This window comes from Pyrus communis, chromosome 2 (assembly GCF_963583255.1).
Source record: "Pyrus communis chromosome 2, drPyrComm1.1, whole genome shotgun sequence".
NCBI classification, from domain to species: Eukaryota; Viridiplantae; Streptophyta; class Magnoliopsida; order Rosales; family Rosaceae; genus Pyrus; species Pyrus communis.
In genome coordinates this window covers 7628033-7698908 of record NC_084804.1, presented here as the reverse complement: position 1 = coordinate 7698908, position 70876 = coordinate 7628033, and the positions used below count along the sequence as shown (strand labels likewise).

At 38.1% G+C, this 70876-nt stretch overlaps 5 protein-coding genes and 1 pseudogene across 13 annotated transcripts; 3 read left to right on the top strand and 3 right to left on the bottom strand.

Moving 5' to 3' along the window:
* Positions 1-14050: 14050 nt before the first annotated feature.
* Positions 14051-24924, bottom strand: LOC137725231 (protein CHROMATIN REMODELING 4-like). Of its 5 annotated transcripts, none has more exons than XM_068463853.1 (12): positions 24574-24924; positions 23883-23998; positions 23387-23730; positions 22574-22675; positions 21632-22441; positions 21296-21403; positions 18351-21170; positions 17977-18125; positions 17681-17795; positions 17372-17451; positions 16457-17072; positions 14051-16343 (listed from the first exon to the last, which is right to left on the bottom strand). In XM_068463853.1, exons 3-12 carry the CDS (start codon positions 23606-23608, stop codon positions 14328-14330), a joined length of 7038 nt encoding a protein of 2345 aa, XP_068319954.1. In that variant the 5' UTR covers positions 23609-23730; positions 23883-23998; positions 24574-24924; the 3' UTR covers positions 14051-14327. The 5 variants fall into 5 exon arrangements, with proteins under 5 accessions (XP_068319954.1, XP_068319957.1, XP_068319953.1 ...); XM_068463856.1 differs by having other exon boundaries at positions 23387-23616; XM_068463852.1 differs by having other exon boundaries at positions 23883-23995.
* Positions 24925-28370: 3446 nt separating this feature from the next.
* Positions 28371-32487, top strand: LOC137725244 (uncharacterized). Its single transcript, XM_068463869.1, has 10 exons — positions 28371-28854; positions 28952-29072; positions 29362-29450; positions 29576-29990; positions 30086-30186; positions 30336-30402; positions 30601-30828; positions 31144-31608; positions 31748-31820; positions 31920-32487. The coding sequence occupies exons 1-10, from the start codon at positions 28412-28414 to the stop codon at positions 32165-32167; spliced, it is 2250 nt and encodes a 749-aa protein (XP_068319970.1). The 5' UTR covers positions 28371-28411; the 3' UTR covers positions 32168-32487.
* Positions 32488-36439: 3952 nt separating this feature from the next.
* Positions 36440-43699, top strand: LOC137726797 (uncharacterized). The gene is made up of 9 exons (XM_068465757.1): positions 36440-36624; positions 37605-40706; positions 40801-40881; positions 41633-41785; positions 42143-42306; positions 42403-42550; positions 42722-42844; positions 42975-43062; positions 43250-43699. Exons 2-9 carry the CDS (start codon positions 37680-37682, stop codon positions 43450-43452), a joined length of 3987 nt encoding a protein of 1328 aa, XP_068321858.1. The 5' UTR covers positions 36440-36624; positions 37605-37679; the 3' UTR covers positions 43453-43699.
* Positions 43700-44865: 1166 nt separating this feature from the next.
* On the top strand, positions 44866-48099 carry LOC137726285 (APO protein 1, chloroplastic-like). Of its 2 annotated transcripts, none has more exons than XM_068465189.1 (5): positions 44866-45020; positions 45405-45490; positions 45582-45655; positions 46560-46924; positions 47056-48099. In XM_068465189.1, exons 2-5 carry the CDS (start codon positions 45436-45438, stop codon positions 47891-47893), a joined length of 1332 nt encoding a protein of 443 aa, XP_068321290.1. In that variant the 5' UTR covers positions 44866-45020; positions 45405-45435; the 3' UTR covers positions 47894-48099. The 2 variants fall into 2 exon arrangements, with proteins under 2 accessions (XP_068321290.1, XP_068321291.1); XM_068465190.1 differs by having other exon boundaries at positions 44882-45020; positions 45415-45490.
* Positions 48100-48591: 492 nt separating this feature from the next.
* LOC137724663 (potassium transporter 10-like) lies at positions 48592-62801 on the bottom strand (annotated as a pseudogene).
* A 1189-nt stretch (positions 62802-63990) lies between these two features.
* On the bottom strand, positions 63991-70649 carry LOC137725210 (potassium transporter 11-like). 4 transcript variants are annotated; one of them, XM_068463813.1, is made up of 9 exons: positions 70246-70649; positions 69516-69870; positions 68989-69214; positions 68200-68445; positions 66941-66991; positions 66541-66801; positions 66260-66433; positions 65433-65687; positions 63991-65094 (listed from the first exon to the last, which is right to left on the bottom strand). In XM_068463813.1, exons 2-9 carry the CDS (start codon positions 69645-69647, stop codon positions 64052-64054), a joined length of 2388 nt encoding a protein of 795 aa, XP_068319914.1. In that variant the 5' UTR covers positions 69648-69870; positions 70246-70649; the 3' UTR covers positions 63991-64051. The 4 variants fall into 4 exon arrangements, with proteins under 4 accessions (XP_068319914.1, XP_068319915.1, XP_068319912.1 ...); XM_068463814.1 differs by having other exon boundaries at positions 68989-69211; XM_068463811.1 differs by having other exon boundaries at positions 69516-69631.
* Between the last annotated feature and the right edge of the window lie 227 nt (positions 70650-70876).

Below are 70876 nucleotides of genomic sequence, written 5' to 3'. Positions count from 1 at the left end.
GCAGCGCATACTAGATCTCCAAGGCATAGCTCAAAGTATGCCAGATGATTTCACCAATCTAGCGCACGTGACAAGATCACATATTCCAGTTGCTAATACGCCTGTAAGGATGGATGTACCAAATGTACGACAGATTGTCCTCTTGGAAGCTCAGGACATCAATCTTGGTGATCCACGTACATTAACAGCTAGCCAATCCTCTGCCCTACATAAAAGCGTGGCAGAGCCCTTGGTTCAAAGGATTCACACCACCGGAAGAGGAAAATCACGGCACAAGGTCCCGAAGAGCCTACCATGAATCTGACTATCGCTTACTCATTCTACCTAACTCATGAGGAAATTCTAGATTATGGAAACATCCTTGAATAGACGAATTCTCTTCCCGAGATTCATGAGATTTTGGTCTATTATGCTAGCTTAGATGATGTGTGGCGTAGAAATGAGATGATTGTCGACAATGCATTAGCATTTGCAGTAGCTACTAAGATCATGTTGAGCAATGACATTGAATCGTGTTCCGTTGATGAATGTCGACGTAGAACTGATTGGTCAAACTGGAAACAAGCAATCCAAGTCAAAGTCGATTCGCTTGCGAAACGTAAGGTGTTTGGACCTGTAGTTCCTACTCCTCCACATGTGAAGCCCGTTGGCTACAAGTGGGTTTTCGTTTGGAAGCGTAATGAGAAAAATGAAATTGTGTGTTACAAAGCTCGTCTTGTTGCACAAGTTTTCTCACAACGCCCCGGGATTGACTATGACAAAACTTATTCACCCGTTATGGATGTGATTACTTTTCGCTACCTTATCAGTTTAGTAGTTTCCAAAAAAGTGGATATGCAGCTGATGGACGTAGTAACCGTGTATCTCTATGGGGATCTTGATACGGAAATTTATATGAAAGTTCCCGAAGGACTTACATTAACTGGTTCAAATATTTCCAAACCTCAAAACACACTCTCAATTCGGCTGAGGTGTCCACTCTACGGTTTGAAACAATCTGGAAGAATGTGGTATAACCGTTTGAGTGAGTATTTGACTAGTCAGGGATATGTGAACAGCGAACTATACCCTTATGTGTTCATTAAGAAGTCACATTCTGGATTTGCGATTGTTGCAGTATATGTTGATGACATGAATCTCATCGAAACTCCTGAAGAGCTCGCGAGAACTGTCGCGCACCTGAAGTCGGAATTTGAGATGAAAGATCTAGGTAAGACTCGATACTGTCTCGATCTTGAGATAGAGCATTGCTAGGATGGAATCCTGGTACATCAATCGAACTGCACCCAGAAGGCGTTGCGCAGCTTTAATGAGGATAAAGCGAAGCCTTCAAGTACTCCTATAGTCGTTTGATCATTAGATGCAAAACGAGATCCCTTCCGTCCGAAGAAGGATAATGAAGAGATTTTGGAGCTGAAGTTCCTTATCTAAGTGCGATAGGCGCTTTATTGTACTTAGCTCAATGCATTATACCTGACATCTCCTTCACTGTTAATCTTTTGGAAAGATACAATAATGCACCTACACGTAGACACTGGACTGGCATGAAAGACATCTTTGGTTACCTTAAAGGTACTACGGATTTAGGTTTATTCTATTCCTATAAATCCTCGAATGATGCCGCACCATTTGCTTCTCGAGTCAATTCTCGCCTTGTTGGTTATGCCGACGCAAGATACTTATCTGATCCGTACAAGGCGCGCTTTCAAACGGGTTATGTCTTTACCGTTGAAGGCATCGTAATCTCTTAGAGGTTAACTAAACAAACCTCAGTTGCCACTTCATCTAACCATGCTGAAATTATCGCCTTACATGAAGCAACTTGGGAATGCTTTTGGTTGAAAGTAGTAGTGGACCATATTCGAAGCTCATACGATCTTTATCCTGCCATTAATGGCTCGATGACGATTTTTGAAGACAACGCAACTTGCATCGAACAGCTCAAGAAGGATTACATCAAAGGAGACAACACCAAGCATATTGCGCCGAAGTTTTTCTTTACACTTCAACAACAAGAGCATCAGAAGATTGAAGTCATGCAATTCCGTTCGCAAGACAATCTAGCCGATCTCTTCACCAAATCATTGCCGAAGACAACGTTTCAGAAGCTTGTTCATGGAATTGGTATACGTAAACTTTCTGAGTTATAACTTTGCTATTTCTCTTTTGGAACTGTGTCAAACTCAGGGGGAGTATCCTGTAGATACTTGCTTGATCTTAATGTACTCTTTTTTCCTACGATTAGGAGCATTTTTCCCAGTGGGTTTTTGCTACCTAACTAGGTTTTAAAAAGGCACCTACCTTGGGTTGGTCATATCCCTGAATGACGTCCTGTTGACGTTTCTTTGACTTTGCATTTCTCATACATTTTTCCTTAGAATATGGATTTTGTCCCTCCTCGGATTTTTGCCATAGCCTTAGGGTTTTTTAGTGAGACTTGCAAGTTCCTACCTTATTGAGAATAAGTGTTGTTCCTTGGAATCAGTGCCAATGAGTCGACTTCCTCAACTTCTACATGATGTTAAATCTACCTTAAGTATTTACACACTCAAGGGGGAGTGTTGTAAACATTCCTAGTTTAAGTATGATTATGTAGATCCTAGATTAGATTTGATTCTAGTTATCATTTCCTATTGTATCTTGTATTCCTTAGGGATGAAGGAATATATTCTCTTCCTTTACTACTATAAATAAAGGCACAGTAGGAGGGATAACAACACACACATTCCCCTACAATTCCACAAACACATCTCTCTCTCTCTCTTCTCCTTGCCACCGGCCCTCTCTCTTCTTGTCAGATAAAATAGACCACAACATAACTTTATTTTTAATCACCTCATATATATATTTATGGTAAAAATTGTTTTATTTAAGCACCAATAGATAATATAGATTAAGAAGTATAAAAGTTATTCAAAACTCTAACATGACCATTAAAATTTGAAGCTGTGCCGTTTTAAAAGACACGTTGCTTGAAAAATTATCAGAGTAAAATAAAATACAAACCAACATTGTCAACTATGTGTAAAATACAATGCCAACCAAACCAAAGTAACAATTATGTGGGTCTCGTTGATAAAATCTCCATAAAGAAAACCTTTTGAGACAAAACTTCTGGATAGAGAAAAAAAGAGCGCAGTACATACAACAATAATAATATAAAGACAAATGCTATCACAAATTTAGACTTTTCTCTAAGTTTCTTTTTTGGTATTTAATATGATATAAATACTGAATGATGTGACAATTAATATAACAAAACTATCTCTTTCTTCACTTATAACACGTGAATTGGTTTATAATGTTTAACCATATATAACTTTTCATGATTTTGAGGACAATGAGATGAGTCATGTAGTAGTTAATTAAGAGCACCATGTTCAAGGTGACCAAAGAAATACAATGTATAACCAGGTGATGAGCCATGAGTTTTACTTTGATTGGGATTGATATCTTGATCAATGTCTTGTGTTTGAAGATCAATGAATATGCATTGCACAGTTGCATGGATGTCGTAGAATTGAACCCTAAATAATTAACTATTAGTTTTCAGTCAATTAGGGGAGGAGGAGGAGGAGGGGGGTCGATTGTTTTTGTTTTCACTTTTCAAGGTGCGACTTAAACCAAGACGTGTATTTGCGTAGCAGAGCATAGGTTTCAAAGTTTTCCACTGGCATCCAATTATATTGAAGAACTTAATTAACCGTTAATTAGGATGATTATCTTTCATAAACATGGTTTACAAACCCTAGAAATAACCCATTAATTAATATGTGTACTGGTTTAGTGCCTAGCAAGATAGATGGTGGCGTTCATGTACTGGTTATTTTTTGCTGCTGGGTCTTATCAGTTTTGATCGTTTGATTGAAGGGTGTGATTTTCACACACCACATTTTACTTCTCACACATTTTTTTAATTTTCGGCCTTTAGATCAGATAAATTGAAGAAGATCAACGAATATAAATTATTAAGGGGTGTGTGAGGAGTAAAATGAAATGTGTGGATAACACACCCTTGATTGATACATTTTCTGTGGATTTGAAACGTAATACCATGGTCTAGCTAGGTTCTCGAATGGTATTGCCTACTGACTGTTTTGTCATGCTCTTTTTTTTTGGACAAGTTTTGTCATGCTTTTATGCTACTATCACATTTTAACTATAATATATATTTTTTTCATTATTCACTTTAATAAGTGATATAAAACAAACAATTTGTACAGAGAACTGCTCTAGTGGGCAACACGGTTGTTTAAACTATAAACTTTTAGACAAAAATGATATCATAATCTTACTTAAAACTTTACTTGAAAAATAAAATGTTGTTTTGAAACTAATTATAAAAGTAGGTGAGAGAGAGGGGACGTCAAAGAGGGAAGAGTTCAGGTGTATGAGAATTGTGTCATTATTCCTTTGCCTTGTAGCTTTATTTATGCTAATCGTGATGAATTTTCTTAAAATTGTATTTTAAGTTTACACAATCACATTTATAATTAATAATTATATTAATAACAAATGCTGCATTAATCCTCAGGAAATATTATTTTTACGGATCGCATAAATCTGTCTCGGGAAAGGGCCTGTATGGTATGCACGATGCTCCTACATACCCTCTCGTTAAGAGTCAATACATATATATATAGCCCCTACACAATATTGGTCGGTTGGCTCGGACTTGGAATGTGAAATCTTGAAATTTTCCCTACAGTTTATATAACAAGTATACTCCCATTTGAATTTGGTACTACTATATATATGTATGCAGCTGGCCTACCCCAAGGCATGTGGAGGAGATTACAATATATGCAGCCACATAAACTTTGAGAAACCCTAGACATATATAGACACTTAGCTCGAACATTAATGCACCCACAAATATATGTGTTTCTTATATACTATTAGGATAATGGTTGCGTTCCTCTTTGAGAGAATGAGCTCATTCCACCGCTTTTAAATAATGTATTTTTTTGTGGAAATTTTATAATCGAAATCATTCAATTTCTTGATTTTCATTAGAAGATTATTCCTACAAAAAATCATTTGAATCGGAGCTCGTTTAGTTATTCAAATGTATCATATACATCAAGGTTGTAGGTACCAAGTACTCATGAAGAACCATCCATTTATTGATAAATTTAGATAACTAAACAATTTTCGATTCAAATTATTATTTTGCCTGTCAATAAAAAAAAAAAAAAATTAAACTGTTCCAAATATAAAATTTCAACAAAAAATATACGTTCTTTAAGTGGTGAATGAAAGTAAAAATAATATTATGTTCGTGCAAAGAGCATGATATAACCACAAGTAGAGTGAGAGAGAGAGAGAGAGAGAGAGAGAGAGAGAGAGAGAGAGACTAGAATAACAATTAGTTGTAGCCACTACCTAGTTAGAATCCCTAATTAATTAATTAATTAATAAAGATAATTAATCTTTGTGAGCAGCTGATCACCAGTCAAGGCTTATTATATATTTGATATCGAAACCTTAATTTCGTAATCATCACTATCGTTTTGACTATAAAAAGTGGAACCAAAATCCTCCATTTAAGTAAACTCTGGTTTACTCTTTGACGAAATTAAGAGGAAGTGCTAATTAAAACTATAACAATTATGCTACGTACGTGCTCTAGGAAAATGTGTACGTGAAAAGTGTGGAGAGAAGCTGTAAACTGTAGCCTGTATTCACACCATTTTCGTCACATTATTTCTTATTTTCTCCCAAATTATTTGGAATGCAAGTTTATTGATAACATAGCACTACATATTATCTTTTGCAAAATTTAGGCATATAAGTCTTTGTTAAGGCTGCCTCTGCCTCACCTCATTTTTTAGGAAGTGAGACCTACAAATTGGAGTCTCGCTTCTCTGTAAAAAGTGAACCGATGCAAGTAGTAACTTTATCCAATACGTTTTTTCAGTATTTCCTCCTTAATGAGTATAGAATCTGTTCATCCGTATGGTTGTACCTTCATAAGAATTATTTTCATAGTATCTGGACATGGTCTATCTTCCAAAAACAAAAGAAAGAAGTTGTCAGTTTTCATGATTTATAATAGATTGATGGAGATCATTATAGCAACTCAAAGATGGCGTAGGATTTTCTTCTCTCCTATTGTTATCCCCTTCCTTTCTCTTATCTTACAAATTATTTTTTGTCTTTTTCTGATTATTAAAAAATTAACACAAAATATTAACGTGACTTAATCGTAACCATTCAATAGGAAGAAAGGGAGATTAGGAGGGGAGCGTGGCAGTAATTGAAGTACAGCGGCAAAAGAAGAATGGGAGCTCATGTCTTATGTTAAAAAATAATGTTTTAAATTTTACATTTTAATTTCTATGCCAATCCAAACCATTAGCAGTTGTGGTTTTGAGCATGTGCAATAGATGACGATATATATGTACTTGGTTTGTGGTAAAAGAACTTCATCTTCGTAAATTTCTAAGTTATGTATGTGAATAAGAGAAGTATGGCCTTCATATGTAAAAGAGAAATCACTTTTATATTTTTAGCTTAGCTTTGCCGGCTTTGCTATAAATTGGATTTTAATTTTACACAAGGTTATAATGACACATCCCGACCCGGAATGTCTACTAGGACTCCGAATCGAGCTGCGTTGGCCGACACCTGGAAGGTGATGAAGCCATAAAATATAGTGATGTGAAAAATGGAATAAATTTAAACCTAAAAATGCCTAAAGACAAGAGTACGCTGTGAGCGAGAACGAACCCATTTTAACGCGACGTCAGAGCATAAGTAAAGTACAGTAGTGTGGGTAAGGATCATACCTTCATAGGTAGCCACCTATACTGAGATTCGCCAAGAATCCTCGTCGATACGAATTTTCAGCAGCTAAAACCTGGAGGGGCAAAAAACAAAAAACATGAATGGGCAATAACAAAGCTTTTTTAAACCATTTCTCTTTCCAAAAATAATAGCCCTTCACCGTAAAACCCGTATAATTTCCCAGAAAATAGTAATACATACATATGTAGAAATCATGCTCGAGAATAGTGAAAACCAAGTATATGCCATGTCCAGTATCTCAACAATAAAATAAGTAAGCCCGGTGAAATAAATTAATGTAAACTGATATGTCAGCCGGAGTCACCTATCGTGACCTATAAGGCTGAATCTATAGCTTATCTACTAATTCCTACACATGAGTCAGAACCACCTAATGTGGTCTGTACGACCGGTTGGGTGTAAATAAGTGCGCTTAAGTGCTACGATCACATGAAGGCTATGCGACGAATCGCATGTCACCTACGAGTCGGAACCACCTAATGTGGTCTGTACGACAGGCTGGCACCTGATTTGGATCCAAGCTAAGCGTGCGGTGCAGGAGGTGAATGATCACTTGAAGGCTAAGCCCTGGCCTCAAGCGAAGTACTAACACCGGGGTGCAGGATAATGAGCACTAAATGCATCTAATCATAACCATACACACTACAATCGCTATCATCAATATGCACTCACCTGAAGCTTACATGGGCGTCCGCAGTGTCATGCAATAATATGCATATCTATACTAATGCATATACTAAAATGTAATGCAATTGACATGACATTTAAAAACGTAAATCCATTTAAAACAATTTCTAGGAAAATGGAAAACATATATATATATATATATATATATATATACACGTATATATAGAAAACCAAAAGCCCATTCACCTAGAGTCAACGCTATAACTCCCTAGCACAAACATCGAGGCATCATGAACGATCAGCGCCTAGAACAATTATCAAACCATATCTCAGAATTCTTATCTATAAAACACGTAACTTACATAAAATAGATCCCATAAGGACGTTCTAGAATGATTTGAGACCCATTGACCAAAAGTCAACTGTTGGTCAATGGTAAACAGTATGGTCCACAACCCTACGTAACTAGATTCGGAAGATCCACTCCTCGGATTTATGATCGTAACTTCCAAATATCTACATTATGCTTCTTAAATAACATACTAAAATTTCATTACGATCCAACGGTTGCCTTATATGTATATTTTCATCTCTACCTAGCACGAGATTTTTTGGGAGCTTACTAGTTTCGAGTTCCGTAGGAACTCCGAAGTTAAGCGAGTTCGCGTGAGAGTAATCCCAGGATGGGTGACCCACTGGGAAGTTCTCGTGTGAGTTCCCAGAAACAAAACCGTGAAGGCGTGGTCGGGATCCAAAGCAGACAATATAGTGCTACGGTGGAGTCGAGCCCAGGATGTGGTGGAGGTCTAGGCCAGGATGTGACAATTTGGTATCAGAGCCAATCTCTGGCAGGAAGTGTGCCGACGAGGACGTCGGGCCCCTAAGGGGGTGGATTGTAAGATCCCACATCGTCCAGGGGTGAGGATCATGTAAGCTTTATATGTACATTCTTATCTTTACCTAGTACGAGGCCTTTTGGGAGCTCACTGGCTTCAAGTTCCGTAGGAGCTCCGAAGTAAAGCGAGTTCGCGCGAGAGCAATCCCATGATGGGTGATCCATTGAGAAGTTCTCGTGTGAGTTCCTAGAAACAAAATCGTGATTGCGTGATCGGGACCCAAAGCGGAAAATATCATGCTACAGTGGAGTCGAGCTCGGGATGTGGTGGGAGCCTGGACCGAGATGTGACATATAATCTAAAACTCGTCTTTTTTAAAAATTAAAATGAAGTTTTCTATTTTTTTTATTTTTTTTCATGTTATTGTTTGATTTGAACTATAGCTTAAGTAATAATAATTCATCTAGATTTTTTATTAATACAATTATAGACATATAAATTAGTTTTGTAGCAAGAAATTTTGTTAAGAACCCACTTATTATTTTTCGCACTGAGCACTTAAAATCTCATAAGCAGCCTTGAACATTAGTTAGCATAATGAAACCTCAGCCCCTTGAATGAAAAAAATGAAAACAAAATCTAAGACCGAACGGAGGATCCTAACAGTAGAATATATATGTCCGAATGCTAACTTTTCGTGAGGAAGAAGACATTTATCAGAGCAACTTGGTCAAAGGATGATGAAACAAAGAATTACTCAATATCATTTATAAAAAATTAGAGAATATACATGTGAGAATGCAAGAACAAAGTCTAATCCAATGAATAATCAAATCATGCAAAAATTTATAAAAGATTGAATTATTTCTTATATTATTAATTTTTTTTTTTTTTCTTCAAGCACATGATATACCTGAATATGTTATTCATGCTTTCACATGGAAGACTCTGCAGACCTCGTTCTTATCCCACCATTATTATTTTATCCACGAAAACAATGAAAAGAGAGGAGTAATGCAACTTAGGATTCAATGCGAATTATTTAGGTTTGTACATATAAAGACTTAATAATATGCTTAAGGTCAGGGTTTACTGGACCTGAAAGTAAACAGTCAAACTGTCAAACAGGTAAAAGAATCAATCTGACAAAAGGAGGATAAAAAATTCAAGCAATTGCTGTAAAAGTTGACAAAACAAGAACTTCAGCCGTTGGTATTATTTCATTGATCGGTCAAGTCTTGTTCACACTCACTCAAACTTGTGATAAATTACACGAAAGTTTGTACATTATATCTATAGTGTTTCTAAGTTCGGTTAAAATGCAGATATGTTTTTGATAAGGACTAAATATTCGTTACTATGTTTCACATAACGAATTTAAAATTGTTATTGTCGATATATTATCTATAAAAAATACTCAACTGTTGCATAAAATAACTCTATATATAAATTTATCATGAGCCATATTTGAGAATGTAAAGATTAAATACAAAACATCGAGTGCATAAAACCCTAATAAATTTTCTTTACGACTTGACCTACAAACCCAATGCACAATTCACCACTCTTGCACTATGCTTCTCATTGATCTCAAAATCTTATTAAATACGTTCAGAAATGCTCAGGACACTAGAATGCCCGGGTATTAGGGTCCATAATAGAGGTCAGAAAGTACACTTGGATTTGATACTGCACAAATCTTACCGTGCCCATGTAGCCAAGTGATCATAGATTCAGAATTCTTTCTCAGATCTCAGAGAGAAGCAGGGAAATAGGGTTTACAATGCATGAAAAAACAGTAAAAATGCGTTAAGGAAAACAACGATAATAATAATAGGTCTTTGGCTTTTGGATTTTGGCCTTTTTACTTCAAGTAAATGTAACCGCGAGGCATGGAACCACAGAGAGACTCAGAGGACATATACATGTATACAAGATCCAGGTACCCCGTGGTGAAAGGAGAGGCCATGTGCAGCTTTGCATGATCTTCGACTTTTTCTTCTTTCTTTTTCTGTATAAACCGATTGCTGACCAGGGCCACCACGTGATCCACTACGCCCTAGCTCCTCTCTCTCTCTCTCTCTCTCTCTCTCTCTGATCTTCGTCTTTACACAAATGCACATTGACTTGCATGCTTTCTTCAATTCAAAACTAAAACACTAGAGAGCTCCCATCAAACAAAAACAAACAAACGCTAGATGATTTGATTTTCTGACATGTGGATTTTGGTGTCAACCCCAAAAATAAGAATACTTGGTTATGACATGGATTTTTGGATGTCATCAACTTTCAACTTTGTAGTAATATTTGAAGAGAAAGATAAGATCTGATTTTAACATTAATTAGGCAATAGAATTTTCCATCAACAAGAGGAAAATCAGAGAATCTAATGAATCGTTAACATGATTTTTTACTATTACTCGATCTACAAGAAGAGATCTAGAAAGAGCGAAAAGAGCATGATGAGAATCATAATATAGGGCACTCATGAGACTGGACATAAATAAGAAAAACTTGCATATGATACTATATATAAGTAAGGTTCTAAAAAATGTTAGGCGCTAGTCGGACGGTGAGCTGAGATCTAACGGATAGGCATGGTCTAGGCGGGCGCTTAGATGGATTAGGCGGATTTAAGTAATTTATTATATTTCGTGTAAATAAGTATCTGTTTATACTTAAAATATATATAATTTCATCATAAACTATAAAATAGAATGACATATATATTATGAAGTATTAGAACATAATGAAAACATGAGGAATACGCATATAATGTGTGCTCATTTAAGTATTTAACAAGTCTCTTACAATTTATTAAAAAAAAATGTAAAATGAAAGTTATCTATTTTCTGTCTAAGTGAGTCGCAATCTAGGCTGGTTTGAGCTGGCTAGGTGAGTGCCTAGGCAGTCTAGGCGGGCACCTCAGCAGATCTAGGTGTTCTTTCTTAATTTTCAAACATCTAGACATTAATCAGGGATGTGACTAACCGTCTAGCGCCGCCCAGGCGAGGATTTTTAGAATAGTATACAACACTTAATGAAATTTATATGCAATGGTGAATGCAAGTCTTTTGCGGGCTCTGTAACTATTTTCTTTCTAGCTCTCTCTCCTACGGGATTGTAATTATCATTTAGTCATTTACTATCAAGAGCATGTAAAACATTAAGTGGTGCTATCTATACATTTTTATTTATCTTCCACACATTTATCTTAATTTCTGTCCATCAAATTGAATGAGTTGAAGAATTAATATAAAAAAATAGAAATTAATATAAAGATAGTTCTCAAATAATTCTAATAATTAACTTATTTTTGTTTGCTAACATTATAAAATTACAGATTCAGATCTTTGATCGTTGACAGTTTGGTTTGATAGGTGGGACCTATGCAAAGAATATTATACCAACCGAGGCTGGCCACTTGTGTTCTTTCAGTCAAATTATTTCTCTGCTCTCTGACAAAGACTGGATTGGGATGCCACTGCCTCACTGCGTCACTTCCTACACTTGCTTTAATCATTTTTCTCTTAATCATGGTGGTTAGTGATCCACATAAGTTAACCTTGCTTTTACGCTCAACTTAACGACAGTAGTTTCTCCCTAATCTCATAATCACATTCAGATATAACAAACACAGATTCTCTACAAAGCATATGAACACGTTGTAATCCTTGAATTGTTGAGTTCACCTGTAGGTCGAGTTCATTAAATTAAACGTTTCACATACTTTTTACAAATGTTATGACATACTTATACGATATACTTTAAATTCTAAAGTCTCTTAATTAAAGTGTATTTGTTAAATGAAATTCGCACCAACCACCAATGAACTTTCATTTTATACCCCAAATGAAATATTAACTTTAATAATTTAATTGTGATTTAGATGTGCTCGAGAAATAATGTCTGAAACCAAACTTTTTTATTTTATTTTTTATTTTAATGAGAATGATAGATTAAACCAATAAAATTACTCATAAAGTTTGATTATCAAACTATAATTTAGCAACCTCCGAATTTGGTCATCGAAACCAAATTAAAAAGGTTCACATTGGCTTTCTGTGATGTGGATGATACATTTTTTATACATTGAAAAGTACCACAAAACCATTCAAAAATTTGGCTTTGCATGCAACTTTTTTTTTAATTTATCAATTTTTTTTATTTTTTTTATTTTTATTTTTTACTTTTAAAAGTGAGATAACACCTCCCTCTCACCCCTCCATATATGCACGCATCCAAACTCACTTCCATCACCACATCATTCGCTGTAATCATTTTCAACTCACTAACTCCAAATTTCTCAAAAAAACTAGAGAAGTTCCATATTTTCACGATGTGGCTTATTTCTTGGCCCAAAACCACTTGCCCCACCAAGACCCGTGGCCGAGAAGGTGGCACCACCACAGCCACCGCCGCCGCTGCAGCCGCCAGTTGGTGTATCAATGTCTCATCATCCCACTGCACTTGTCTAAGCAAACTGGTGAGGAAGCTAAGGAAACATAGGAGAAGGGTAAGGGCTGCAGCTAGTAGGCAACGTTCACTGCAGTGCCACTATGATCCACTGAGCTATTCTCTCAACTTTGATGCCAGTGGATGTGGGAACTTGTTGGATGACCAAGATTACTTCAAGTTCTGTGCATTTTCCTCCAGGTTTGTGGCCAACCCCTCAGGAAACTCAGCTTCTACTCCAAGGCTAATCACCACCACTCCTCACTAGAATTATATATATATATATATATATATATATATTTTGAGCTTGAGCTTGTAATCTTTGACTTGGATGTAATGGGTATTTTGTATATTGGTAGAGGCTGGCATCTGAGATTTCTAGAGAGAGAGAGAGAGAGAGGGGTAGTTGATGATGATGGGGTAGCTAGCTAAGCTTATACATTTTTGTACCAGTAGTTAATTATTGTGCTGACTAGTAGATAATAGTTTGATGATCAATTTTCACCTTCTTATTTTTTCTTCTTTTTATATTCGTTCTTCATTTTCTTTGATTTGTGATTTTTTTTTTTTAATTTGTTTTTGTGATGTTTTGCTGATGTCAAGTCAGTTCAGAAAATAAGATTTGCAAGGACAAAAGATAGCAAAATTCCAAATTAAATTTGTATCATCGTCCCATTGCTAGGTTCACATGAAAATTTTGACCCCCAAGCAAAACAAATGACAAAATTTGTGACTACTTTTGCTTTCTCACCAGTTAGTAGATGGGGGGAGCCCTACCACCATAGAAGTTTTGGAAATCAGAAAAGAACTAACACATAAAAAATTAGATGGATGAGTGCAAATTGTTCAAAAAGGAAGTTACGGAAATCACTTTTCTTTCCACAATCGGTCATGGTAAAAGAAGAAAAATAATAACCACGCATCGTTTTTTTCTTCACACACGCGCTTGTGTAATCTTATTCATTATTTTCGTTTAGTTTATTCCATTGAATGACCAGAAATAAAAAAGTGTATAAGACAATAAAAATAGTATAGTTATATCGAACTTCTTTTTTTCTTCACACACGCGCTTGTGTAATCTTATTCATTGTTTTCGTTTACTTTATTCCATTGAATGACCAGAAATAAAAAAAACGTATAAGACAATAAAAATAGTATAGTCATATCGAACTTCTTCTGATGAACCTTTATCACTTAACCAAACAAAACAAAATATACACAAAAGCAGTGGAGATTTGGTTGCACAAAGCAGCAACTCCTCTCATTCAACTATAAACAAATCAACAGTTCACAAGACCGCCAAATGGAACGGTCACCAGAGATTTCAAAGTCCAAAACCAGCCATTGTTTTCAGTAATCAGACCTCATTGATGAGACCACAAGGAGGAAGAAAGCTCCATCGATACATACATTGCAAAAGAAGGCAACAACACTATACTTTCATTCTCTTACATGAGCTTTACACAATTATCCTAAAACAACCCTATATCCGGCTAGTTTATCGTGCACTACAAGAGACCTACAAAATTTTAAGCACGACGGAGCCTTGAATAGCACGAAAGAATATTTATGTTCTAATCTTCGCTCCGCATATTACAGCTAAGATTCTCTATCACTCATGGGATGATCCGAGACAGTGCCCTCAGAAGAAATTTCCTCTACATCGGGTTGTTCTGTCCTGGAGGGATCTGACTCTGTCTTGCTAGAATCCGCACTTTGAGTATCACACGTTCTAACAGGCGAGCCCTGCTTAGCCTCCGTTCTTACCACTGCAGTCGCAGTTTGAGAGCCCAAGAGTTCCACTTGGTCAACAGAGTTCGGCAATGAGGGTTTTGTGTCACGGACGCTTGAGCTTGTCATGCCGGAAGCTGCTGACAGGTGTGAACCTGGAGCAACACAGGATGCTACCAATTGAAGCACTTCAGGGGAAGGCGACAATCCCATGGTTGTTTTCTTGTGCTGATTCAGATGTGGCGCTGCAGATGATGGGTTTACCACATTTAAACGCAGAGGCTCACTGAGGTCGGATTCAATCCGTGAAAAGCCTGAAGTTGCAGCCATTGCTTGTGAAAGAAATGGAAATGATGGGGCCATAGGAGTGGAGCTTGAAGCATTGTCACCAAAGTGCCTGCTCTGAAAGTCCTGGCTGCTTCCAGCATCTAGTTGAACCCGCCTGAATAGATGTGATTTCAGCTTTCTTTTCTTCTTTAGACTCCGTCTTGGATCCTTTGGTAGCGAAGGAGGTGGGCCGGGAATCACAAATGGAGGAATAGTTCGCTTATCCTCCCCATATAACAACCGGACGGATTGAGCTATTGCCGACACTGTGGGTGGCAGGTCAGGTACTGGGGGTTTAGCAGGAGCACTTACAGCTTCCCGTAGCCAATGGGGTAGCGTGTCCTTTGAAGAACTACTTCCAGCAACATCATCTCCCTTTAAGATTCCTCTCTTGAGATTAGGCAGCAATCCCGAACTGGAGGGTTCACCTCTTGCCAAATTATTATTCATATCACGTAGGGCATCCAGTGATCTATCAAGCAGACAAGGCAACTTCCCGTACCTATGGCCACCCTGTTCATCTTCATTCTTCTGCACATCATAGCTGCTTGAGGAATTCAAGCCTCCAAACGAACCCAAGCAACTGGTACCAAAAGAAGTGACAACAAATGGCTGCTCAGCAGGAACACTGGAAGAAGTCCCTGCTCTGTCAGAAGCTACAGCAGCGGAATCTCCGGAAAAATTAGTCCTGAATTTATCATGAAACCAAGATGGAATAGGGGGATATTGCTCATTTTGCAAACCGAGTCTATCTGATGATTCAAAATGTGGAAAGCCAGATGAAAGATCAGTAAAACCCAGCTTTATATCTGTCAAATGGGATTGAAACTTTGGTGGTGTAACAAGTCTACTACCACGCAGTGCCCGTGCCATCATTCCATCAGATATGCTTGGAAACTGTGAGGATTTGGCAGCCCTTTTGGTTGACTTAGACACTGCAAAAGCTGACCCGTCTAAAATCTTGAGTTGTTCCTCCTCCCACCTAGCTGACAAATCTTCTGAAGTTTTAAACTTTGAGAACTTCAACCTTGGGTCTCTCAGCATTGCATCCCAATTGCCCCTTCCATGCCTACGAACACCAATCCATAGATAATCAAGTTCATCTTCCGTCCAGATATCTGCTTTAAATTTCTTTTTAAATAAGTTGCTCGATCCAGGACCGGTCCTCATCATTATGTTTTCAAGCACCTTCCGGTGGTTATCAGGTAAAGACGGAAAATTAGTTGGCATGTGCCCCAAACCCAATGAGGGAGGCACATCTCTGTCTTGCTGATTATATCTGGGTGCATCTGGTGGCAACTGTAAATTTGGAAACAATGACATTGTTGGAAGTTCTTGCAAGGATCCACCAGCAGATTCAAGTCTGCTACCTAATGATAGGTTAGGTAAGAAGTCCAGATGTGGACTCAGCATGCTCTTTGCTCCAAGTGGGAATCTTGGTAGCAATTTCGCATCGAATGGTAAGTTAGGCAATGCCATCTTTTCTTGGAAATCAGAAAAGGAAGCACTGGAACTTTCTGGACGATTATGACTATTTCCTTCAAAAGTCGGAGGATACTGCAAACAGACCAAGCATTGTGGTCATGCATCAACAAATTTTCTCACACACGCACAGAGACAGAGACAGAGAGAGAGAGAGAGAGAGAGAGAGAGAGAGAGAGAGTATGTACCGGCCTAAATGGGAAACCACCATTTGGGATGCTATTCAACTTATTCTTGAGATGTAATACTTCAGCTGGTGCATCTGATAGTTTCGTGTCATCACCATTTACTTCTGTCTCATTCAAAGTCCCAGACCGAGGAGCCAAACTAAATGGAAACTCTGGCCGACCTCCTTTTTGTCTGCCGTTTGACCTTGAGAATTTCTTATTTGATGATCCTATTTGACTAGCATTGGGAGCACAGAGTCCCAGAACAGGTAATAAATTATTTGAGGGCAGTAAGCTTGTTCCCGGAACCTGGTGACTGGGAAGGAACATGTCAGGTGACATGTAGTCAAGAGAATTACCAGAAAGATCAAGGTGACTGTTTTTATGCTTCAATAGCCGGCCCAATCGTGAGGGAGAATCAGTCTTGGCCCTTGGAGCATCTAACTTATCGTCCTCCAAGTCAATTACTGAAGGTCTCTCTCTGAAAAACTGAACTAATTCAGTTGCTTGATCCCCATCTTTGGAAGTGTTGGTGGGACCCTGAGGAAGTGACTCAGGCGGTCCCTCACTAGGTTGAGGTTCTTCAACTGCATTCCTCTGAGCAAGCCGCTCTTTTTGTCTAGCTCGGAGCTTAGCACTGTTGAGTAAAAATAAAAGTAATTAACGAGATCCGCAATCCACCAAATAGTTCATAGAGATTTTCAGATTTGATAATCCATATATTAAGGCTCCAGTTCTAAAATCATTTAAACTATCAAAGCCTGACCCACGTAGCAAAGGATGCTTGACTCAAATGAATAGTGCATCTTTCGAAAATGTGAAAGTTACACATGTATATCCCTTTTACAGAACACAACTAGGTACACTGCAAAGCTGCTGAACTAAAGCAATTATGGTAGAACTACTTGGAACTACTAGAAGGAGATCTGAACTTACAACTTGTCCTTTAAAGCTCGTCCAGCAGGTGTGTACTCCCTCTCTGGCTCTGGTTCGGGCTCATGCTCCTCGTCAGCACCCTGCTTACATGCAACCAATTAGACCATTGCAAATAAGAAACTTAACCCAAAGTAACTATGCAGTAAATAATTTTCCCAGATGGTCCAAGTGCATCTACTGTTGAAAAAACAAAACGAAAGTTTTTTCTTAGCGACATTTTCAGCAGCAATGTGAAAGTGCAGATACAAAAGAAAGGTAGAGTAGAAGAAGCAACATGCTTCAATCAAGCATATATCTAACTCTGAGTACCTCACTCAATGTTTCAGTTGGGTGTGCAGCATATGCTTCCCTGTAAGAAACAGCTTTCCGCAGGCGCTTCCCACGACCAAGAGCTGCTTCTTCCTCACTTTGATATTTCTCCCATCTATAAATCCAACAAAATGCAAGTAAGTCCTTAATAAATCAAGAAAATGGGAGATGGAAAGCACTTGGTACACAGGAAACCTCATCAGAAACATTAAAGTTTGGATGCAGAATATCAATTAGCAGATTACGCTGTGATAACACATGGAACAGTGACCATGGGTTACAGAAGAATTTGTTACCTAAGACGCAAAAGTCTGTCCCATTCATTTTCTTCCGTAACCACGCTATCCTCTGTCCTTTCAGTATTTGGTACCCCAGTATCATCACTTGCACCTGGAGATGATTCAACTCCCTGCTCTTCAGCAGGCTCCTCATTCCATTCAGTGGCCTGGTTAAAATATAAGTTAGAAACTTTATGAGATAAACAACGCAGACGAGAATCAAATTTCCAAATCTGCTGACCATCAGTCTTTATGGTAATTTTCAAGAAAGAAAAAAACAGCATAAAGTAGGATAACAAGACCAATATGCATGCAACAAAAATGAAAACAATGAACTTCTAATCGAAAAAAAGCTTAATAAATGCATTAGATAAATTCAACATGTAGTTTACCTTTACTGAGCCAAGCATATCATTTTCCATTTCTCCTTCAGCAATATCACTTGAACCAGACTGCAGGTCTGAACGGTCAAGTAACTTTGAAATTGCACTTTCATCCCATACAATCTTGTTGCTGCTATCGGTACATTTATCTGTATACACATCCCCTAAGCCACCAGTCCGCTTCCTATGCTTATGCTCAACATCTGCCACTGCCTCATCTTTGTTACTGTTATTTTCATCGGTATCTTTTCCATCAGTGCTTGGAGAATCATTAAAAAGCTCCTCAGTTCCCCATTTTATAATATCCTCCACTTCTTTTTGGGATCCCGACTTGTTCACAAAAAGCTGATCAAGCATAAGTTTCTTCTTTGCAAGCTGCAAGATGCGCTCTTCAACACTAGCACGAACAACAAGCCTATACACCAAAAGTCGTTTTGACTGTCCAATTCGATGTGCTCGATTCATAGCTTGAATATCAGCGTGCGGGTTGAAATCAGAATCATAGATAATGACAGTGTCTGCTGTTGCCAAATTGATACCAAGGCCGCAAGAGCGTGTTGATAACAAAAAGACAAATCGGCTTTGATCTTGGTTAAAACGCGCAATTGCAGATTGACGCTCAGTCACTGAAACAGAGCCGTCTACTCTCTCATATGTTTTAGGTCCAAATTCTATGGCCAAATAATCCTCAAGGATATCTAGCAGCTTGGTCATCTGTGAAAAGATGAGGACTCTGTGACCCTCTTTGTGCAAAATCTTAAGCATAGAATGCAACAGAGTCAACTTGGCTGAAGCTTTAATTCGCATTTCATGAAGGAACTCAGCAGACCCAGAGTCGGGTTCAGTGCCTGGTATGAGATACGGATGATTGCAGACTTTCCTTAACTGCATTACGATGTTCAGCATCGACTGCTGTGCCACCCCTTTCCCAATATTCCGCAATATCTGATAATTCTTTGTCAGCATTGCACGGTAATATTCAGCTTGGATAGAGGACAGCTCAACGGGAACCATCCGTTCAGTCTTGGGGGGGATATTTTGCATAGCGTCCTTTTTAAGCCTCCGAAGCATATGTGGAGCAACAAGTTTTTTCAATTCATCCACTTTTTCTGCAGTTGTAAGATCATTAAACCTTTCCTCAAATGCGGATAGGGAAGGGAATGATGCCGGCTGCAAGAAGTTAAGCAAGTTATACATTTCACCGATGTTGTTCTGAAGAGGGGTACCAGTCAACAGTACGCGATGTTGGAAAGACAAGGAGTTAAGCAAGCTGAAAAGCTTACTTCCTGAATTTTTCAAACGATGACCCTCATCAACTATGAGAACTTCCCAAGGAACCCCGCGGAGATGTGAGGAATCAGCAAGAACCATTTCATATGTAGTTAAAAGAACATTAAATTTATACGCAGATGTTTTCTTAATCAATGAATTTGGATCACTAGCATGCCATTCATGCTGGCGTATTATGGTTCGTGCTTTAGCACACCCATGATATTCCACAACATTCAATTCAGGTGCCCATAATGCAAACTCAGCAAGCCAATTACGCATTGTGGAAAGTGGAACCAAGACTAAACAAGGGAGAGTGGCTTTGAACTCGACGTATAATGATGAAATAAAAGCACAAGCGGACACAGTTTTACCAAGCCCCATCTCATCGGCTAGTATTACATTCTTGGATTTATGCCAGCATTTCCGCAACCAATTCAGAGCTTCAAGCTGATGAGGAAACAATATACCCTTCAGTTCCTTAGGCTGCTCTGTCAGAGTAACTATTTCACTTTGCTGACAACTAACCTTCCCCTTTGATGAATCATCCTTAGAAGCATTGTTTTCCAGTGTTTGGCGTTCAAACTGATAAAACTCATCAATCAGATTCTGGGAATTTTTAATGACAGGCTCATCCAGTCTTTCCCAAGTACATTCATCGTAAGGGAGACCATTCCACTTTATGAAAGCTTCACCTGAACCATTTTCAACACCTCGGAGACCAATCACCCGCTGTGGTTGCTTCCACCGTTCCTCACATATATTTATAACAGCAGTTCCATACTTAGCCTTGTAATTTTCTAATTTTCTCTTGGCCAAGGATTTTAGCTCAGATTCAGAAATCCAACTATTATGAATATGGGAACTACCCACCCACTTAACTAAAAATTCATACAATACCGTCCCATCACTACCACCTGCAGGCTCAGCTAGTGAAGGCTCCTCAATTTTGGTTTGAGGGCTGCTACTGATTCCAGTTTCTGTATCTACATCTTTTTTATCTTGGGTGTCAGGATATGCATGCATTTCAATTTCAGGAACCTCATCATTATCATGACTTTTCAAACTAACTTCGATATTCTCCATAGTCGCTGTTTTTTCAGGGTTTTTTCCTGAATAATCTGCAGTTACAGCAGATTCATCTTGATCTTTACAAATTATGTTAGCAGGACTCGAATCCTTAGCACCCGTCCTCGACAAATCCATGGAATTAGCTTTTTTACCTTCTTTGTTCACAGATCTTCTGTACACATGTAATTTGTCCACTCTAACATCATCCTTTGTGCTTTCATCCCCATCAGCACCACTGACAACATTTTCACAAACCTCAGTGAGATTTTCAACCTTCATGCTTTCATCCCCATCAGCACCATTGACAACATTGTCCGCAGCTCCGACATCCATGTCATTATCAAAAGCAGAATTTCCATCTGATAGTCTGTTTTGAGTCTCAGAAACTTGCAAATCAGCAGGACACAGGTCAGGGGCAGCTGTCACACATAAATGACGAGAAGATTGAGCATTATCACCCTGAACTCGACATCCCAAAACCCGATCAACCTGTGACATGGGCATACAGGAAACAAATTAATCTGTATGGCGACGTCAAGTAACCAAAACAAGAGAGCATATTTTCCATATATCCAATGATAAAAACATTCTGACATTCTAGAAAACTCATTTACCTGCAGAGGTTGAACATTAAAACTATCTCTACAAATTGTTGTTTCAACTACATGACTTCCAGCTTTATCTGCATTATGTGATGAGTCTTTTGCTCCCTCAGGAAGCTCCTAAAACAAATTAATGATATTACTACGTATAACTAAACATAACAAAACAAAGGACTTATCCCAATAGCAACAGTTTATCGACATCAAGAACATGAAATTACTTGATAGAAATAACAGTATAAAAAACCAGCATGATTCAGAAAACTATTAAGAAGTAATCAAACGCCTACTGACAATTCCTACATATAAACATGTGTCCAATATAAAAATCAGAAAATTTAATGATACCTCGTCTTTGCTTTGGACATCTGACTTCTTGGTTCCAATTTCTTCTCTTGACAAAATAGCAGAAACCCCATGGTTGATAGATTTATGCTTACGAGGTGCTTTATCAATCCTCAGTTTTGTAGTATTTGCTTTAGATCCAGATTGTTTGGAAATACCAACAGACTTTCCCTCATCAGTCCTGGGCTTCTTTTTACTCTTAGGATTATTTCCTTTGTGTTTTCTTTTTTTAGCCTTGTCAGTGGTAGCACTGATCGCAAGAACAACGGTCTTATGTGGAGATCCATCAGTACAAGATGGATCCGGCTTCACATCAGGAGAGGCAGATGCCTCAGGAGCTCCATCATTCATCTCTGACAATGTAACTTTAGAATGAGATGCAACTTCTTTAGCAGGAGAGCTCGACTTTCTGTCTGTGGAATCCTCTTCTGGGACAATGCTGGATCGTTTTTCATCATCAACATTCACACATGATGAAATACCGTCTGCAGAACCACCAACTGTTGAATGAGTCGGCTTGGTGCTACATATATCTATCTGGGAGTTCTTCTCTAAGGATTTGACTCGATGGGTTAAAACAGCTTTTCCTTTGCTTGAAGATCTTTTCTTTGCAACAATAGAGTTTCCAAAAATCTGTGATACTTCCTCCCTGTCAGATGACTTCATTCCAGTTTTGGACTTAGTAGTGACAAGTTTTGTTCTTGCTCGTTTTGAGATGGTCTCTGTCAAAAAGTTTCTGGGTTCAAGCAGATTACTTTTCTGATCTCTTTTCTGACAGCAAGTTGGACATTGCCACTTCCCATTCGGAATGCGCTTCACGTGATGAATTCAACAATTAAAGATTTTACAATAAAGGGAAAAACAATAATTGCACATTAGTACAGCTAAAAAGAAAATTGATCACGCAAAACAAGCTATCGTAGTACAATCTCAATATATATCTACCTTAAGAGGTGGATTAAGACACTGGAGATGATAGGTTCGGGGACAGCTATCACAACATAACAAGTTACCGCCAAGGTCACAGACCACGCACTCATAGAAATACTGGATGAGAGAGAATTAGATTAGACAAAAATTTGCATGAAGTCAGAGAGAACTTAAGAGAAACTAATACTACAAAATAGGCATAAAACATAAGTAGCTACTCATTGCCCGAATGCAAACATCGGACTGCTAATGTGCACAATATTATGTTCCATGCAGACGCAATAACTGCAGTATAAATGCTGTTACTGTATCTGGGACAACATGTTGTGCCAACAAACTCAAAAGGAATACAAAACCCAAAAAATATGAGCCCATTCTTTATGTTTATCTAACCCTTCGGCAGACCAGGAACTCACAGTTCAGCAACTAAACTGAACTTCTCAGTTGCATATTCTAAAATAACCGTTTCAGTCAGAAATTAACTTTGACTCTTCAGTCGATCAAGCCTCCTATGATGATCGTCCACATACCATGTACCCAGGAATCAATTTAACTGTATATACCAATCTCTAGATTTCAATTGAACAAACTCGATATTGAAATTGTTGAGCTATTATTCCATTTCAAAGCTTTGTGTGTGTAAAGAAGTGTAGCGTTTCAAATCACAAAGAAGTTGAGTAGGCTGCAGAATAACTTTTGTATGAAGAGTAATATAAAATGAACAAAATGGAAAACAAATTCCACCCAATGATAAAGTTATTCCAATGAAGATTTGCTTTCAGGTTAAAGAAATCGATTCAGTAATTAATCAATTATGCAAAAACTAACCCCGTCATTTCCCTTCTTCTTGGATTGAAACCGCTCAGAAATTAATTCATTTTTCAGCTTGCGCTTATCTGAAGAAGAAGTCTTCCCTGGAGATTCTGAGGCCACTGAAGTGTCTTCTTTGCCATTAGACTGATCAGGTCCATGAGGAAGCTTTCTACGTTTTCGTTTCAAGACCCAATTTCTGTTTATCATTTTACTAGGTGACGAACTGTCTTCCTTCATCTTTAGACCTGGGTCTTACAAACATAGTCAACAGTGACAGCAAGCACGTCAGGAATAATGGATTAGTCAGCACATCAGAGCTTCTACATGCATACTTAGGCACTGCAGCTTCTAGAAAAAAACTGGCACACAACTCTAATTTAATAAAGTGTTTGAAGCAAAAAAGCATAAGACTAGCGCAAACGCAAACAAAAAATGTTAACATAAGGAGAAAAGGTATGGTATATAAAAACTACAGAAGCTCTATCAAGGATAATGGATACAGGAGACTTACCAGAGTAATTGTTAGATTCAGCAGGGATAAGAAAATTTAAATTCTTAAAAATGAATTTTTTATCGGCTACCACGGGCCACAGTGACAGCTCCCAAACAACTCAACCTTAGCACCTACTACAAAAGCATAATTCACTTCAGTATGATATTGGATTAACATTTATAAGGTACATTGCCGAACGTCAACTTTGTAGCAGCATGGGATAACAAGATAATCTAAACACGTCGAAGAAACTAGCATATATACTGCAACATTACTGCAAAAACAACACACTATACAACCGACAATCGAGCAATTCAACCATCTTTTCCAAGCTACCACTTTCAAATGCCAAACGCAAACTACGATAAAATTAACAATCAAATCAACAAAAACTTAAACATGCAAACACATTCAGCTGCAGCTAAACACAAACCCCATTTCAACACCTATTAATAACTTATTACACAATCTAGATTCTACAAAAACCAAGATTCCACTAAACAAGAACACCCCACCATTTTCCACCACAATCAAACCTCAAAAAACACAATCTTTCATCAATCAAACAAAACCCACATCAAAACCAGCACCAAAACACACACGGGCAAGTTCCTACTCACACGAATTCAAAAAACCCAGATACAACCAACCAAGAAATGAGTACAAAAACAGAGAAATAAAGACTGCCAAGATGAATTAAGAAGCTTACCAATCAAGTAATGGATCAAAAACCCAAGAAACAGAGCAGCAGTATGAGGCAGCTGGATTGGAAGGAAGAGCTGGGGAGGTGGGGGGAGGTTTAGGGCATGGAAGGCAAGGCTGTGGGAGATACGAGAAGGAGAGAGAAAGCGAAAGGGAGACAAAGGAAAATAAATAGGGTGAGAGGAAAGAGAGAGTTTTTGGTTTTTCCAATCTTATTTATTTTCCTTCTCAAACTTTTTTTTTTCTAGAGAGAGAAAGCATACAAATACGGATTCGCCGGTGTCATGGGGACGGGGTTACACTCTGACATGGCAGGAGAGAGATAGAGAGATAGAGAGAGTTGGAGATAGAAAGAGAGAGAAAGTAATGCTAATGCGGGTACTTTCTCTCTCCTCTTCCCATCTTGTTCTTGTTTTTTGGTATTGGTTTGGTGATGTTGTTGCCATTTGATTTAGTTGAAAGCTCAACACCATTCAAAACTCGGCACGTGGCGGATCCAGAGACTCTTCAGAACTTTCTCTCACTGCCCATATTCTTCCCTTTTTCTCTCCCCTTCCCTTATCATCCCTCTCTGCTTTTCTCCTTCCCCTCCATTACACCTCCACAACTCAACCCTCTTCTGTGTTATGTAATAGCTTTTAGAGAGAGACAGAGACAGAGACAGAGACAGAGGAGAGAGATAGGGATGTCATTCACTCTCTCTCTATTCCATTTTCATGATCAATTCGCTAGCTGGTTTCTTTTGAACGGAGTGGCTGGTTTCTTGTTTCCAAAACTTTCTTTTTCTTCCTTCGTCTGCAGCTTTCTCTTTCGTACTTTTTCTTTTCTGCTCAGCTTTTGTTTACTGTATTTTCGGTGAAATCTTTAGCGTAAGTTTGGTAACTCGGATTTGGTAGTGCTTATTTGAGGAGCTAAAAACAAGACTAATTAGGGATATTGAACCAAAAGAGAAACAAGGTTTAGGGATGAACATCTGTGTACAATGGAATTGGACTTGCAAATTATATTAGGCAGGTGCTTCTTTACTTGATTTGGGTACAAATCCAATTATAGATTTTATTTTTATTCGACACAATTAAGTGTTTGTGAGAGACTTGCTTTGTTGTTTAAACTACTTTGGAGATTCGGTGTTGAAGTGGGTTTACGTTATGTGGTGAGTCGTATTTATGATGTGTGTCGTTTATATCTGTTTTGGAGCACGGGAATACACTGAAAAAGCACGAATAATTCAAAACTTACAGTTGACGCGACTTGTCGTTATTGTCAATTGTTGGGAGTTTGTCTTCTTTTTCCTTTTAAACTACTTTGGAGATTCGGTGTTGAAGTGCATCTAAATTATGTTGTAAGTCGTATTTTATGATGTGTGTCACTTATATATTTTGTAGCGCGGGAGCATACTAAAAGAGCGCGAATAATTCAAAACCTAAAGTTAACGAGACTTGTCGTTATTGTTAATTACTTGGAGTTTGTCTTCTTTTTCCTTTTAATAACGACAAGAGTGACCGTTATAGCGTAACAAAAATCACATCTTAGTAACAAAAACTACTTACTAAATTAGTATCCCTATCTAGTTACAATTGATATGTACCCAATTCGTGTCATTTATATTAAACATTTGTGTCTTTCTCTTAAACCTAAAACATAGGTAGAATTCAAAGACAATTTGATTTATTAAAATCAACTTCACCAAACCATTGTGATTTAATGTATTAAAATTTAACTTCACCAAACCATTGTGATTTAATTTTTATAGAAAATCATTAAACTATTTTTCCTTGTTTTTCCAATTGAACATTTAAGTTGTTGTAACCTTTGAAGGACATAACAAGGATCATCATCATTATTATTATTATTATTATTATTATTATTATTTTGGAAACTAACAAGGACAAGTTTAGGGATGAAGATTTGTCCAATGGAATTGGACTTTCAAATATGCTATGCCGGTGGTTGTTTACTGATCTGGATACAAATCCAATTATAGATACTATCCTTTTTAGTTTTCAAATCACATCTCACGATTAGGTGTTTGCAAAACACTTGTTTCTTAGTTTAGTAGTCTAATTACTTTTAAGATTCGGTGTAGAATGACATTTATGTTATGCATTAGATCGTATTCATGATGCGCACTGTTTGTGTTTGTTTCGAAGTGTAGGAATACACTGAAAGGGCGCGAAAAATCTTAAACTTAATGTGAACAAGACTTGTCGTAAATGTGAAGTTAAATATTGTTTTTTTCTTTTTACAACGACAAGAGCAGTTGTGACAGCGTAACATAAACATATAATATTACATAAACTACTCAGTAAGTTTGTACTCCACTATTTTTCTTAAACTACAACAGATCATATCTAATTCTTGTCATTATCTTAAACAGTTCTGTCTTTCTTTTAAACCTCAAACATAAATAGAATTTCAAAGACAATTAATTCATAGAAATTCATCTTCACCAAACCATTGTCATTTTTATATAAAATAATAAAAGCATTAAAGTATTTCTTCCTTATTTTTCCAATCAAATTTACAACCTTTAAAAAGACAAGTTTAGGGATGAAAATTGTGTCCAACGGAATTGGACATTCAAATATGCTATGCATGTATTTTTTTTTTTTGGAACACCATGCATGTATTTGTTTACTGATATGCATACAAATCCAAATATAGATATTTTCCTTTTTTGTTTTCAAAATTAAGTGTTTGTGAAATGCTTGTTATGTCGTCTAACTACTCTTGAAATTGAGTGCGTAAGGGTATATAAATTTTGTGCTAGATTGCATTTATAATAAGTGCAACTTATTTATATTATGAAGCATGAGAATACAATAAAAGAGCGCGAATAATCCAAAACTTAATGTGAAACAAAACTTGTCGTTATTGTCACTTGTCAAGATTTTGATTTCTTTCTCCGTTGTTTAACGAGAAGAATGACCGTTATAGCATAATAACAACGGATTAGAACAAATAAACTATCTACTAAAATACAATAGTTCACACCCAATTTTTAAAAATCATAAACACACACTTAAGTGTTGAGAAAATGTCATATTACACACTTAATTGTTTGTCAGACACTTATTACGTTGTTTAACTATTTTTCATATTCAATGTAGAAATGCGTTTGCGTATACGCTTAATCATATTTATAAGGTGCCATGGATCACATTTATGATGTGCGGCATTCATATCTGTTTTAGAGTGCGGAAGTACACTGAAAAGAGCTCGAATAATCCAAAACGTAAAGTTAACGAGACTTGTCGTTACTGTCATTTGTCAAGAATTCGTCTTTCTTTCTATTTCAACAACGACAAAAGTAACCGTTAAAGCGTAACAACAAAGCGACTGTTAAAGGCTTAAAGTGTAGCAACACATCGCCCTAACACAAACTACCTACTAAAAACGTCTAAACCTCTTGTGCTTGTCAAGGTGCTCATTGTTGAAGCTTTGGCCTTAAAAATTGAACTTTCATACTAAATGGACGACCCAATAAAGAAAATTCTGTTGAAGAGTATTTCAGGATGCTAATTTTGTTGATGACATCTTAGCTAATTTTATAAACAAACTAAGACTGTTTTTCGCCCAAAAAAAAGTTTATTTATTTTTCATTATTTTTAAAATAAAATAAATAAACCAAATGGGTCAAAGGTTTGGGTTTTTGTTTGGCGCTACAAGCCCAACCCGCCAAAAGTGCCAAGTCGTATTTCCCACCACACAATTTCAAGTCCACAGAAAACGACACCACCCAAAAACTGGTGGTTACCAATTAACGGTCGAAAATCCAAAAATACACTTCCACTCTCTCGCTATCCATCTCACTCTCTGCTTTCTCACTCCCTCTCACAACCTCCATGATCGCCTGCAAAGCTTCAAACCCTAACCATGGAGCTCTCTCCCCACTCCACCCTCCCAAAAGACCCATCAAACACGCCCCAATTTACAGAATATGCCACACTCCCCACACCACCACAACCACCACCAACACGAACAACAATTTGTGCGTGGTATTTTCGTCCCTAGCAGACGGACCCAGATGGAATCAGTACCACCAATTCAAGAACGGCGGCACCAGGAATGGCAGCAGCACAGTATACAAGAAACCCAGAAACGCGGAAGAGGCGGGGGAGGAAGGAGGAGGAGGAGAGAGGAAGGTGCAGTGCGAAGTGGAGTTGATTTCGTGGAGGGAGCGCCGAATCAAGGCCGATATTTTGGTCAATGCCGATATCGATTCGGTCTGGAATGCTCTTACTGATTACGAGCGTCTCGCTGACTTCATCCCCAATCTTGTTTCCAGGTACTAACGCCTTCAGTTTTTCGAATATAAAATTTGTTTTAAAGATTTGATTTTTATTAAGTTTATGAGTGACCTTTTGCTTAATGTTTGATATCAGTTGGAGAATTCCATGTCCGCATCCGGGGCGTATTTGGTTGGAGCAGAGAGGCTTGCAGAGGGCGCTGTATTGGCATATCGAAGCTCGGGTTGTTTTGGACCTTCAAGAATTTTCTAACTTAGTGAGTTTGTCTAAATTGAACCCAATTTTTGGATTCTTAATGCTGTTGTTTGTTTCGAGATGCAGTTTAGTCCAACTGGCTCCCTTGCACCCGAGTTTGAACCCCTCCTGGTAGAATAGTTTAGAATATCGCCTTGTCCAAGATAAAATGATTACCATTTGGTTCAATTTATGGTCATGTGGGTTTGATGGTGTTGTTTAATAAGCAAAGTGAGTTGCTTTAAAGTTCTTATGTTTGCATCTTTCGTTTCGTTGCACTTTGTAATTTGAAACTTTTGTTCATTTTTCAGAGTCATAATAATCGTGAGCTCCACTTTTCCATGGTCGATGGAGACTTCAAAAAGTTCGAAGGCAAATGGGCCGTTAGATGTGGGACAAGGTAAGGATAGAGTACTTGGTTTGTAATCTTAACTGGTTGTACAATGTGCTTGCGTTTTGCCTGCTTCGCTGTATCAGCTATTGAAGTTGCGTTTTATTTTCTAATTTTCTCATTGATGATTGCAGGTCATCATCAACAATTTTATCATATGAACTTAATGTAATACCAAGATTCAACTTTCCTGCCATTTTCTTGGAGAGAATTATCAGATCAGATCTTCCGGTGAATCTTCGGGCCTTGGCTTGCAGATCAGAAAAGAATTTTGTAGGGGATCAGAAGATAACAATGACAGAAAGTTCCTTGCCTACCGCATCCATGGCTGCTACTAGTTCACTCCCTAAAAACATCGACGGTTCTTTGCGTGAAAAGGATTATCCACTTAATGAGTTCAAAGAGAATATTCCTGGCTCTAATCCTGGTCCATTGATCCCATCTTCAACCGAGTTGAACAGTAACTGGGGTGTTTTTGGGAAAGTGTGCAGACTTGATAAGCCTTTCTTGGTGGATGAGGTTCATCTTCGGAGATTCGATGGTCTATTGGTAACCAATTAACCCTACACTCTCACCTAAGCCTTTCTGTCCTTGAGAGAGACTATTCCGTTTAGCAACTGATGATAAAATGATTTTGGCTGAAGGAAAATGGAGGCGTTCATCGCTGTGTTGTTGCTAGCGTAACAGTAAAAGCTCCTGTTCGTGAAGTATGGAATGTTTTGACTGCTTATGAAAGTCTTCCTGAGTAAGTATGCTTGTTCACTTTTCATTTGAGTACATGGTTCTTTTAGCAGTTCGTGCTCAGGCAAGTTTCTAAGAAAGGCACGCTATTTTATTTACTTAAAATTCTTTCATCTACCTGATTCTTTTTCCTTGTGAAATTACAAATTCCAGGATAGTCCCAAACTTGGCAATCAGTAGGATATTATCAAGAGAAAACAACAAAGTCCGCATTCTGCAGGTACTAGCAGTCTTTTCATAAAGATCATAAGTTTTCTAAATAGTCGGTATTTAATTTTGGGATCAGATTATGTTAAGCACTTTCTGATCCTTAAAAATTTGGTGCTAAAAACGTCTTTTAAGTACTGTAAGTGATGCGAAGGCAGAGATTATCTGATAAGTGATACAAAAGTCAACTTACCCTTCCGGTAATATGCAGGAAGGATGCAAGGGATTACTTTATATGGTACTTCACGCACGGGTTGTCCTAGACCTGTGTGAGCAGCTTGAAGAGGAGATAAGTTTTGAACAGGTTGAAGGGGACTTTGACTCATTTCGAGGTAAATGGGTTCTAGAGCAGCTAGGAAGTCATCACACGCTGTTAAAGTACTCTGTGGAATCAAAAATGCGCAAAGACACTTTTCTTTCCGAAGCTATTATGGAAGAGGTTGGAATAGTACTTCTCAACGTTATCATGCCTATACTGCCATCGACTGTATGCTAAATGTTTATCTTCTGGTTGCCTACTTCTTTCAAATATTAGTCTTTTGAGAACATTGTCGGCGTAGATACCTCATAGCTTGCCATGAGGCTAGAAAGAAAACTAATTTCACGAGCGTTTCATATGAAGAAGTAGTTGGTGTTATTGGTGGAATGATTAACTGTCTCTTGTGAAATCAAGTCTGCATTCCATTTCTAATCTGTAATTACATGTTGAGCTTTGAAAAGGACAGTCTATTGACATATATCTGTGGCATTGTAGGTTATATATGAAGATCTCCCTTCAAATTTATGTACCATACGGGATTACGTAGAAAAAGGGGAGGCGGCACACTCGTCAAAAGCATCTGATGAAAACATATATACGGAGGAAGAAACCGCTTCATGTAGCACTGGCCATGATGATGAAAAAAGTAATGCAACAGTTGACCAGATTTCCGATACTGATGCTCAAAATTCATCTAGGAAAAGGCCGAGAGTACCAGGCTTGCAAAGGGATATTGAAGTTTTGAAAAGTGAGCTTCTGAAATTTATCTCAGAGCATGGGCAGGAAGGATTTATGCCCATGAGAAAGCAACTTCGTGTACATGGAAGGGTAGATATTGAGAAAGCAATTAGACGCATGGGCGGATTTAGAAGGATCGCATCATTGATGAATCTCTCTCTTGCTTACAAAAACCGAAAACCAAAGGGCTACTGGGACAGCCTTGACAATATGCAGGAAGAGGTAAGATTTTTATCTTGCAACTTCTAGCAAACCTCAAGTGATAGGCACGGTAATCAATCATATTGTGCTAAATTTCTTGTTATCGATGGAAAACCTGTGCTATAAACTCGATATTAATAAATTTCCGCCTTGCATACAGATTAACCGGTTTCAGAGGAGTTGGGGAATGGACCCTTCATTCATGCCAAGTAGAAAGTCATTTGAACGCGCAGGTAAGCAACGGGACAGAACACAGAAGCATGAAATATTCATATTTGGTTAGATGTTTTACCATGGCATAGCCCTTGTGTTTCTGCTATGACATTTGACAGGGCGCTACGACATTGCTCGTGCATTGGAGAAGTGGGGCGGGCTTCATGAGGTTTCCCGTCTTCTGTCGCTGAAGGTGAGGCACCCTAATCGACAGCCGAACCTGGGGAAGGATGTAAAACTAGATTATGTGGTGTCAACCGATGTGGAGGAGGAAGAGAAAGTGGTAGCATCTAATCCCTATGTATCTCAAGATACACAAAAGTGGATCTCTGAACTAAAACATTTGGATATTAATTGGGTCGAATAGCAAATGCAAATTCATTTGGTTCTGTCTCTCCCTTCACTCGACATTCATACGATGAATGAATGCGTACATGTTCTTATGTATGCTTGAAGGTCGACGTACAGTGTTTGCGACAGCAATTGAGGGCCGTAAAAATTATTTTTGCTCTCCGGGATTGTAATAGGGCAGCACATCCATTGACTTTTTTGTTTCGAGGGGGGTGACCTTCATAGATGGGGCTGTTTTGAGACGGAGTGGTTGTTTAATACTTTGTCCTCTGATATAAACGTTTTCATTCAAATTTAATTAAAATTTTCATCGTTGAATAAAAAGAAAGAAAAACAATTCATGACAATAAACTTCTGGTCGTTTCAGTCTTTCGATAATTACTTACGTGGCATGTGTGGGGCCCACTTTGTTGCACGAGTAGGCTCAAACGGTATGAACTAAAGTGGCTTGATTTGTAGGAAAAGAAAAAGAAAAAAAAAAGTGGTTTGAATTGTTAAAGAAGGGAAAAGGTTGGGTACCTTTTAAAAAGTGACCCAAAATTAAAGGGGTGGATTTCGCAACTAGCTCTTACATAATTAAACATTCATCCAAAATAAAGTAAGAAAATGCCAAATCTACTGTTTCTTCGTACACTTCTTTTTGAATCAACCCATCATCTCACATGTCTCACTGCTTCTATTTTGGATGTATTTCTTACGAATGGTCAATTAAAATATTCTAATATATTGATATATGATATTGAAAAGCTTGTTTGGAAATACTTTTTAGATGACTTAAAACATTTTTAAATAAAATGTTTTGAGATTCCAAATTATTCACTTGCGTTGTTCAACTAAATATTAATTTCAAAAATATTTTTACCAAAAACGTTTTTAGTCAAACTATTGTATTAAACATAATGATAAATATTCTCACTACAGTTAAACTCAACGCTAGTACTATTGTCTAGCAGTACTTATAATTGAGATGTTCGCGGTTCAACTCACGTGTTTCGATACCAAACGATGATTGATCCAATAAAATATTATAATTCGTGATATTTTCTTTTGGTATGAAAAAATAATTTAATTAATCCGATAGAAGGTTACAAGCCAAGACAAAGGAAGGCAAAATAACTAAAATACATTGGGGGAACAGATACATAAAAGCCCAGCCCAATTAAATAAACTAAAATGGAAACCCAAATCTCTAATTTCTGACCACAAGAAGTAGCGTCTGCCACCATCACTGCCACAAAAGTCTTGTCAGCAGTCGAATAAAAAATACTAGAGGAAACGACTGAGTGGTGAAAACAGACAAGACATCACAGCACAAAAGTACCAAACCCACATCCAGAAGCACACCACATCCAGATTTCTTCACCAATGACGTAGAATCAAAAGATAGTCATCAAACCCAAATCATATTCACAAATCCCTGCAAATATATACAAACACAATAACACATGGGTAGAAGGTGAGGCTAAGGGGTATGTACAATACCCTTACTTTAGCCAAAGTTGCAGTACACTTGCCCTTGATGGTATAAGCTCAAACTGTACACTTGCCCTTGATGGTATAAGCTCAAACTTTAGGGTACAAAGTCAATCTCAACTCCTATATATATGCATATATGTGGGGTATGAATATATATATATATATATATATAGACAGTTTTCACATATAGTATACATATCGTTGATTGGTTGAGTTCCTATGTGTATGCATATATGTGGGGTATGAATATATATATATATATATAGACAGTTTTCACATATAGTATACATATCGTTGATTGGTTGAGTGAATTGAAAGGACAACTAATTAAACTGGTGACCAAAGATACAGTTGAAATCCTTTGAGGTAAGTCCTATTTTCATGTAATTGTTGAAATTTCTAGCCAAGAAGGTATTGTTTCTTGTGTAGTGTTATGCTGTTTAAATAAGGTCGTGAACTACGATTGACTTGATCCTATTTGAGAATACGTAGGCAGTCTAACAAGAAAATTAGATACAACCATAAAATGATCAAATTTTATTTATGGTGGTTAATAGAATATTGATTAACTATGATTTTATTTTGAGCCTAACCGTGATTAGCTTCCAAATTTTTTTCTTTTTTTTGGGTGTTACAAGTGGTATCAGAACAAACAATTCTACTCTACAATATGCTATATTCTTGAGTTCTTCGTTGGTTTGCTGCTCAGAAAGCAGAAAATAGTTGTTCCACTTAAAAACCTTTTCCCAAAAATCTTAAGTTTTGGTGTAAATTTTTATTCATGAATCATTTTGAGCGACAAAGTTTTGGCAATCGTTTTCAGCTACAATGTTATGGAGCTGAGCTTTACAATTCAAGGTAAATTTTTAAAAGCTATTTTTATAGATTGTGAGATTATTTGTGACTTTTGTATTTGAAGAATTTATCTATTCTATTTCTAATATGAATTGCTACATTGGTTATTATAGGTAGTTCCAAGTTACTGGAAACTCTAGTTAGAATGTATGATTACAAGGATTTTATTTATAGTTATTAGCATTTGCCTACACACTTTTTGTGTATAAACACATTTTTTTAGAAAATGAGAAGGAGATAAGGAGAAAGAGAGGATGTGGGGGGAGTGGGAGGTTTTTTCTTTTGGTTTTTTTTTTTAATTTTTTAATTTTTAATATTGGAGGTATTTTAACATCACCTGTAGATGAGGCTTCAATAAAATTTGGACTTGTGAAATCACATTATTGCCCATCATTTTTTTGTGTGATAGAAGACTAATTTATCTTTTCACCCTCTTTTGGTTGACAAAGAGGATTTCATTAATTAGTAGAAATTATGTGTGCTATAATTTCGGCTTATCGGGACATTTTCCCTCTTTTATGACATTGGCGTTTGACAAGAATTGTATACGGGGCTACTCACATATTTCATGTGCAATGTGTTTAACAAGGAAGATCATTGATATATTCACAGCCTTGGGTTAAAATCAAACTGTGGAGTGAATTGGGAAATTGCATATATGAGTAGCTAGTGTTGTGTGTTAATTTAGTCTCTGTTCTCTCTAAATTTTAGCTAAACTACTTGCTCTGTCTCCATTCTTATTGGTGTGAAATATGACTTGCAATGATATTGAACCGTTGCCTGAGTCTTATGAATGAAGGTGCATTCACATGAATTATTTCGAAGACTTGAGAGTGAAAGGGATTATGTGGTTCCCCTGGGTTTCAATCCCCTAAATCTTCAGAGGGTGTTATACGGACAGGCTACTATTGCGAGATAGTCTATATGGTATAGCTAGTGAAACGGACACTCCTAGATTGAGTGGCACTAGGAGTGAGAGGCACCGTGCGCTACCTTGGGGTTTCAATCCCCTAAACCTCTGGAGGCCTACACAAACGAACATGTACCCGTAGTCCTTAGGGAGGGTACTTGGATATGTGGTGTAGGAAGTAAATGGACACTCTCGTCACCTTACTTCGCATTGTTGTGAAATTGTAGTGAGGGTAATTGGCCGTGAGACCAGTCATCAAGTTGGATTATTGTATACAAGAGTTTAGAGAGAAGAATCGTGCTAACATCTTTGTATAGCCAATGATGATTATTGGTATTGCCATTGATTGTGATTGGAAGTTATAATATGTGGGAAGCCTGTGATGATTATTTATTGGTTAATTTTCGGATAAGAATGAAATCATACAGTAAGATTTTGATTTCGTTCAATATAAATGGAATGGTGGGATTGGTTTTACATCTCTTCTATTATTTACTAATCAGAAATCTCTAGGACGAGATTTATGTTAAAGAGGGTCGAATGTAATATCTCTGAATTTTTAGACGTATGATTTAGTTATGCAAATTTTTTATGATTAAATGGAAGAATTTGAAAGACATATTAATAGACGGTTATGAAATTCAATGAAGAAAAATAACATAGAAGTTGAAATTGACTTTGTATCTTAAAATTTGAGATCGCCTATTCTTTTTCCTTTGGGTGAACTCGTTGGAAAGAAAGAAAAAAAAAATCTGTGTCTTCAGATTCCCTTTCCTTAACCTATAAGTAAAATTTACTCATTAGATTGACAGATTAGCATTGAAACAAATATCTTTGTGTTGAATATTTGATATTTAATCCACCGAATTGGGTCATATCAAATGTGACCGAGTTCACACCTGGGTACGCCCGCGGGAATATCCATTCCGGCTCCAACTGGCATGTGTCCTACACGCTCCATAAAAACGCGTGGCTCTCCTTCTTTCATTTGTTTGTAAATGTTTTTTGGTTTTTTGTCTGCCGTGCATATTAAATAATCGTTTAACTGTGCTGAGAGGGACGTAAAATCAGAGACGCCCAAATCTTCTTACAATACAAATGAAAAGAAGAAAATTATAGAAAAAAGTGAGGGTCTTTGAGCTCAGAGACGGTTCAACTATCATCGGAGAGAGAGACGGGTCGTCACTGTGAGTGTTCGTGCTCTTGATTGATGGATTGTAGTTTTTTCGGAGGTAATCATTGTATTTTGATTTTTTTAATTTTCGGATCGTTTTTGTGTTTGTTTATCCGATTATTGTACGGACTTCAGCTGGATCTCTCGCAAGATTTTGTCTTTTTTTGTTAATTTGGGGATTAGATGTTTAATTTTGAGCTAATTTTGTGTGAGGTTGACTGGTCGGAGTTTGTATGCTGAAATCTTGCGTTTTTGTTGCGAATTTTGATTTATTTTTTTTTAGTGTTTCTGTGTGCTCAATTAGGTTTTATTTTTATTTTTATTGGGATTAATTTGGTGGGTTTAGCCGTTTAGGATCTTGAATCTGAGTTGCATGCCGGCGCCTCAAAATCTATCTGAAGTCTCCTCTAGTCCTTTCTGGTCCAATAATTTTAATGATTTAGTCAATTTTACGAGTTATGCATTTGCTCGTGGATTGTCTAATTTTATTAAGATTGTGTTGCTGGCATTGACTGTAGCGAAAAGCTGAGCATTCTTAGCTGTGTGATTGTCAAACATCTGTATACGGTTTGCATACGATGGAAGTCGTGTTGGTCATTGATGATGCAGTCTTAAGTTGATCCAGACAATGTGAATTGTAGGATGTCTTTCGGATTCTAGTCGTGTTGATTTATTGCCTGTTTGATCACTGAGAATAAGAATAAATGATTGAGAAATTAGGAAATCCTATAAACGACTTTTTGCCACTTTTGTCTTATTTAGGGAGAAGCGTGATTCGAAGCGAATGAATGTGCTTCAAATTACAATGTATGTGAATAGCATAGCATTTCTGAAAATTACATAATTACGAGAGGTTTTTTGGGTTAAAATATTTGATTACATATTGATGCATTTGAATTCTAATTCATAATTTGCTTAAGATGCTTCAAGTTTCTGACTACTGTCTTGTTGGAGAAGGTTGTTTTCTTAGACGTTGCTCATGCTTAGAAATAATCCTTATGGTTAACTGATCTAGTGATACCTCATTTGCTCTCTCAGGTTACTAGTTAAGGATTGCTTTGTTGGAAGAATGTTTGCTGTTGGCAAAGATTGCAGTTGGCTACCCATGGGAACATGCTTACGTGCCATATTTACTGCTTGTTTGCTTGGATGTTTATCCATGTGACTTTAGACAGCATGGATAGAAATATGGGTAGAGGTGCAATGGATCAACACAAAAACTATGAGCACGTTCGCTACAATAATGTTGAAGCTAGAAACGACGGAAATGGGTCATCCAATCAAAGGTACTTCCAGGATCCATCAAGTAATGCTAGTACTAACATGAGACCTCCAGATTACAATGTTGCTGTTGGAGCCAGGCCTGTGTTGAATTACTCCATTCAGACCGGTGAGGAATTTGCTCTTGAATTCATGAGGGAAAGAGTGAACCCAAGGCAACATTTAGCTTCTGGGGATCCTAATAGTGCTCCTAACTATATGGATCTAAAGGGCTTACTGGGAATTAGCCATACAGGTTCAGAAAGTGGGTCTGATACTTCGTTACCAAACATGGTAGATAAAGGGCGTGTCCAGGAATTTGAAAGAAAGGCATCTTATGCACACGAAGATAAGAGTTACTTTGATTCAGTACGATTACCACAATCCTCATCAAGGAATGACAGCAATCGAGGACTTCATTATGCTTCTTCAGGAATGTCTGATAGCTCAGTGAGGAAAGTGAAGTTTCTCTGCAGCTTTGGTGGTAAAATTTTACCTCGTCCGAGTGATGGAAGGCTTAGATATGTTGGAGGCGAAACACGTATTATACGGTTAAACAGGGATATCTTTTGGCAGGATCTGATGCAGAAAATGTTGACAATTTATGACCAAACTCGTGCAATAAAGTATCAGCTTCCCGGTGAGGATCTTGATGCACTTGTTTCTGTTTCATGTGATGAAGATCTGCAAAACATGATGGATGAGTTCAATGGGCTACAAGATGGGGGATCACAGAAACCTAGGGTGTTCCTGTTTTCTCATGTTGATTTGGAGGATTCTCAGTATGGTGTAGAAAGCGTGGATGGTGATTCTGAGATTCAGTATGTAGTTGCTGTAAATGGTATTGACTTAGGTTCAAGAAAGAATTCTATTGCTTTGGCAAGTTCTCCAGGCAACAACTTGGAAGAGTTGCTCAGTCTAAACGTTGCAAGGGAGAGCACTCAAGCAGTGCCTGATACAGTTGGTGCTGGCACAGCGCCTTCGGCACCAAATGTGCCTATCTCAACTGACCTTTCTTCTCAATCAGGATTTCCAGGTTCTTCAAGGGCTAATGAATCCAATTCACAACCATGCCAGGGGCAGATGATGCATAGTGGAGAAGCCAGACAACATCCAGTGTCAACTTTCCACTCTGTCCCCGGGAAAGATGGTCAGACTGCTATGCCTTCATCGGTTCCATTACAATATGATTCTAGTTCTCTCACTTCACATCATGCAACACCTGGAGGAAATATTGATTCAATGCCAATACACGGCCAATCCCCTCAACAGGGGGGATTGATTGAAGAGCAGCTATATGGTGGCATGCGTGGGCAAGGTTCAGAATTGCCCATAAAGGAGACAAAATTGAAAAAAAACAGCTCAGCAAAAAAGATAAGTGAACCTGAGAAAATTCAATCTTTAGAGAAGGAAGTTTCACCAAAGGAAGCAAGAATGAAGAGAGAGAGTTCTCTCCACAAGATAAATGAAAGCGATAAACCGAGGAATTTAGAAAATGAAAACACTGTTTCTCTCCCTTCATCTGACGGTTTAGTTCCCAATCATATTTCTAGGGATCAAGTTTCAGTTGCCAATTCAGCAGCAGAGACAGGATCACCTTTGTTGGCTTCAAGAAGCAGCAAAAAGCTCCAGGAACCTCGACAAAAACCAATCGCCTCTGAAGATGTAAATGATGGGAAAAAGATCAATGAAGATGACCAATTCCACACAACCAGTGGACATTCTACTCCTGGATATGGTGGCTCTGAGGTTGATTCAATGGACTTTAGCTACCTTGAACCACCTGTGGCTCCTCAGCGTGTCTATCATTCTGAGCGGATCCCCAGGGAACAAGCAGAATTGAACCGTTTATCAAAATCTGGTGATTCTTTTGGTTCCCAGTTTATGGTAACTCAAGCACATCCTGATCACTCACAACCAATTGCGGAATCCGTGGATAAATTGCATGGTGAGAATGTCCCTTTGCAGTCTGAACAGTCTGTGCAGCCGGGCTTACCTTCAAAACTATTGCACGTTGAAGATGGACTGGCATTTGCTGAAAATATTAGTAAAATGAGTTCTGATGCTTATGATGAGGGGCTTGAGTCAAAGGTACAAAAATTGGATCAGGAAATGGGCTGGCCAAAAGATAACTACAAAGACCCAAGTAGCAATGATAAAGTAGCGGCTGCGCTGACTCAACAAACTGCTGATCGGGAAACATTTGGGAAGCTTACACATGATTCTGCTTCAGTTCAACCAGAATTTAAATGGTCTGAGATTGCTGCCAATAAGGACAATGAGAATAATGCCAAGGGTCATGGACAACCATTGACTAGGGCAGAGAACCCAGCCAAAGGTGTTGCTCATGGGGAGTCTGCTGCTGGTGCTGGCACTCCGGAGCAGGGAGACATTCTCATTGATATTAATGACCGCTTTCCGCGTGACTTCCTGTCTGATATATTTTCTAAAGCTAGAATCTCAGGGGATCTTTCTGATCTTCCTCCACTTCCTGGCGATGGAACTGGCTTGAGCTTGAACATGGAGAATCCCGAGCCTAAGCATTGGTCGTATTTCCGAAATTTGGCTCAGAATGAATTTGTAAGAAAAGATGTTTCCCTTATGGATCAGGACCATCTGGGTTTCTCATCCCCACCGACTGATATTGGATCAGGAGCTCCAGTAGATTACAGCTTTCCACCTTTGAAGTCTGATGGAGTTGTTTTTGGTCACACTGATTCCCAAATAAATTTTGATGAAGATATTCGTCAAGGTTTGCCTGCTTTAGCTGGACCAAACAAAGTGAATTTAGGTTCAGATTACAATCCTACGCCACTAAGGGGAATTGAAAGTGAGCAGCTGGATGGGGTAAATCATGGAGTAAGAGAATCAGAGTATGAGGTATTTCTTCTGTATCTTTTACTAGTAAATCACACTGTTATCAACTTATCATATTGATTGCCTCTGACCAATTTTCTATTGCTCTTTCTTGTAGGATGGTGGGCTAAATATTCAGAACACAGGTGTACCTCTTGTCGATATTCCTTTGGAAGAATTTGATATTACTACCTTGCAGGTAAGATAATTTACCTATTACAATTTCAATCTGCATTATGGAAACGTTAACTAGTGGTCTTCGTTTTAACCAATCAATAAACTATACAGATCTGTTTTTCTTTACTTTCTGTTCTTCCAACTATAAGAATTTTTAGTATCCTTGTTCAATTAAAGTCAAGGAAGTATTTGAGTAAAACTAGTAATACTTGGGTTGTATTTGGAAGTAAAATTTTGCCTTTCCACTATAGAATTCTGCCTGCACAGCCTACTTATTAGCAGTGTTGACACTCCCACCATGTTCCTTTTCTGTAGTTCTATTTTATGGAAACCACTAATCCCTCAAACATCAGAATATATAGTATTATACTTCCCTAACTACCATGGCACTGCCATTACTAACAGTTTTATTTCTTCATACCATTTGTGGCATCTTGCCACCTCTAATTTTACAACTGTTAAACCTAAATGACTGCCTAATAGAATGTATTGCATACCAGCTCTGCCTTGTTTCTATGCTACATGAATCCTGGTTGTTTTTTTTTTACTTTGATTTGTTTAGTAGAAGCTTCATTGTCATGCTAATATCACATATCCCAACTTTTGCACAGCAAAATTGATTGATGGAACATCTTGCCGTGTATTCATCATGTAGTGTCAGACACATACGTTTATCCCTTATTAATATCATCCGCACCTTGTTCAGTTGTGCAAATTGCAGATTTTTGAAGTCTGTTAATTCTCTTGTTGGCCATCTATGTATTTCATTGCAGATCATAGAGAATGAAGATCTTGAAGAGCTTAGGGAATTGGGTTCTGGCACATTTGGAACTGTTTATCATGGAAAATGGAGGGGAACAGATGTGGCCATTAAGCGGATAAAAAAGAGCTGTTTCACAGGGCGTTCATCAGAGCAAGAAAGACTGGTGAGTCAGAACAGATAGGTTTTTTGTTCAATAGTTCACTAAGCTAGAGGTCGAGTGAGTCATGTTAGGTGAATATGTTTTTCCAGTCAAACGTGAAGAATATTTCTATTATGATATTATACAATATGAAGGCTATAAACAATCCATCGATTCAAATTCAGATGGCTGTCATCCCTCCATCGTCTAGTCTGGTAGTGATTGTTATATCAGATATTTACAGTAACCTCTCGGTGCTGGCTGGTGGAGGGTAGCATTCACCTACAGCATTGTGCTCATTAACTTGTCATCATGTGACATGTCAATAACAATAACCATTGATCCTCTTCTTCTTTTTTTCTTTTCTTTCCCCCTGGTCAGACTGTTGAGTTCTGGCGTGAAGCTGAAATTCTTTCGAAGCTTCACCATCCAAATGTGGTGGCATTTTATGGCGTTGTCCAGAATGGACCAGGAGGAACACTAGCCACAGTGGCCGAGTTCATGGTGAATGGCTCTCTGAGGCATGTTTTACTTAGCAAGGAAAGGTAATACTGTTCTCTTTAGTTACGTCAATGATGTAATCCTTACCAGTGTACCAGGCACTTCAATCTTTATCTTATATTGGTTTTGTGAATTCCCAGACATCTTGATCGTCGTAAGAGGCTCATTATTGCGATGGATGCAGCATTTGGAATGGAATACCTACATTCAAAAAACATAGTGCACTTTGATTTGAAATGCGACAATTTGCTTGTAAACTTGAAAGACCCTCAACGACCCATTTGCAAGGTATTTGTATAATTCTTGTTGTCTATATAAGATTCTATAGTTGATCAGGAATTCATGATGGAATCGAGCTTATTATGTGGGTCTTTTTTATCGTCCTTTCTTCTTTGCCAAACTGTTATTATGTTCCAAAATCAAACATTGTATTTAGCAGAGAATTATATAATTTTGCAGGTAGCAGATTTTGGATTGTCAAAAATCAAAAGAAATACCTTGGTCACTGGTGGTGTTAGGGGTACCCTACCATGGATGGCTCCGGAGCTTCTTAATGGTGGCAGCAGTAAGGTTTCTGAAAAGGTAGGATGGTACAATTCATATCTAATGCTTGCTGGCAGAAAAAGACTGTTACTACCACACAGTTTCAGCTGATTTTCTTTTCCACACACGTTGATGCAACGTCATTGAACCACTTTATGCCTGTTGACAGGTTGATGTATTCTCCTTTGGTATTGTCTTATGGGAGATTCTAACTGGTGAGGAGCCTTATGCCAATATGCATTACGGAGCAATCATAGGTGTGTACACTAAGTTCTCTCTTCATGGTCTTACTGGGCTTCAGTCCGATATTCAAGCACATATAATATCTTGTTTATTAGTCCTGGTGTTTTAGCGTGTGTTCATTGCTGACGTGCTGATTTTTCATGTGTATGGAGCCGAGATTGAAAGAGAAAACCGGAAATACTGACGCTTGGTTACTTGCAGGAGGCATTGTGAATAACACATTGAGGCCACATGTGCCGCCCTTTTGTGATTCTGAATGGAAGTTGCTAATGGAGGAATGCTGGGCCGCGGATCCTGTTGCTCGCCCGTCGTTTACAGAAATAACCAAACGCTTGAGGGTGATGACTGCAGCTTGCCGGCCTACTAAACCACCGGTTCAGCCACAGAACCAGGTCCCCAAGTAGCAGAGTTCGACGATGATTCCCTTGTGCAATCTCGGCTAAAGCACGAGAGCCGATTATTATAAATTATTTATACCCCATATAGGTTGTGTGTATTATATGAATGGGGAGAAGGGCTCCCAACCAACTATTTTACAGAACGGAACGGAGTGATTGTGTTTTTGGTGCATAAAACGGGAAGAATTGGGTTTTATACGTAAATCAATTTATTTGTGTTCATAGTGAAATACAAACTTTTATTTTTCCTTTTGTTTGAAAGCTCAAAATTCAATGAAATAAACCAAAAAAAAAAGAAAAAAGAAAAAGAAAAAGAAAAAAAAAATAGTAGTGAAAGACAATTGTTTCATGTTCATTTGATCATCTACTTCAAAGGTCACTTTGGTTTTTGACTTTGGCTGCTCAAGATTGAGGAGTTCTTTCTCAAGATGCTAACGGAATTTTGTGCTCATGATTGAAACTGTTCATATTATAAATTTACTCTGTAAAGATCATTATTGCAAAAAATCAATAAAATATGAGATTGTATAGTCAAAGAACATATAAAACTATATAGACGGATTTGGTAAAAGAATTACGAATAGTATATCTATAGGGTACATTTGATTGGCAAAACAATCTTATTTTGAATTGAATTTTTGCAGATATAATTTTTGCAGAATGATTTATAATATGAATGGTTCGAATATAAACACAAAGTTTCATAAATCTCAATCTTAAAGAGTCAAGCCGTTCTCCTTACATAATGTGACAATGATACTGGTTAGAAAAAAATAAAAAGATCACATTCTAAAGTATTTTGCCCACATTTTAACATGTTAAAGTTGTGTGCTCGAGATTTTATGTTTGACTCCTCCTCTTTTAAAGACTTACGATCTTGTGTTTGAATCTTCTTTTCATGAAATTGCTTGTATATAAAACATAACGTGGTAAAGTTAATCACTTTCATGTCAATAAATACATGTGGAGTTCGGATTCTCTTCATGTTAGGATTAGGGTTTAGCTGGACATGTTAATAACTTAATTTATCATTTGGTTCAAGATTAATCCATCTCTTAAATCTTTCTTATTCGCTTTGTTGATAAGATTGAATAAATTTTCCTTGTTGAAAACTAAGAACAAAACACTTAAACATGGGAGTTAAAAAAAAAAAAAAATCGTGTAGTTTCAAATTTTTCGGTAATTGTTTGTATTTAGTTGGACGAGATATCAATTTTGACTTACCGAGTGCAATGAGTCAATGACGCTCGTTTTTCTTGAATTTGACCTCTAAATACGGCTAATCCTATTGTAATAATGTAACTTTGTTGTGTGTGCATTATCTCATTGTTGAATTGTTTGCGGATGGATTATACATGATACTCGTGGTCTAGAAACTATCCAACGAGAAATAATAATTAATTTCCTATATATGCCCTCGTATTAGTGCGTTATATACAACTATGTCATTTCCATCAACAGATAATGAAGGAGAAGCTTGCTGCAAATAATACCGTTAATTGAAGAACAACGGCCACCCACGAACTCTTGACAGCGGCAGACTCGCAGTGTCGTGTTCTCAAAATTGCCGAAAGGTAAGCTCTTTCTCTCACGGGCGCATACCTGTTTCAAAGTTTTGAATTGCGTTGTGTTTATCCGACCGTCGTCTGCTGTGCACGCAAAATGTTTGACGAAAAGCCTCAGAGAAACCATCCAACATTAATTTGATGGGTTCTGTAAATTCTACAGTCCAAAAGCAACACCATTTCATTAGGTTTGGCTTTAAGCAAGAAAAAAAAAAAAAAGTGGGATTTGGGCGGGGGTGCTGTGCTGCTGGAAATATTTTTCCTTTTTGGTTGAATACCCATGTTTTTTTTTATTGTATTTGTGTTATTGTTCACTCATTAGCAATTTTGTCTCAGCTGTTACATATTGGAATTGAAATGCCATGTTAATAATTGGGTAACTGGTTTTATTAGGAGACCGCAGACTCGTAATAATATTAGCTAGATGTTCCAGAATCCTCCAATAGCATCCTCTGCTTTGTGGGAGTCATATCCGAAAGGTGATCGAGTTCTTCTTTCATTTTCGATCTTCGATTTTTTATTTTTAGAAAGTTTACGAATAACATGTATTGGTTTTGCTTAACTTTGTAGGTGCTTGCCTCTGTACCATTGAGTTCAAGCAGCCTCAGTTATCAGCTGCAACATCGTATGGTCTTGGGTTGAAGGTTTGATTCTATCTTTTATTTTCTGTCTTGTTTGTTTGTTCGTTATTGTGGAACTGTGCTACAAGTATGCATAACATATGATTTGGAGAAATATTATGGAAAAGTCCTTACCCAGTTCCTTAACCGTTGCTGTGAGCTTTTTAGTTGAGCTTGCTATGCGTAAGCTCAATTTAGAGCCAACTAATTCCTAATCATAGCATGGAACATATGAATGCTAATGTCAATTATCAGACTTACCCAGCGTTGGTTCCGATTTGTGGATTGTCCGTCTCCTTGAAATGGTTATGGATATCTGAAGGTGTGTGATATCCACACACCCCTTTTTACTTCTCCCACACCTTTTTGGTTTTCGGCCGTCGGATCGGATGAGTTGAAGAAGATCAACGGACATAAATTAACAAGGGGTGTGTGAGAAGTAAAAATGGGTGTGTGGATAGCACACCCCCATCTGAATACTGTAAATTTTCTTGTGTTTTGAATTTTGAGTCTTGACAAGAGCTCAACTTTGTGTTTTTCAGTCATACTATTTGGTTGCCCACTACTGAGGCAGAATCATCTGTTTCCATATGAGACTGAAATTTTTTAAAGAAAAATAAATGAATGCAAAGAAAAAGGGATGAAAAAGTATTGAAAGGATTCCTCCTAAAGTTGCCGTTAACTCGATACTGATAATAGAAACTCTGTTATAACCGTTTATGTTCCCATGTATATCTTCGGGATTCTCACAACCAATCAATTAGCTTCTTACAAGTGTTCCTAGTGGTGTTACACTCTAAGACTACTGTAATTTGACAGTATGGCTGCTTTGAGAATATCGTCCTACTTAATTTGTAAATTCATATAAGCAGTCGTGTGTTTGAGTTTCATCCTGAGACCTAATGCTTAAGTTTTATTCACATTGCAGTTTGAGTATGGAAAGCTTCATAAAGGAGGAAGTATATTTGGAACCATCTTTTCTGCCAGTAGAAAGACCAGAGTAGAACCAACTTACAGGAAGAGAGAAGCATATCCCCAAAATGTGGATCTTCCACCTGTACTACCTAAGAATAAGAAGAAACCGTATCCTATTCCCTTAAATAAGATCAAGCAGGCCGCAAAGGAGGACAAAAAACTTGCAGAATTGGGTATAGAGAAGCCCCTCGAACCTCCAAAAAATGGATTACTTGCCTCTGATCTGATTCCCGTTGCTCACCATGTACTAGATTCCTGGAAAATTTTAATTAAAGGCATTGCGCAGCTGTTGCACATCATTCCGGTATACGCTTGCACGTAAGTATGCTTTATTTGTATGATGTGGCCATCCTTCAGAATTTATGATGCGGCTGTATATAGCTGTGTACTAACCTCTGAGAAACCTAGGTTTTACTTGGAACAATAAAATGCTTCAATTCTTTCTGCAGTGAATGCTCTGAGGTTCATGTGAGCCACTCTGGTCATCACATACAGGACTGTCTTGGTGCAACCAGTGCTAAACGCCGGAGCTTCCACTCCTGGATCAAGGGTTCCGTCAATGACGTACTTGTACCCATCGAGGCATATCATCTCTATGACCCTTTTGGTCGGCGCATTAAGCATGAAACTAGATTTCAATACGACAGGATTCCAGCTGTTGTAGAGCTGTGCATCCAAGCTGGTGTTGAGATCCCTGAGTACCCTTCACGTCGAAGAACCAAACCCATCCGTATGATTGGAAGGAAAGTGATCGATCGAGGTGGATTGATTGAGGAGCCTCTACCAGGGATCTCTGCAGATCCATCATCACTTATTGATCTCGATACACATGGGGCTTGTGGGCGGTTTCCACCTCCACCACCATCAGATATTCCCAAGATTGCACAGGAGACAATGGATGCATATGAAACTGTTAAGTTGGGGGTGACGAAGCTGATGGATAAATACACGGTGAAGGCATGCGGGTATTGCTCCGAGGTTCACGTGGGACCTTGGGGTCACAATGCGAAGCTTTGTGGGGAATTCAAGCACCAATGGAGGGATGGGAAGCATGGCTGGCAGGATGCTACCGTGGATGAAGTTTTCCCTCCAAATTACGTATGGCATGTCGAAGACCCCAAAGGGCCTCCGTTGAAGGGCGGTGCACTCAAGAAGTTCTACGGGAAGGCTCCGGCAGTTGTAGAGGTTTGCTTGCAGGCAGGTGCACAGATCCCTGAGAAATATAAACCCATGATGAGGCTTGACATTGTTGTCCCTGAAAGTGAGGAGGCACAATTAGTTGCCTGAATATTAGACTTTTTGTGCAGCAGAATACTGTGACGCATGTATATATGATTTTTAACCTTTTGGTTACTTTTGAGAGTTTCGAACCCTGGACCTATCCAATTTGAACCCATCACCCTATCCTTACTTTTCCGTTTTCTTATTATCAACGGAGGGGGAGTTCGAACTTGAAATCTTCTCCAACATTGATTACTAATTAGCGAGTTAAATAAACATTAGAGTGACTTTGACAATAATATTCAACTCCTATAGTCACATTACGATAGATAAACATGTGGTCCCGACTCCCTTGTGAATCAATGAAGAAACCTTGCTCGAACTTAAGACCTCTTTCGACATTTCAAGGAAATATTAATATTGTCATCAACTTGTAGTACTTTTCTACTTAATGATGATAATATTTAATATCATTAATTATCGACCTACGTCAAAGATAAAAACTATTATCCACCTATGAAAAAGATGATAAAAACTATTATCCACCTATGAAAAAGATTCGAGTCATTTGACACCATCGCGGGAGCAAATTTCCATCTCGGATTGAATTTTACTAGACCTTTTTTGTTTACTCTTATTAAATGTTTGTCTTAATTGCCTTCTGTTTCCTCCTGTTTTCTTCCTTCTAGTTGTGTATATAATTTCTGTGCTTATATATAGCAGAAGCATTCGAAGTGGAATGTTGAAGACAAATAAACAAGTACAAAATCACATTGCTTAATCTATTTATTCGCCATTGAAGACTTGAAGTAATATGAAACAATAGATGGATCTTGAGGAGTACAGCAGAAAACTCGTTACTGAAACAAATTTGGCCGAAAAATCTCCCTGTGGGAGGGACTTAGATTTCGATCCACAAGTTGCAGTGAACTGAAATGGATGACAATACGTAAACTTGAAGTGTTAGAAGTTTACAACATTGACGCAGATGCTATACGTAGAAAACCTGCCCGACATTCAAGAGACTCTCGTGAGGAACGTTGAACATTACACTGTTTTCCCTGCACACCTTCCTAAGAAATGCGTATAGGTAGTCAATAGCGATCTTCTTCCATAGTTTTGATTCCCTCCTGGCTTTTATGACAGTATTTCCTAGTATGTGCACCACTCCTGCATCTCTACAGTTGTTCAAGAATTCTATCTCATCAGCCTCGGCCTGGCTGCTTGCCGGAATGAAGGAGGTCGGGTTGTTTGCATGCGATGGAGAATCATCAGGCATGATCGAGTCCATTGATGCAATTGACAGGTCTACTTGATTGGAGTGGTGCATATTGCTGACATTGCTCAACTCGCAATCTCCTGACTGATTAGTTTGTTGCTCAAGTAAACTAGATAAGTCAGAGTCTGAAGACGCTTCCATCAGGGACTCAAGCCGGACATACACGAATAGGTTGTGAAAGAGCTTGTTCTCAAAATCATCATCCTTTTTGTGGTAGTCTTTATAGCCATACCTTGCAACACAACGGAACATGTGGAAAGTCTTGGGTCCAATCCGCTTTACAAGGAACCGCTCTTCTTCTGGGACTGTGAAGACAGGAAGGTACTTCACGCAGACAAAGATGACAACAGAATGGATGGCGGGTAGGTTGGTGATAAAATGAGAGAAGATCCGGGGCACTCCACTTGCTAGCTCCGTGTATACAAGGCCTATCCCAGGTACACGAACCAGTCCTAGACTGGGACCAAGTCCAAGAATCCATGCCATTGAAACCTTACTGTGCATCTCCATCTCATAGCGTTTAACTGTACCATAATGCCAAACATACATGATGATAAAGAAGGCTGCTGCGATCACAAGAGGAACCCAGCCGCCTTGATTGACCTTGAGGAGTACAGCAGAAAAGTAAGTGCCCTCCACAACCAATGATAAGCCAGTGAAGATCAGGACAAGAATCCAATGGCAGCGCCACACTAATATCATGACTAAAATCATAAGCAATGTGGTTACCAGCATGACTATACAAACTGCCGTCCCTGTTGCAACACGTAAGATTTTGTTAGTTGGTGCAATCTTAATTTCAACCAAGAAGCTTGAAATGAGATACGACAAGTAACAGTGAGAACATAATTTTGAGAAGAGAAATGGTTACCCTGAATCCTTATTGCCATCGTAGATTTCCTAACGCTATAAAATTTTCATAGAATTTAAAGATGGCATGATATGGAGGGAAATTCTTTCTTCACCAATGCTATACCAAAAATTTCATACTAACTGAAGTCGATGTCTTTTCATGGATGGATAAAACACTGAAAATTTCATGAAATTATGTTGTAACATAGGAAGATATGTATAATATAAGCTACATCCGATTAAACTTACCAGAGGCATTCCCAATTTGGTTTTGATTTTTAAACCCAGCTGTCACGGCAATGCAGAGAATCATAACAATCCAATTAATTTCTGGAATATATATCTGGTGACGGTATTTCCTTGATGTATGCACGACTTTACATCTTGGGAAACAGCCTAATGCAAGTGCCTGCTTGATTAATGAAAAAGTTGCAGTTATGGTGGCTTGACTTGCAACGACAGCAGCTCCAGTTGCAACAATAAACACGGGCCAATATATTTTGTCTGCAAGAACGATTAATCAGAATCTTTCCGCAATGCATTACCGAAAAGCCAGGGCATTCATCCCACTCTGATGATATATGTAAAGTTTAACGGCTTTTCTTAAATAACTGATTTCTACTTTACGTGAAATTTGAGTATCATGGTATCTCTCAGACATATTGAGCTGGTATCAGTTTTGGCAAAATAAACACCTAAACCTAAATGTTATATTTTGCAGTTAAAGAAATCAAACAAACCTGGAATGGAATGATAAAAAGCACCAATCACGTTGTGTGGATTTTTTGTAAGGTATGCTGCTTGACCACTGTAGGCTAATAGAAGACAAGGAAATACAACCAATGTGAAAGCAAGTTGCACGGACGGGACTGGGAAGTGGGATAGATCAGCAAAAAGTGCTTCAGTGCCTGTAAGTGTTCACAACCAGTCTTCAGGGACTATGTCACAAACTTGCTTGAATTTCACAAATAAAAAAGGATGGAATATCGAAATTTTACCTGTTATACTAAGCATAATACCTCCAAGGGAAGTCCACCCATCTTTTCCTCCCCTCTTGAAAAATCGATATACATATACAGGTGAAAAGGCTTTTAAAACCCTACTATCATACTTCCAAACATTGAACATGCCAATTCCTCCAATTACGAGAAACCAAATAAAAACGATTGGTGCAAACAGCCAACCGACTTTATCTGTCCCATAGCTTTGCATACTAAACAAAAGTATCAGTATAACAACAGCAACAAGCACGACTACCTCTGTATAACAAATGAGTAGTTATGATTAGATTTGGAAACAATGTTCGATGAGTAACAAACATGGTGAAGCAAATGAAACAGTATCTTTATGTCCAAGAGTATGGAGATACCATTACTAATCTTGGAGTGGCCTACATTGATCCCACCAACTGCTGACAGAACTGCAAACGATAATATGGTTAAGCGTTAAGTATACTTATCAAACAGAATATGGTTAAGAGCTTCCAATAGAACTGACAAAGAATCATACTCGCCACAGCGGGAGTTATCATAAACTATAGAGTATTTTAATGTTCTAACCTAGTCTAAATGCTTTCCAGGAAGTAGCTTTTACCATTTAAAAAAATAGTTTCTCAATTAAGATTGGTTAGAGTATAAGGGATTGCAATATGCTTCCCTTACAAGTTACGCCTATAGGAACTAATCACGCAGGTTGAAAGTGTTGGGATATCCATAAAACAAAACTACATGATCACGAAAATTACCAATGAGGATAGTTAAACAGAAGAATGATCCTACACTATCAACAATGAAGCTGCGCACCTGATATGGCTGGAGTCAGAATCCCGTCCCCAATCACCATGCAAGAGCCAACTAGGACAAGAATAAGAAGCGTGCTCTGCATAAATGCATGCCCCTCCAACCATTTCCTGGTTCTTGCAGCAAATGATTTCTGACCAAACGAAGAACGACTATATGTTGTTAGTGCCTCATCCGTTTGGTCTTGGTTAGGAATAGCCTTTATTTTTGCATATCGACAGAGTAGTGAATATAGAGCAAACGTTCCACCTGCAACCATGGGGAGGATAAATTGACATGAACTAAAACCCGGAAGAACAGCATCTATAGCTCTTGATGTTATTGTCTCTATCAGTGAATAATCAAAACATAGATACTTTTGATTAATGATCTGAGCACAGTGTTCAAGGTAATACGGTAACATTACAAAGGTGGGGAGGGGAAGGAAGAGCTTATGTATCGATGATAGACTGCGCTCAAATTACCTTGACCATTGTCATTTGCTCTACAAACAATAAAAACGTACTTCAGGAGTGGAATAAGAGTGAGGGAGTAGATAATAACAGATAAAGCTCCAATTAAATCCTCCGGGTCATCAATTCCATTAGGAAATGTGTTGTAGAAAACATACAAAGGAGATGTTCCTAAATCTCCATATACCACACCAAGGCTTTGAAATGCAAGCTGCACAAGCAATAATGCTGAAAATTTCTGGAAGAATAAGAAAAGAAGTGATCAGCAACAAGAGCAAATATAGTTCAGAAATAGCAGAATACCTTCAAGGTTACATAAAGGAATCGTTTCAACCGTGTAGTACGAAAAGTTAATATTAATAACAAATCTCTGAAGACATTAATGAATTGATTATAAACAAACCAACCAATTGCTGGACTGCTAGATTTCGAAAGTTCAAAGTCGAATTTCTATTCGTACTGGTGAATTCGGTTTTCAAACAGTTCCACTGCAGAACAGGGGTGAAGGAGTGAGATAATACCTTTTCCTTGTACATATTTCTCAACCTTTTAGCCTCCTCATCCATGGGCTGATCAAGCTGCTGATCCAAAACCCAAACGTTACCATTCTTATCAGTGCTTTCATCAGCTGCCATTGTTGCAGCCATTCGAAACCTGATGATTCAAAGGACTTTACTTCCCTTCCACCAATTCACCTCTCCACTAGATTCTTTTCAATCCTTCCCCTCTATAATTTAAAGTTTGAAACTTTAGTCCTGCTGGACAAGATCCAAAACAGATATCAATGTTAGAAATCTGAAGATTCTGCTTTTGAATTGCGACCAACTTACCAGGGAAAATTCCCAGAATAACTAAACACCAATATGCAATCCCCAGTTAAAAAGCTCATCATCAAGTATAAAACACTAAAAAAGCATTCAAGTGAAACAAGTGCACCGCCCAGAATTCCAACACAGAAGATGAACAAGTTGAATGAATCAAATCCAGAGATTCACACCAAAAATGAACAATAACCCAGAACTCCATTGAATCCATGACAGTCCAAGAACACCCAGGATATATATATATATATACATATATATATATATATTATAATTTACACAAAAATTGTAAAATAACATGGGAAAAGAAGCAAAATTTATTAGTGTGTTTACCTTGGGTGCAACTTGCAGGTGATATTCCCAGGTGGGTTTTGGCTTACAGACTTCGAGTAGCCATTAAAGCATAAAACAAGAGTGAGAGAGATGAGAAAACGCCATTTCCCAGCAAAAGAGGAGTTACAGACTTCTAGCTCATTCCCTTTTTTGTTTTGGCAATCATTGAGTCATTTCTTAATCTTGTCGGGGTGAATGTTTAGTTATTTACCTTTTCTCGGTCAATTTCTTGGATCTTACTAAGACAATTGTTATTACCAAGTTTGTGTTTTGGCCTAATTTTTTAATATAAAATTTTGAATAGAAAGGAATTGTATCCGCTCTGAACCTTAATGTATAGAGTTTAAGAATCAAATCATCTGTGCTACTGATTGGTATGTAAAAGAAATCAGAGCCGTTGATTTTGTATGATGGGCCAGAAAAATGAGTTAATGGGAATCGTTAGATTGAATTTGTGCGGTCTAGATGAATTGAACTCTAAGCTCTGAATACTAAGGTCATGAGCGGATCCAATTCCGAATAGAAATTCAAAAAGGGAAACTAACTCAAAGTCTAAAATTTTTTTAGTTTTAATGAAAAATGATAAATAAATGTATAGTAAATAGTACCAGAAAAAGATAAAAATGTGATTTTTCATTATAAATGAACAGTACCAGAAATGTTTCGTTAAAACAACAACTTTAAAAAATCAATTCCTTCCTTAAATGTCCAGGAGAATTTCAAGTTACAAATGTTTTTAAAGCACGGTAAAAAAATCTCGTAACGTGTAATGTCTTGCATGTCAGAAATATATATATTTTTAATCAACAATTACCAACAACCTGAAAAGCAACTGACACAAATGCCAAAATCATTCACGAGATTTGGAATGTTATTTTATGAGCTTCTTTTTGTTAACATGCAAGATTCTAAGGCCTGGTTTGGTACTGAAATGATTATGAAAAAAGCTAGTATAAAAAAGTTGGGATCTGTTTTTGTGTTTGATAAACATTTAGCTTTAGCTTTTTTTCACAAATTTGGGTGAAAAAAAGCCAAAAACAAGAAGCTGCAAAACCCAGCTTTGAAAAACCGATTTTTTTCACATCTGTTTTACATAAAAGTTTTACCAAACACTATAATATTGCTTTTTTTTTTCAAAAGCACTTTTACAAAAAAGTTTACCAAACACTTTGCTGCTTTATTTCACAGCTGCTTATTCTCACAGCACAGCAGAAGCAGCTTTTTTTCAAAGCACAGTAATACCAAACCAGCCGGCAAATAAACTCATTATTTTACCATGTTACCATGAGTGTGATGTTTCTACGTTCTGCTAGTTTTGTGTGCCAATTAACAACGTTATACAAACACGGACTTAGTCAATGTCGTACAAACATTAACTTAGTAGTACGGCATTAGTCAAAGCAAGTGCGAGGAAAATATAAACCAAAGGATTTATTATCAATTTTATATTATATTGTGATATTTAGGAAACTACGAACATGTTGAAAAAATCCTAACCAATGAAATTACAAACATTTTGATTGAGAAAAATTGTTTTTGACGAATGAAACACGAAATCGATGTTTCGGAAGCTTCACATGAGGTAAGACTTCATATTTTTCATTGTTTTAGTAATTTCGATGACATCGATAATTATTTAATCTTGCGTTTGCTGTGTTATTTAAACTTCTATATTCATATTCATCTTTTAGGGATCACAATGAGAGTTTACATGAAATGTCCTTACCTTTGTTCTTCCAAGAAATTTTTTCTTCAATTTCTCAGTGTTTAGAAGTAATGGATACCAATGTTTTCCCAGTGTTAAAAAAAGCGGCCTAGGCGGCGCCTAGGTGCTGAGCAGTGGTTGTTCGATACGATTTAGAGAAAATCGTTTACAAAATCGATGAGGAGCTAGGTGCTCGCTACGCGCTTTAGGTGGTCTAAGCTACGCTAGGCGGCATGTCTAGGCGGATTGATACTGGTCTTCTTCCATCGCCAATGCCTTTGCAACTCTGGTCTTCTGTTCCATGCCCTCTCGTCTTAGGCAGACTTGCATCTGCAAATCAACTCTATTAATGTTAGACTCGACGAAGAAGGGAACTTACAGAGAAAAATATAAGATGTATATGTGAGTGATGAGGAAGAGAAAATGGAAAACAACCCAGATTGAAGAAGAAGAAGAATATGTGCGAGAAAGAAACCCACTATGCCTTATCATTAATCATTAAATAATAGAATTGATTTCTTTAATCTTTTCTCTACTATTACATCATTATGTTGGATTGAGACTTCTTTGGTGACGTGAAAGAGGGGTTGCAGATGTGGGGTAAGACGTTCGGTGGGATTTTATCTCTTCCCATTTAATTTTTTTTTTTAAATTCCAATACTATATCTCTTCTTTTAAAATATCTTAAATTACTATTTTATCTCTATTATTATATTTTAAAACCCTAAAATAGGGAGAAGAATTTCTTTCTTGATCTTTTGAAAACTTCACATTTTTCACTTTCTCACTTTATATATGTAACTTATATGACATATATGCTTAATGTGTTTTTAAAATTTAGATTTATTGGATACTCTTTTTACATTTTATCATTCTTTTATTATCTTATTCATGGATTCCATACAAATATATTTTTTTGTAAGTGTCAATATGCACTTATTTACAAGATATACAAGAAATTTACCTAAATCCGCCTAGACGCCCGCCTAGACCCTAGGTGGCTAGGCGCCAGCCTGCTGTCAGACTAGCGCCTAACGTTTTTTAGAGCCTTGTGTTTTCCAAGTGCTCCACACTGCAGAAATGAAGTTCGTGAAAGTCAAAACAAAAATTGCGTAGCACGAAGTTAAACCTAACAATGAAGCCATTGCTGATGTTACACTACCTAGCAAATCATCATTTTGAAATCATTCGGCAAACAAAACGTTCAGATGATTTGAAATCTTTTGGCAAACTAAACTTTCAAATGATTAGATTCAGTCTGTAAAAATTAAAAAAGAGTGTTATAAGATTTGAGAAATGTGGGGTGTATGTACAAAATATAAGTTGTATATTGAGAATGTGGGGTGTGGGTGTATTATGGAAAAATATGTGGGGTGTATTAAGATAATTTTTAAGTTAAAAAGCAAATGTGGGGTTTATTCAACAATTTGTGGGGTATTAATATAATAAGCCCCAATGTAATATGTTAAAAGTGAAATTAGTTCAAATCTCACCTTATCACAAAAATTTAGAATATCATTTTGTCATAAAAAAAAAAAAAAAAAAAATCTCTTGTACAAGTGATTTTGTGTTTTTCTAAGCCAACCATCGTGTTTCTTAGCAAATTTAGAGTGAAAATTCTTATCCCAAGAGTGTTGTAGGAACACAGAAGAATATACATCCCGTTGCACGTAAGTTTTTCACGAAGTTGAGGATATGCCTGTTGGAAAATCCACGCTTTAGTAGTCTAGTTCTGAATGTTGCATCTTTTTTGTCTAATGGAGAAGGCAGAAGCTAACTTACAAATTAAAAAAGTGTTACACGTAGAAAATCTGTCCGACACTCAAGAAACTCTCATGAGGAACATTGAACAACGCACTGTTCCCTCTGCATGTCTTCCTAAGAAATGCATACAGGTAATCAATCGCCACCCTCCTGAAAAAATTCGATCCCCCCCTACCGTTTACGACAGTGTTCCCAAGTATGTGCACCACCCCTGCATCTCTACACCGGTTCAAGAACTCTATCCCGTCGAGCTCCACCAGCTGCTTGCTCTGCGGGACAGAAGCGTAGGCCAAACTCTGGCCGATATGCACCGGAGAATCATCAGGTTCAAGTGAGCCTACTGATGCTATCGACAGGTCTGCATTGGCACTGTGATTGTTCCATGTGGCGTCCTGGTTCAGTAAACTGGACACATCAGAGCCCGAAGATCCTTCCATCAGGGACTCAAGCCGGACGAAGTGAAGAGATTGTCAAAGAGCTTCTTCTCAAACTCATCATCCCTTTTGTGGTCGTCTTTGTAGCCATATCGTACAAACAACGGAACATGTGGAAGTTTTGGGGTCCAATACGCTTTACAAGGAACCGCTCCTCTTCTGGGACTCTGCAGACAGGTAGGTACTTGACGCAGACAAAGACGACAACAGTGTGGATGGCGGGCAGGTTGGTGATAAAGTGAGAGAAGATGCGTGGCACTCCAGTCGCTATCTCAGAGTACACGAGGCCTATCCCAGGTACCCGAACTAGTCCTAAACTAGGACCAAGTCCAAGAAGCCATGCCATCGACACCTTGCTGTGGATCTCAATCTCATAGCGTATTACTGTACCGTAATGCCAGCCATACATGACGATAAAGAAGGCTAGCGTAAGCACAAGAGGAACCCAGCCCCCCTGATTGATCTTGGGGAGTATAGCTGAAAAGTAAGTGCCCTCCACCACGAACGTTAAGACACTGAAGATAAGTACGAGAATCCAATGACAGCGCCAAACTAATATCATGACCAACATCATAAGAAATGTGATTACTAACATGACTATAAGAACCCCCGTCCCCGTTGCAACACATAAGATTGCATCAGTTGATGCAAATAACAGTCAGAACGTCAGAGAAATTGAACACTTGAGAAAAGTTGTAGATACGAAAGAACGTAATCGAAAAGGATGAAAATAATTATAGGACATTCTGCAGGATGAGAAGAAGGTGTGATATATGGGAACAAGAGAAAAAACTTACCAGCAGCGTTCCCAATTTCGAATTGATTTCTAAACCGAGCTGCTATGAAGATGCATAGAATCATAAGAATCCAGTTAATGTCTGGAATATAAATATGGTGAGGGTTCCTCGATGTATGTACAACTTTGACTCGAGGGACACAGCCAAGTCCAAGGGCTTGCTTGACTAATGAAAAAGTGGCGGTGATGATGCCCTGACTTGCAACAATAGCAGCTGCAGTTGCAACAGCAAACACAGGCCAATAACGATAAACCAAAGGAGCACAATTGGTGCAGACAGCCAACCAACTTTTTCTGGACCAAATTGTTGCACGACAAACAAAAGTACCAGTATAACAACAGCAACAAGCACGTCTACGCCTGTATATAAAAATGTGTAATCAGATTTGGAACATTGAATGATTCAGTAACAGAAATGATGAAGCAAATAGAAGAACTTTACATCCAGGAGCATGGAGATACCGTTACTGTTCGGGGACCATCCGACATTGATCCTACCGACCGCTGACAGTACTGTTAAAGAAAGTATGGTTAAGTATTACATATAATTATCAAATAGAATATGGTTCAGCAGCGTCCAATGGAACTGAGAAAGAATCATACTCACCTCATTAGCATTAAAGAACATATTAAGGCCTCGTGCAAATTCAACTCAATGGAAACGAGGCCTTAATGTCCCTAGAAAAATTGCACAAAGACCGATATGAAAGCGAGTTATACGTGTTAGAGATTGACAGCCAGGTCAACAAATAAAGCTTGTGCAAAATCAACTCAAAGTTCCTCCTCAATTTAGACAAATTGCATGATAAGGGATACCCTCGAAGATGTCCAAAGAGAAGTTTGACATTTCATTGATATAACTCGCTTTCATCTCGAATTTGTGCAGATAGTTACAGAAAGTGGGACTACATATTCATCTTAAGAGCAGGTGCTTAATAAAATGGCAACATGAATACCATCGGAGACAAGAAGTTCTCCGCTGTTTGTTTCCTTCTTTTTGTCTACTAATTACGAAAAGTATCCGATAAACCTGGCTTATCCATCACTTGTTCATTTTATACTTGCCTAAACCGATTTACCTTCTCGTGTAACCTACTCACTTTCATATTTGTCGAAAATGATCTAAATCTGTAAGATGATTAAAAACATATATAGACAGAAGAATGATCCTACGAGTCTACGACACGATGATAATATACCTGATCTGGCTGGAGTCAGGATCCCGTTCCCTATCACAGCGCAAGAGCCAATCAGGACAAGAATAAGAAGTATGTTCTGCATCACTGCATGTCCTTCCAGCCATCTCTTGGTGCATTCAGCAAATGATTTCTCACCAAAAGTAGAACTGCTAAATGTTGTTAGCTCCTTATCGCTATGGTCTTGGTTGGGAACAGTCTTTATTTTTGCATGCCGGCAGAGCAATGAATAAAGAGCAAATGTTCCACCTGCAACCATGAGGAGGATAAGCTTACAGGAACTGCATTTTACAGTATACTACTATCAAAAGTACACAGCAAAGGATGCATGATATTAGTCAAACGTTTGTATTACGCGGATGTCTTGTATACATTTACATAGTGTTTGTACACCAAACTTTCATCTGTTCCCTCCCCCTCACCAACTTTATCCTCCCCCTTTCTAATTCATGAAATCTTCGGGAAGAAAACCTTCCTTCAATCGCTCCCAAGGGAAACAAACATAAGAACCACCAACCAACCCTAAGAGGACGAAGGGGAAATAAGTAAATGGACCGCAAAGTTGAGGCCACATGAAACAACTCAACAGCTCGAAATGTTGTGCCTTGGCCCGTTCGTTAGTGCGGAACCGAGATTCAGATTACAACCTCACCAAAATCACACACAGTTGAACAAAATAAAATACAAGAAATAAAGACACCGAGAAATTTACGAGGTTCGGCAAAAACCTGCCTACGTCCTCGGAGAGATGTTGCTCTTCACTATGAGAAAAACAGTACAAGTTACACATGAGTTAAATCCCAATCCCATATCCCTTGTACACCCACTCACAGAATTTTCTCAAGAGCCTCACTCTACCCCAAGAGTTCTTTCACAAGAGATCTTTCACTCTAGCTCTCTTGATTTCTCTCACCCTTACCCATGGTAGAGCCAAATGCTCTCACCATCTCTTTGGATGCTTTACATCTCTTCATCCCTCTACAACTCTCTCTTCACCCGTGCCCATTCTTATGCCAAATAATTATGGCTTTGAAAAAGCCACAAAACATGGCTTTGAAAAAGCCACAAAACATGGAGCAATTTAAGCCACAAAACAAGCCACAAAACAAGGAAACATAATCCTTATCATGATGTTCCCTCATCACTATTGTTTTGTTTCCTAGCCTAATTTGGCCACTATCCAACAATCTCCACCTTGGCCAAATTGTACCAAAGTCCATTGGCCTTACGTACCAGCATGCACACTCTGAATCCACCTCGTTGGTCCTATTCCGATTCAGTTACTGCCAATGCATGTGCAGCTGCTGCAAGCTAAAAATCACCATTTAGCTTCAGACAGGATCTCAACACATCCTCGTCTCCTCCAGCAGGTTTTCCTCCTCTTCATTGTCTGTAACCTGGAAACTCGTCAGCGCGCCTATTTCCAGCAACAAGCCATCGAGCCAGACAAAATTCCCACACTTCCTCCTACCTCAGGACCTTCTCATCACCTGTGAATCCCATAGCTCCACCTGCTGCAAAACCCCTGCAACACTTGAGACTAAACATCACCAGGAGAAGTGTTGCTTCGAGTACCTAGAGGGCATACTCAAAGTCTTCCACCACAAACTTGCTAACCCGGCCTTGCACCCGTAGCACTGTGGACCCTTGCCTTCGGAACCGAATCCGAACCTGCTGTCTCTCTCAGATCCTCTTTCCAATTTTCTTCCACGATTTCAACCTTGAATAGCTTAAGCAGTCTTGTGCCCACCATCATCCATGGTCTCTTGTGTGTATCATTCCACACCAAAGAAGCTTGCACCTGCTCCAAACTTACTGTTTCTTTCCTTGCAGTAAAGTTTCACAAGGTTCTCGTACAAATCTGAAAGTGAGGTAAGAAGAAAGAGGCCTTTGTCTTCTTCCTCAACATCAACTTTCGCAGTTGATCCAAGCATCCCTAAACACGGCTTCCATTTCTTCAGGCTTCCATTACTCTCCTTTACCAAGAGCAAAACCGCCTCTCCCTTTAAACTGCTCAACTGAAAATTCCATGGTGAACAACAAATCTGGACCTCCCACGAATCAAAGCCCCCAACGATGCTCTGATACCAATTGTTGTGCCTTGGCCCGTTCGTTAGTGCGGAACCGAGATTCAGATTACAACCTCACCAAAATCACACACAGTTGAACAAAATAAAATACAAGAAATAAAGACACCGAGAAATTTACGAGGTTCGGCAAAAACCTGCCTACGTCCTCGGAGAGATGTTGCTCTTCACTATGAGAAAAACAGTACAAGTTACACATGAGTTAAATCCCAATCCCATATCCCTTGTACACCCACTCACAGAATTTTCTCAAGAGCCTCACTCTACCCCAAGAGTTCTTTCACAAGAGATCTTTCACTCTAGCTCTCTTGATTTCTCTCACCCTTACCCATGGTAGAGCCAAATGCTCTCACCATCTCTTTGGATGCTTTACATCTCTTCATCCCTCTACAACTCTCTCTTCACCCGTGCCCCTTCTTATGCCAAATAATTATGGCTTTGAAAAAGCCACAAAACATGGAGCAATTTAAGCCACAAAACAAGCCACAAAACAAGGAAACATAATCCTTATCATGATGTTCCCTCATCACTATTGTTTTGTTTCCTAGCCTAATTTGGCCACTATCCAACATGAAAAACCATCCATAATCTTTTATGCAACTGTACCGATTAGTGAACAATCAACACAGTTAAATTTAGATCAATCATCAGTTTACCTTGACCATTGTCATTCGCTCTACAGACTATAAGAACATACTTCACGAGTGCAATAAGAGTGAGTGAATATATGATAACCGATAAAGCTCCGAGTAAATCTTCCGGGTCATCAATTCCTGCAGGAAATGTATTTTTGAAAACATACAAGGGGGATGTGCCAAAATCTCCATAGACCACACCAAGGCTTTGAAATGCAAGCTGTAGAACCGTTCCCACTGAACAACGCGTCTGAAGTGAACCAAGAGCAATCAGAAACAGGACCAAAAGCTAGTCCTAGGAATAACACATTACCTCAAATATCTGTTAATTGCATTCAAATCACGTCTGCCATCAAAGAGTTTACAATTAATAAGAAAATTCTGACTACGTCTAATTGAAGAGAAAAAAATCGGTAGCAACATCCCAACCATGTCAATCGTAGGGCACATCTCGCTTGTGCATGGGACCTCCTATATTTTGGTGTCACCTGACCCATGTTACTTCCAATCAATGTGAGAGCTTCCCTAGTAGGGCAGCCCTACGAAACTTCTCTTCTAATTGAAAATGCAGTCCATTGAATCATTTTACTTATCCCTATCTCAACAACTTACACAAGTTAAAGACTTTAGCTTTGACATTTCCAAATTTGTTGAGCTGGGTTTTAGAGAGGGGGAGAGAGAGAGAGAGAGAGAGAGAGAGAGAGAACCTGCTCCCTGTACACGTTTCTGACCGTTTTACCCTCCTCATCAATGGGCTGGTCGAGCTGTTGATCCAAATCCCAGACCCCACCTTTTTTTTCAGTGTCTCCATTGTCAGACATTGTTGCAGTGATCAGCAGCTCACTTATGCAAATGGGTTCTTCTTCCCGTGCTCGAACTTCACCTATCCAGCAACATTTTTCCAATTTCTTCACTTGAATAATTTTATTTTTCCATTTTTTTTCTTGAGGTTTTCTTGTGGTACCCCAGAATTTGCTTGGTGCTTGGGACAACAGTTTGTAGAGGATTAGGGGCAGGAATTTTTATTCGTCTCATATTTTTACGGAGGGCAATGCAATCGGATCATGGTTTGATGCCTCGCCTATTTATAGATTTTGCATTTCATGTAACAAAAGGGAAATAAAACGAAATAAATATCCAGATTTTTACGTAGAAGACAAGACCTTTGTAGAAAACTGAGTGACACGATGCAACAAGCACGTAGCTTGACATGCAACGAGTTTCCCTCTCAGTTTGTTGAGAGAATTCACTTCCTCTTTCTCGAGTTCAAAATTACTATTCTACCCAAAAAAAAAAAAAAATCTAAATTTTGGAGCTTGACATGTTTTCTGTTAAAAAAAATTACAAAGAAGATTCTCGACGTATGTTAAATACCAGAATTTACATTTCCCATGTCAAAGCTATAAACAAGTACCAAGTTCAACAGAAGGCAAAAACAGATAATCCCATTTTTCACAAGTTTTTGTAACATTTCTAAACGGTCTAATTGCATTCCTAATATTATACTGACTGTAGTAAGCCACTAAAGCTTTGGGGGGGGAAAAAATATAGGATAGGATGGCAATAAGGCTTATAATGCTTTGTGCTTCAGAATGTTGGGTAGTCAAACATCAACATGCGCAAAAAATATGTAGCTGAGATGAGAATACTTCATTGAATGTGTGGGCACACGAGAAAATACATGATTAAGAATGTAAATATCCAAGGTAAGGTAGGATTGGACGCAATTGAAGTGACAATGAGAAAAAATTGTTTAAGAATGTCTGGACATGTGAATCGAAGACCTACAAATGCTCTGGTTAGAAGGTGCGAATATCAGGCAGAGTTAGGGCTAAAAGTATAGAGGAAGACTTATGAAGAGATTCTAAGGAAAAAAACATACAGTACTTGGAGCTAACGAAAGATTTGGGACAAAACCGGGTGCATTAGCATGCTAGAATACATATAGCCACCCACTTATTGGTCTAAGACTTTATTGTTGTAACTATAGTTGCAATAATACAGAATTAAAAAAAAATACAATTGGCATTTACATATGATATAAAGTAATTATTTTATGACAGACAAAAAATTACACATAGAAAATCTGTCCAACATTCAATAGACTCTCATGAGGAACGTTGAAGATCACACTATTCTCCCTGCAAATTTTCCTGAGAAATGCATAAATGTAATCAACGGCTATCTTTTTGTAGAACCTGGAATCCCTCCTTGCTCTCACTACCGTGTTCCCAAGTATATGCACCACCCCGGACTCTCGACAATTATTCAGAAACTCTAGCTCATCAATCTCATTCTGGCTGCTCATCTGCCCGTACGAACTCACGGTATTGTTCGCGTGCGGTGGAGATTTAGCCGGAACAATTGAGTCCACTGATAAGATACTGAGGTCTACGGTAGAAGTGGTTGTGTTGCCATTATTGGTTAAGAGGCCGTCCCTTGATCTCTCAGTTTGCTGGCCATTGATGCTGTACTCATCTGAGTCTGAACACCCTTCCATCATGGACTCGAGCCGGACAAACAGGAAAAGGTTTTCAAAGAGCTTCTTCTCAAAGTCGTCATCTTTCTTGTGTAGGTCTTTATAACCGTATCTTGCAACACAACGAAACATGTGGAAACTCTTGGGGCCAATCCGCTTGACAAGGAATCTTTCTTCTTCTGGGACGGTGTATACAGGGAGGTACTTAACACAGACAAAGACAACAACCTGGTGGATTGCAGGCAGGTTGGTGATGAAGTGGGAAAAGATGTGGGGCACCCCGCTTGCAAGCTCGGTGTACACAAGTCCTATCCCAGGGACCCGAACCAGTCCTAAACTGGGGCCAAGCCCAAGAAGCCATGCCATTGAAACTTTACTGTGCATCTCAAACTCATAACGTTTCAACGTACCATAATGCCAAACATACATGATGAGAAGAAAAGCAGCTGCAATCACAAGAGGAACCCATCCACCTTGATCAACCTTGCAGAGTACAGCGGAAAAATAAGTGCATTCCACAATCAGCGACAAGCTGGTGAATGTAACGACAAGAATCCAATGGCAGCGCCACACTAATATCATGATTAGAGTCATAAGCAATGTGGTTGCCAGCATGACTATTACAACTGCCGTCCCTGTAGCAACATAAAATATAACTCAAGTGAGTGCAAGCTTATTTTGGAAGAACGAGCTTAAACTAGTAAAAATTTCATCATAAATCAATTTCACAACGGCAGGTCAGCAACTATTTCTCTACATTGTCTCAAAAAAAGTTCACCACCTCCCGACTTCTTCACCTTTGAGTTTATCTCAAATACTTCTCCCATCTCTTATTTTATTTAAAGAAGTTTTCAACCATTTTTTTTTCAAAGAAGATTTCGCAATTACATTACATGTTCTTCGAGTCTAGTTGCACAGAGTAGAGAATATGGCTTACGTAAGCTTCACAAGATTTAGCAGAGGATGAACTTACCATAAGCATTTCCAATTTGGCTTTGATTTTTGAACCCAGCAGTCACAGCAATGCAAAGAATCATAAGGATCCAATTAATATCTGGAATATATATTTGGCCGAGGAACTTCTTTGATGTATGTACAACTTTGACTCTAGGAAAACAGCCAAGTGCATGAGCCTGCTTGATTATTGAAAATGTTGCTGATATTGTCGCTTGACTAGCAACTATGGCAGCAAGAGTCGCAACAATGAAGACTGGCCAGTATATTTGTTCTGCAGTAAGAGAAACAGTAAGCATCTTTGGAACAACAGCATGCTGCCTAGTGCCTACTGTGTAAGACATTATATTACTTGTTTCCCCGCTTTTCTTAGATTATGTTAGAGATGGCACAGTAAAAATTCTGTACAGGAAATATTACATACCCACTCCAACTAAAAGACTACTAAATATATTTTGTGTCATATCAATTTTGATGAGTTTCTTCAAAGCAATCATATTCGTTCAAATATTTGATCAAATAATCTCTCAGCAAATAGAGAAGTGGGGACTTGTAGCTTGATTGTAGCTCGAAAGGTAGAAAGTATTTACTCTCACACTCAAAGTTAAAGTTTGAGCGTGCACATCCCCACCTTGACCTCCTTTGTACAAAAAAATAGACCCAACAATCTACGTTAGTTACGATTAAAAAGACTAAAAAAGGTACTGAGGAGTGAAGGGCATGTTCTTTAATTCTATCAAAAACTATTCGTTGAAATGTTATGCCTCAATTTTGAGAAAACCGTTATGTGTACCACCATGTTTGATATGAGCATCCTTTAAATGCAAAATATAAATTAGAAGAAACCTGGAATAGAAAGATAAAATGCTTGAAGCACAGTTTTGTCTGCATGATTTTTCACAAGGAAGGCAGCCTGTCCGCAATAGGCCAAAAGAAGGCAAGGAAACACAACTGTAGTAAACGCAATCTGTACAGCTGAAACTGGAAAATAGGCAAGGTCGGCAAAGAGTGCTTCTGTCCCTGTAATCATTCAGAATTTTCCATCAGAATCCAAGATCAGAGATGTGGTAGAATTTTGTTGAAACTTAAAAGAGTTGGAAAGTGAAACTTGGATACAGAAACTTTACCTGTTATACTAAGCATAATACCCCCAAGGGAAGTCCAACCATTTCTCCCGTTCCTTTTAAAATACCGATATATATACACGGGGGAAAAAGCTCTCAAAACAGTACTGTCATGTTTCCAGATGTTGAAAATGCCAATACCTCCAATTAATAGAAACCAAAGCAGCACAATGGGAGCAAAGAGCCAACCAACTTTATCTGTGCCATAGTGCTGCACGCTAAACAGACCTACTAATATTACAACAGCAACGAGTATGACATAATCTGTACCACAACAAAGAAAGTATAAGTTAAGAAATAGTTCAAGTAATGAGGGAGAAAGATGCAGAGGCAGCAATCATAAAAAATTGACAATTATAAAAGAATAAAAAGTAAACTTTAGCTCCACGGAATTTAGTGGTACCACTGTTCATGCCAGGACTTCTGACTTTGATCCCACCAGCAGCTGATAAAACTGTCAAAAGCAAAGCATAGTTAGTCATTTTCTAATGAGCGGTGAACCTGAGGAAAATAGAAAAAATTTAACTTAATTGATATTGATGTGTCACTTTTTTTTATCAAACTGAGTAGAAAAAAAGAGGACTCCATGTTGTGTGGGAAAGATAATTAAAATAGCCAACCCAAATGGTTTGGAATGAAGGATGAGTTGAGATAAAGGAAAATGCAAGAGAGTAGTACATTCCTAATTACGTAAATAAGAAGGGTATGGGTGTTATGGAAAACTGTTAGACAAAGTAGGAAATCTTAAGCAGTGAAATTTTTTCTGCTTCCAGAATCAAGAAAAGAACATTGAAGATGTTCAATTATATGGTGCCTAAAATCTGCAACTTTAATTGTCTTCTATGTATGAAGAAAATACGCCATATCATGTCCAATAGTTCAGGATGACATGACATTAACCAACTTCCACTTCCAACTCATTACTTCAACCCATGGAAGTGGAACCAGATTTTTCTTCAATAAAACCTGCGACAGTTTCCCAGACATCACTAGATACCAAGACTAATGGAATGCATTCTATCTCTTGAGAATGATGAAGATATTAACTCTTTGAAACTGCGGACACTGAGATTAATAAGGGAACCACTGAGTACCGAGAAAAACATGGGAAAACCTAAGACTGAGTAAGCATGCAGAAAATCAATAAATTATTTCCTGATACATTGTCATGTGATTTGTAGGCCTTTGTGCTTTTGTTATTTAGTGGATCGTGGGATGCTTCCAAGAGCATTCTTCAGCCCTTACTTCTTGGCATGGCCCTTTAGTAAGATGAGGAGTCATACAGTTTGGATTACTTCTTTTTCTGTTTAGACAGATATGTTAGATCTTTCTGAGTGTAGCACTCTATGTATTGGCTAAAGGCTGACTTTTGAGATTGTTATCCATGTCGATAACTACATTGACCTCCAGAACACATTATCTTTTTCTAGCTTTTCTTTGTTTCTTAACTTCTTTGGGCCTTTTAATAAGAAGTTTCTCTGTTTCTCAATTACTTCTTGTGTGTATACTTCTTATGTACCTGAGTGCACCATTGGGCTTCTCCTAATTAATTTTTTTCACTTATTGTGGCACCAAAAAAGTAGATTAAAAAAAAAAAAGGACAAACAGGTAGATTAATTACTAGGAGAAAGGTTAGGATAACTCCTACTGTGGAATGCGTACCAGATATAACTGGAGTAAGAATTCCATCTCCAATCACCATACAAGTGCCTATGAGGACCAGAAGAAGAAGGGCATTCTTCCTTGATGCATGCCCCTCCAACCACTTCTTGGTTTTTGCAGCATATGATTGTTCATGGAAAGTAGAACGACTATATGTCGTTAGCTCCTCATCAGTCCGGTGTTGGTTAGGAATAATTTTAACATTTGCATGCCGACAGAGAAGTGAATAAAGAGCAAATGTTCCACCTGCAACGCAGAAACCACAAGCTCCATAAGACTTTACGGTGACTCATAAGCACAAAAGGTACTTTACAACTCTTGGAGGCATGTAGTTCGAGAACATTGAAAACAAAGCAGACACAATGTCATGTTTAATCAATTTCAGGTGAAGAACTAAAATGAAAACTTACCAAACCTTTATTCTAAATTAAGAAGTATATGTATCAGTGTTGCCAAAATAATCACTTCATGTGTAAGTATAGCTTCACACATTGCTGAGCATAACTTAAAACACATAACCAATGATGTGAGCTGGGGATTGAATAGGTAAGTAAAAAATTTATAGGCGTGCATCATTAATGTAAGCCGAACACTAGACACTAGTATATGCTACTTTTCGAAACAATTCTGCCAGAGATCACTTTATACGCTAGCATAGATTTGAAGTAGGCATATTTTAACTGTAGTAGCAAATAATAGTAAACATGTGCTTTGTCCATTTTACAATCCCATAAAACACCAGAACAGTTGAATTTAATGGAGCAAATCTACAAGTAGAGTTTGGTTTACCTTGACCACTGTCATTTGCCCGACAAACAACAAATACATACTTGAGGAGCGGTACAAGAGTAAGAGAGTATATAATCAACGAAAGAGCTCCAACCACATCCTCCGGATCATTAATCCCATGGGGAAAGGTATTGTAGAAAACATACAAGGGAGAAGTACCCAAATCTCCAAAAACCACTCCAAGACTTTGGAATGCAAGCCGCATAAGCAATAGTGCGGAGAACTTCTGGAGAATCGAAATTTGGATCAGCAAACAGAATCAAGAACATACATTATCTTGCAAATCAACTAATAACAGGCAATTACTCAACCTATAAGCATATACCACATTCCAGTCGTTTTCATAGCAGTTGAATTACGTCCAACAAAGAATAAAGAGAACTACTTACTAATAGTTTAGCCTGAGAAGGTATAAACTCTTATACAGGGAGTAAAAACTGTTTTAACTTCATTGAATTACTTCTGAACTGTTACAGATTGACATACACATATGTAAGAGGGAAGTGGGAGGATTAGAGAGAGAGTACCTTTTCCCTGTACATAGTTCTCAGCCTGCCAGCCTCCTCGTCCATGGGTTGGTCAAGCTTCTGATCCAGAACCCACATACTGCCTTTGTTGGTGGTATCACTGTCTCCATTAACCTCTGCATTTGAAGCCATTGAAATTTCAAAAGGTTCTGCAGCTTCCACAATTTTATTCCTTCTGATATCCCCTCACTCCTCACAATCCAAATCCCATAACAGGAATACTCAACAAAACCAAAATCAAATCACAAAAAACTGACTTTAAAGCTAGACCCAGATCTTCAATTTTTTATCTTCACTTGAAAAATTTACTCCCAATACAACTTTGCATAGAAACCCACAAACAAAACAATACAATCTGCACAGCAAAAGAGAACAACAACAAAAACTGATTAGGATGATATGTCCAGTTCAAAAAACATATCTTTTAAAACAACAAAAGACAATCCAAAAGCACTATACAGAAATTGTCAGAGCTCAAAAAGTTGACACCCACCAAAAGCTTGAAAGAACAAAAACCAAAGTTCCAATCTTTTGATAAAAGCCACCAAGAAAATGAATTAAAACTAAAGTTTTATAATTCAACTCAGTGCCAAATATACCCAAATTCAGGAATTGAACAAAACCCGTTAAAACCCAGAAACCCAATTGGCAATTGATGACAGAAGAGCTTAAAGAACACCTCACACAGACAAGGAAACGACAGAAGAAACAAGGAAGTGATAATTATTACTTTTGCCACTGGAATTCCCAGGTGGGGTCAGCTGGTGGGGTGGTTGAGTCTCAGCCACATGATCAAGAAGCATCCCATGATGCACTAAAGCAGGGAAGATGAACAGAGAGAGAGAGTGGGAGAGAGAGTCGGTTTTCTGCAGGAGAAAACAAAGGCTGGCTGAAACAGAAAGGATGTCCTTTTGCAGCGCAGGTTTTCACAGTCCGTCTTGGGAGTTTATTTATTGAAGGGGCAAGCTTTTCAGCCAAATAACAGAAAAACACACAGCTGCTTTAAAGAAAGGATTTACTCATGAAGCATCTCTCCGCCAATTAATAGGAGAATGCAGAGAGAATATCTAGAAAAAGACAAGGAGAGGAGAGAGAGAGTAAAGAGGAGAAGTTGCTTCTTCTTTTTCTTTATGCACAAGTAAATCCACAGAAGATAAGTTTGATTGTTAGTTTTTGGTTATTTATGTCCAAGAGGGACAAAAAGTTTTTTTCATTTTTTCTTTTTACAAAAAGGAATAGCTGATGATAAGTCCCAGGTATTCACTTCTTCCGGATCTTGCGAGATTATGGAGAATTTCACACTGCTTAAGGCTTCAGTTAAGCAAACTCACTAATTCGAAGTATCGAACTCGGAACCTCCA

Excerpts from the sequence above, each read along its gene's own strand:
- LOC137725244 (XM_068463869.1), top strand. The coding sequence starts at position 28,412 with ATGATCGCCTGCAAAGCTTCAAACCCTAACCATGGAGCTCTCTCCCCA. Across the intron at positions 30,187-30,335 it reads GCTTATGAAAGTCTTCCTGA|GATAGTCCCAAACTTGGCAA; the intron begins GTAAGTATGCTT and ends TACAAATTCCAG. Across the intron at positions 31,821-31,919 it reads AAAGTCATTTGAACGCGCAG|GGCGCTACGACATTGCTCGT; the intron begins GTAAGCAACGGG and ends GACATTTGACAG.
- LOC137725231 (XM_068463853.1), bottom strand. The coding sequence starts at position 23,608 with ATGAAGGAAGACAGTTCGTCACCTAGTAAAATGATAAACAGAAATTGG. Across the intron at positions 17,452-17,680 it reads CAACTGAAACATTGAGTGAG|GGTGCTGACGAGGAGCATGA; the intron begins GTACTCAGAGTT and ends GCATGTAAGCAG. Across the intron at positions 17,073-17,371 it reads CGAGCTTTAAAGGACAAGTT|TGCTAAGCTCCGAGCTAGAC; the intron begins GTAAGTTCAGAT and ends TTTACTCAACAG.
- LOC137726797 (XM_068465757.1), top strand. The coding sequence starts at position 37,680 with ATGCTTACGTGCCATATTTACTGCTTGTTTGCTTGGATGTTTATCCAT. Across the intron at positions 40,707-40,800 it reads TAAGAGAATCAGAGTATGAG|GATGGTGGGCTAAATATTCA; the intron begins GTATTTCTTCTG and ends TCTTTCTTGTAG. Across the intron at positions 43,063-43,249 it reads GCATTACGGAGCAATCATAG|GAGGCATTGTGAATAACACA; the intron begins GTGTGTACACTA and ends GGTTACTTGCAG.
- LOC137725210 (XM_068463811.1), bottom strand. The coding sequence starts at position 70,318 with ATGCTTCTTGATCATGTGGCTGAGACTCAACCACCCCACCAGCTGACC. Across the intron at positions 66,434-66,540 it reads TATTATGCTTAGTATAACAG|GGACAGAAGCACTCTTTGCC; the intron begins GTAAAGTTTCTG and ends GAATGATTACAG. Across the intron at positions 65,688-66,259 it reads ATTTTATCTTTCTATTCCAG|AACAAATATACTGGCCAGTC; the intron begins GTTTCTTCTAAT and ends CTCTTACTGCAG.
- LOC137726285 (XM_068465189.1), top strand. The coding sequence starts at position 45,436 with ATGTTCCAGAATCCTCCAATAGCATCCTCTGCTTTGTGGGAGTCATAT. Across the intron at positions 45,491-45,581 it reads GTGGGAGTCATATCCGAAAG|GTGCTTGCCTCTGTACCATT; the intron begins GTGATCGAGTTC and ends TTAACTTTGTAG. Across the intron at positions 45,656-46,559 it reads CGTATGGTCTTGGGTTGAAG|TTTGAGTATGGAAAGCTTCA; the intron begins GTTTGATTCTAT and ends TTCACATTGCAG.